Source organism: Schistocerca nitens, chromosome 5, assembly GCF_023898315.1.
Source record: "Schistocerca nitens isolate TAMUIC-IGC-003100 chromosome 5, iqSchNite1.1, whole genome shotgun sequence".
In the NCBI taxonomy this organism is placed as follows: domain Eukaryota; kingdom Metazoa; phylum Arthropoda; class Insecta; order Orthoptera; family Acrididae; genus Schistocerca; species Schistocerca nitens.
The window spans coordinates 693040831-693112919 of NC_064618.1; the positions used below are offsets into that span (position 1 = coordinate 693040831).

General features: G+C 42.2%; 1 protein-coding gene across 1 annotated transcript; it reads right to left on the minus strand.

Moving 5' to 3' along the window:
• Positions 1-27371: 27371 nt before the first annotated feature.
• LOC126260666 (glucose dehydrogenase [FAD, quinone]-like) lies at positions 27372-53383 on the minus strand. The gene is made up of 3 exons (XM_049958002.1): positions 53063-53383; positions 36682-38263; positions 27372-28097 (listed from the first exon to the last, which is right to left on the minus strand). Exons 1-3 carry the CDS (start codon positions 53381-53383, stop codon positions 28045-28047), a joined length of 1956 nt encoding a protein of 651 aa, XP_049813959.1. The 3' UTR covers positions 27372-28044.
• Positions 53384-72089: the final 18706 nt, after the last annotated feature.

Genomic DNA, 72089 nt, shown 5'->3' on the forward strand with positions numbered 1-72089 from the left:
CCATTACAGAGTCTTCTGTGCGTGGTCTCCACTAAATGTCTGTTGCACTTTCTCCAGACGCTCCCAGTAAACCACAGGGTCAATATTCTTCTCTATAACTAGCTTTATGTGCAACTTCCATTTTATGTCATTTTGCAATACTGCATCTAGATATTTAGGCAACCTGACTGAGTCAAGCATTAATACTGTATTTGAACATTACAGGAATGTTATCCTATACATCTTCATTAACTATTCTCATGCACAGCTGTATCATCATGAAACAGTCTGAGGCAACCTGTTCAATATCATACCAAGGATTTGTACAAATTGAGATAATTACAGAGCAATCTAAGGCCTTTCTGTCTACACAAGATTTCAGAGTCTTGGTCTTTCTTTTTTACCAAATCTTACAGGAAAGGAAACAGAAGCACTGTATGACTGACACATTAAATCAACTTACTGAGAAAAAATTATAGAGAAAAGTAGTAAAAGCACTGCTTGATAAAGACCACAGTGAGTTCAGGAAATGTTCAAGTGATGCAGATGTCAGATCTGTCTGGTGCTCACTACAATACTATTTATGAAATTAACTATCACTTTGTGATGATGTTAAAGAGAGATAGGCAGAAGAAATGAACACAAGAGGATAAATTGGATATGGAAATAAACTCAGTTGTAATACATTTATGATGACAAAGACATGATGATTACTTCTGTAACACACATAATGAAGTTAAGTTGGGAAATTATAGTAACATTAGTAACGTTCTTATCGTTATTTTCTATAAAATATACTCTATTAACAAACACTAATGTAGCTACACTTGTTAACTTTTGGCAAAGCTACACAAGAAAAGATATATCTCTGGCATTTTCTGTGTAACTGCATAACCCATTAAAACTTAGTATGATGGAGGCGGCAAGAGAAGATACATGACAGTTGCAGTGGAGTCGATGCAGATACTTCATGTGCTTACCTCAATGTGATTTTTGTATACATCTTGATGGCATCATCCCAGTGCCCCACAGTACTATGTAGGTGATTATTGTTTTCAGTGTTATAGTGTGCATATTGTTCAATAGATTTGCATGTGTGGATTATGTATATGAGTTTCCTCATGTTTATTGAGACAATGGCTTCTTGTAGCTCAAGAAAGACAAAGACAAAGTCTGGAAAAAACACTACAATGAAAGGTCACACATGAAAACTAATATTCAGGTAACATGTTCATTTTGAAAGGGAAATCAACAATGGCAGTCCTTTGATTAGATTAGATTAGTACTTGTTCCATAGATCATGAATACGATACTTCGTAATGATGTCAAACGTGTAAGGTTAATAAAAGGTGTCTATACTAGATATTACATTACACTTAATTTTTTTTTTTTTTTTTTTTTTTTTTTTTGGGTTTGGGGAAATTACCCAATTATTATATCCAAACATTCATCTAATGAATAGAAGGAGTTGCCATTAAGAAATTCTTTTAATATCCTTTTAAATGCTATATGGCTATCTGTCAGACTTTTGATGCTATTAGGTAAGTGACCAAAGACTTTCGTGGCAGCATAGTTTACCCCTTTCTGAGCCAAAATTAGATTTAACCTTGAGTAGTGAAGATCATCCTTTCTCCTAGTGTTGTAGCCATGTACACTGCTATTACTTTTGAATTTGTTCAGATTGTTAATAACAAATTTCATAAGTGAATATATATATTGTGAGGCTACAGTGAAGATCTCTAGCTCTTTAAATAAGTGTCTGCAGGATGATCTTGGATGAGCTCCAGCAATTATTCTGATTACACGCTTTTGTGCAATGAACATTCTTTTATTCAATCATGAGTTACCCCAGAATATGATGCCATACGAAAGCAGAGAATGAAAATAGGCATGGTAAGCTAATTTTTCAGACGTATATCTCCAAAATTTGCAATGACCCTAATAGCATAAGTAGCTGAACTCAAACGTTTCAGCAGATCCTCAGTGTGTTTTTTCCAGTTCAGCCCCTCATCAATGCATACACCAAGAAATTTTGAATATTCTACCTTAGCTACCGATTTCTGATCGAAGTCTATATTTATCAATGGTGTCATTCCATTTACTGAGTGGAACTGTATATACTGTGTTTTGTCAAAGTTTAATGAGAGCCCATTTGCAGAGAACCACTTAATGATTCTCTGAAAAACATCGTTTACAATTTCACCAGTTAATTCTTGTCTGTCGGGTGTGATAGCTATGCTTGTATCATCGGCAGAAAGTACCAGCTTTGCATCTTCATGAATATAGAACGGCAAGTCATTAATATATATTAAGAACAGCAGAGAACCCAAGACCGAACCTTGTGGCACACCATTCTTGATTATTCCCGAGTTTGAGAAATCACCAGCTTTTTGCATATTATGTGAACTGCTTCTTTCAACTTTCTGCACTCTTCCAGTTAGGTATGATTTAAACCATTGGAGCACTGTCCCATTCATACCACAGTACTTGATCTTATCTAGAAGTATTCCATGATTTACACAATCAAAAGCCTTTGATAGATCACAAAAAATTCCAACGGGTGACTTCCGGTTACTCAGAGCATTTAATATTTCATTAGTGAAAGTATAGATAGCATTTTCCGTTGAAAAACCCTTTTGGAAACCGAACTGACATTTTGTTAAAACTTTATTTTTACAAATGTGTGAAGCTACTCTACAATACATTACTTTTTCAAAAATTTTGGATAAGGCAGTCAGAAGAGAGACTGGGCAGTAGTTGTTGACATCAGACGTATCCCCTTTTTTATGCAGTGGTTTAACAATGGCATACTTCAGTCTATCTGGGAACATACCCTGCTTCAGAGAGCTATTACATATGTGGCTAAGAATCCCACTTATTTCTTGGGAACAAGCTTTTATTATCCTGCTGGAAATGCCATCAATTCCATGTGAGCTTTTATTCTTGAGAGAGTTTATTATCTTCCTAATTCCAGCAGGAGAGGTGGGTGGAATTTCAGTAGGTTCAAATGGTGTGGGTAAGGCCTCTTCCATTAACTGCCTTGCTTCTTCTAATGAACATTTAGATCCTATTTTCTCTACAACATTTAAAAAATTATTATTCAAAATGTTTTCAACTTCTGGCTTGTTGTTTATCAAGTTTCTATTCGCTTTATCATCCTGTACTCTTGGTTGCCCTGTCTCCCTTGTAATAATATTCCAAACTGTTTTGATTTTGTTATCAGAGGTATTAATCTCAGACATGATGCACATGCTTCTGGACTTTTTAATAACCTTTCGTAATGTAGCACAGTAGTTTTTATAATATTTGGCTGTTTCTGGGTCATTACTCTTTCTTGTTGTTAGATATAGTTCCCTTTTGTGGTTACAAAATATTTTTATTCCTTTAGTAAGCCAAGGTTTTCTGCATGGTTTCTTATAATTTGATTTAACTACTTTCTTGGGGAAACAGTTTTCAAATTCTCTTACAAGTGTATCATGAAATAAGTTATATTTTAAAGTAACATCGGGTTCCTTGTACACCTCATCCCAGTCTAACTGCTGAAGATTGTCTCTGAAATTTCTAATTGTTGAGTCATTAATTGAATGCACAACTTTCGAGGGTAGTTTTGAATTATGGACTGGAGCTATATCATGTACTGTAACTAGATGAGCATAATGATCAGAAAGCCCATTCTCAACAGGACAAGAATTTATGTTTTTAAACCTGTCTTGGTCTATAAAAGTGTTATCTATCAATGTGCTGCTGTCCTTTACTACCTGAGTAGGAAAATTAATGACAGATGTCAAATTGAAAGAACTGAGAAAGACTTCCAGGTCATTCTTCCTATTACACTCTTTCAGTGAATCAACATTGAAGTCCCCAAAAATAATAATTTGCTTTCCCCTGTCTGACAGATAGCACAACAAGGCATTCAAGTTTTCCAGGAATAAATGAAAGTTCCCTGAAGGGGACCTATATACTGTTACAATTATAAAAGAGCCCTCCTGCAGTTTAAGTTGACAGGCACATGCTTCTATATGTTGTTCTAGACAAAACTTTTTTGTATCTAAGCTTTCTACACAGTGATAACTTTTGACATATATAGGATATCCTCCTTTCACCTTATTCTCTCTACTCATAAGTGCAGCTAGTTTATAACCACTGATATTTACCTTTTCCATATCAGACACAATGTGATGCTCAGACAGGCATAGTATATCTATTACATTATCAGATTCAATGTCATCTAAACAAACCAGGAGCTCATCTACTTTATTCTTCAATCCCGGAATATTTTAGTCAGTAAGTATCTCTACTGTGACACTGAAGAGAGTGACAAAGGAGAAGGAGAGTGGAGTTTCAGCTGGAAGTTCTGTTCTTATGACAGCTGGAAAGACAAGGTAATGACTGAACCATGACAATAACTTCACAAAAATGTAGTGAGGCAATAGTGAATCCATCAAAAATAATATGGACTGATGAAACATACACAGAGTGTACATACACAGAGTGTACATACACAGATTTCCAGAAGATCAAATTTGTGACCTTTTCATGTCTTTTTCATTACCTCTTTAGTTACATTCATGACCTCTCAAAAATATGTGTGGTTTTTATGAACCTGAAAGCTGGTTGAATGAAAGCTGAATGTAATAATCCTTGCATCACGTAAACTGTAGGTCAGCATGAATAATGTAACTATGTATGACTTGTAATATACCATTCATCAAATGCTAAAAAACATTAAACTCTCATGTAGGATGGGGTGTGACTATTATATACATGACATCAATTAAAATACAAACTCTTTCAGCATAGTAATGTAGTGAAAACATACAATTTTATTTAAGATTGTATAGCAATTTTGAATGTTCATTCTTTGTGTAAAATGTTCAATTTCACAATTACAGATTCAATGTTTAACTTTCTTATCTAAAACTTGATATTTCAACATCTAGAACTTCAGTTTCTTCTTTTGCCTTTTCAGTAATCATTCTATTTTATTTTTGAGCTCTTTTATTTCTTGAGCTATTCTTCTTTTAAGATTGGCCACTTCATTTTCATCAGATTTCTTCTTTTTTTAAGACTTCTACTCCTTCTGATGCAAAATTCTTCACAGCTAGTATCACTGATTTTGTGATGTCCACATTCAGTTATTTCTCACTGTCAAGTAAACCACCTAAGAATTGTTTTGCACTGTAGACAATTCTTTCAGCAACAATTGTATCTTCCTCTAAGTTTAAAAAAAAATTATATCACGAAAAGGAAAGTTGCTACTCACAATATAGCGGAGATGCTGAGTCATAGACAGGCACAACAAAAAGACTGTCACAAATAAAGCTTTTGGCCAGTAAGGCCTTTGTCAAAAATAGATGACACACACACACACACACACACACACACACACACACACACACACACACATACTCATGCAAAGGCAACTTGCACACATGACTGCAGTCTCAGGCAACTGAAGCCACATTGTGAGCAGCAGCAACAGTATATGATGGGAGTGGTGACTGGGTGGGGTAAGGAAGAGGCTTTGGTGGGGAGGGGGAGGGACAGTAGAGTAGGGATGGCAGACAGTGAAATGCTGCAGGTTAGAGGGAGGGCAGGCAAGAGCTGGGTAGGAGTTGGTGGTACCAGAAAAGGAGAGAAGTAAAATGACTGGGTGTGATGGTGGAATGAAGTCTGAGTAGTTCTGGAATGGGAACAGGAAAAGGGCTGGATGGGCGAGGACAATGACCAACGAAGGTTGAGGCCAGAAGGGTTATGGGAACATAGGATATATTGCAGGGAAAGTTCCCATGTGCACAATTCAGAAAACCTGGTTTTTCTGGGAAGGATCCATATGGCACAGGTTGTGAAGCAGTCATTGAAATGACGGATGTCATGTTTGGCAGTATGCTCAGCAACAAGGTGGTCCACTTGTTCCTTGGCCACAGTTTGTCAGTGGTCTTTCATGCGGACAGACGAGTTGTTGGTTGTGATGCTCACATAGAATGCAGCACAGTGGTTGCAGCTTAGCTCATAGATCACATGACGTCCCAAGAATCTGTCTGGCATCTGCTTTTCCTACAATTTGTTTTATGTAGTCATGTATCACGAAAGCTACAAATTTTCATCATACTCGAGTATAAATACGAAAACCACTGAATACAGCACGGCTGCTCCGTTACCTCCTGTTCTCTTCTGTTTGCTCCCGTGTAAATATTTACTATTTTCATTTAAAGCATCTCTCTGGTATAGACGTTGGCTTTTATTCTTTTTAAGGTAACATCTGTAATTTGTTGTATGTGGGTGACTAAATTTGTAACAGTGAGAAGTTCGCCATTAAGAAGAAGTAAGAAAATACAGATTCTTTTACACCAGTATCGGTTACTTTTAACTGTGTGAACGACCAGGAATCGAAAGCCGTTGTTGGTGAAGTACAGTCACAGTCCAAAAAGTTTCGAGAATGTATTAACAAAAAATAGAGAAACATTAATATAGTGGTTCTAATACTACAGGTATTCTAAATAGTCTCCTCTCCCCCTCCCCTCCCCATCACCTTGAGTACAACGCACTTATCGTTCTTTCTTGGTTTTGTTCCCTTCTTTCCCTACAGCTTACACCTACTTTTTTGGGATTTTTGAACATTTCACACTATTTTACATTGCCGGGCCCTTTTTCTAGGTCGTAAAACCTCATTAAGTAGTCTTGATTTTTTCTTAAATCTTGCTTCATTTATCAACCGTAACGTCACAGCTGCCTCTATGGTGCCTTTAACTTTCCTAAAGCCATAGTGATCGTCACCTAAGATGACTTTAGTTTTGTTTTCCACTCTTATGTATGTTACGTTCTCAGCAACGTGGCTGGATTAGCTGTTAAGCTGATTATGCAATACTTCTCGCACTCACCTGCACTTGTTATCTTCGGAATTGTGTGAATGACACTTTTTTAAAAGTTCGATGGTATGTCTTCAGTGTCATAGATTGTACACACCAACTTGAGACGACATTAGATTGCGATTTCCCCAGTAATTTTAGAAATTCGGAAACAATGTTATCCATGCCTTCTGTTTCATTTAATATAAGTCTTTCAAAGCTCTGTCAAACTCTGAGTGAAATGTTGGATTCCCTATGTCTTCCAATTCGATTTCCATTTTTTCTCTTATCCTGTCAGGGGACAGTTTCTCTCCCTCATAGAAACTTTCGGTGCATTCTTTCCACGTACCTGCTCTCTCCTCTCTGTTAAACAGCGGAATTCCTCCTGCAATATAATATTGACACCTTAGCTTTTAATTTCATCGAAGGTTGATTTAACTTTTCTGCATGCTGAATCAGTTCTTCCGAAAATTATTTCTTTCCTGATTTCTTCACATGGTTCCTGCAGTCATTTCGTCTTAGCTTCCCTGTACGTCCTACGGCAGTAGAAACTCTCGCTGCGTGCAACATTGTGCAATATCGGCTCGGTTTCAAATAGTGCAGTACATGACCTCAGTTCATGGCTTATAGAAAATAAATTAACGCTAAATCACAGTAAGACTCAGTTTTTACAGTTTCTAACACACAATTCAATAAAACCTGACGTTTTAATTTCACAGAACGGGCATATGATTAGTGAAACCGAAGAATTAAAATTTCTAGGTGTTCAGATAGATGGATAGTAAGCTGTCGTGGAAAGCCCACGTTCAGGATCTTGTTCAAAGACTGAATACTGCCATTTTTGCTATTTGAACGGTATCAGAAGTGAGTGATCGTTTGACACGAAAATAAGTCTACTTTGCTTATTTTCATTCGCTATTGTCCTATGGTATTATATTTTGGGGTAACTCTTCCCATTCTAAAAGGAAATTTTTGACTCAGAAACTGGAGGTTCGGGCAATAAGTGGTGTTAGTTCACGAACCTCTTGTCGACCTCTGTTCACAAGACTGGGTATTTTGACATTGGCCTCCCAATACGTAGCCGATATTCCTTATTGTCGTTTCTTGTTACCAGTATTAGTTTATTCCCAAGAATAAGCAACTTTCACTCGGTTAATACTCGGCAGAAATCAAACCTGCATTTGGATCTGAATTCCTTAACTCTTGTGCAAAAAGGTGTGCAGTATACTGCTGCATCCATTTTCAATAAGCTGCCACTCGAATTCAAAAATCTTAGCAGTAGGTGGACTGATAAGGTAAGGAATGAGGAGGTTCTACGCAGAATCGGAGAGGAAAGGGATATGTGGAAAACACTGATAAGGAGAAGGGACAGGATGATAGGACATCTGCTAAGACATGAGGGAATGACTTCCATGGTACTAGAGGGAGCTGTAGAGGGCAAAAACTGTAGAGGAAGACAGAGATTGGAATACATCAAGCAAATAATTGAGGACGTAGGTTGCACGTGCTACTTTGAGATGAAGAGGTTAGCACAGGAAAGGAATTCGTGGCGGGCCGCATCAAACCAGTCAGCAGACTGAAAAAAAAAAAAAAAAAAAAAAAAAAAAAAGGCAGTAATCCTCGCGCTTTCAAATCGAAACTGAAGAGTTTCCTCATGCGTCACTCCTTCTATTCTGTCGAGGAGTTCCTTGAAAAATTAAGCTGATTTTTATTGTATTGCTGATAGCGTTTAGTTAAACTTATGGACCGACTTTTTTAAGGTTCATGAACATTTATTTTTATCTGTTATTACGTTTATGTTGTATTGCATGTACTGACACGTTCCATGACCTTGGAGATTTGCTCCTCATTTTTGTCCTACGGAACTTGACGAGTAAATAAATAAATTATCTTGGTGAAACGTATGGCCAGGAGGGTTTGCCGTGAAGGGCAACAAAACAGACCGTACAATATCGTCGACATACCGCTGTGCTATTAGGGTGCCGTCGATGACAATAAAGGCATCCTGCTATGAAAATTTACGGCACCCCAAACCATCTCTCCTGGCTGTCGGGCCGTATGATGAGTGCTTCAAAAATGGTTCAAATGGCTCTGAGCACTATGGGACTCAACTGCTGAGGTCATAAATCCCCTAGAACTTAGAACTACTTAAACCTAACTAACCTAAGGACAACACACACATCCATGCCCGAGGCAGGATTCGAACCTGCGACCGTAGCGGTCGCGCGGTTTCAGACTGTAGCGCCAGAACCGATCGGCCACCAGCGGCCGGCGATGAGTGCTTCAATCAGGTTGCTGTTCCACCGCTGTCTGGGGCGTCTCCAGACATGTCGTCGCTGGTCGTCGGGGCTCAGTTCGTACCGTGACTCATCACTTAAGACAATTCTACTCCAGTCAATGAGATTCCAGGGCAAAGACGTGTCTGGAGATGCCCCGGAGAACGGTGGGATACCAATCCGACAGTCAGGAGTGACGGTCTAGGGTGCAACTTCATTTCGTAGCAGGACTCTTGGGTTATCATCTGCGACACCCTTAAATCACTGCGGCACGTCGACGATATTCTGTGCCCTGTTTTGTTGCCCTTCTTGCCAACCGATTCTGGGCTTACATTTCTGCAAGATAATGTCCACCCGCACACGACTATAGTTTCTACTGCTTGGCTTCGTGCTCGCCAAATCCTTCCTCGACCAGTAAGGTCGCCAGATCGCTCTCCAATTGAGAACGTTTGGACCATTACGGGCAGGGACCTCCAACCAACTCATGATTTTGCCTATCTAATGAGCCAATTGGACAGAATTTGTCATGGTATGTCTCAGGAGATAGTTTAACAACTCTGCCAATCAGTACCAAGCCGAATGAATGCTTGCATAAGCATCAGAGATGGACCAACGCGTTATTGACTTCCTGGCTGTTTCTCTTGAATAAATCATCAAATTTTTCTGAAATTGTGATCATGTGTCTGTTTATATGTATATCACATCTACTGATATCCGTCACATTTGGATAATTCCTTCGTGCAGCGTCATTTTTCTTGTCCTAGAATGTGGAGGGTCCTTCGTAGTTACCTCCCTTTTACCTACATTTGCCTGTTCAAATTCTGCGTCTGCCCTTTTGAGAGATGTCCAGTCCTGCTCAGCTGAAATGCCTGTTGTAGTATTCATTATCTCAGCATCTGCAGCCTATGAGAAATTTCAAACGCTTATCATCATTCCTCAGTACTCCAATATCCCACTGCGTTCCAAGTTGTTTCTTTCAGATGATTCTCTTAAACTTCACCCTGTTTTTCAGCATTAGTAAACTGTGGTCTGAGTCTAGATCCTCTCCCGTATCTGCCTTACAATCCCATACCTTATAACAGAATCTCTGACTTACCACGATGTAATCTAGCTTGCATCTTGCCGTGTCTCCAGGCGTTCTCCAAGTATATTTCCTCCTCTTCTGATTTTTGAACAATGTACTCGCTGTAGTAACTGAAATTTATTTCAAAACTCAGTGTTTCTCGTCTCCCATTCCTGCAACAGAGCCCGTGTTCTCCCATAACTCTTTCTTCTATTCCTTCCCCTACTATAACGTCCTCCATGATTACTAGATTATCATCTCCCTTTACATACTGAGTTGCCCTTTCAGTGCTCTCATATACTCCCTCTATGCCTTTACCTTCTGCTTGTCACGTCGATATGTATACTAGAATTATTATTGTTGACGTTAGTTTTCTGTCGATTCTGACAAGAGTAATCCTGTCAGTAAATCGTTGAAAGAAGCTCACTTTCTGACCTATCTTCTCACTCATAACGAATCCCACTCCTGTTATACGATTTTATGATGCTATTGATATCTATATACATTATCAAAAGAATGTACATATATACCGGGTGATCAAAAAGTCAGTATAAATTTGAAAACGTAATAAACCACGAAATAATGTAGACAGAGAGGTAAAAATTGACACACATGCTTGGAATGACATGGGCTTTTATTAGAACCGAAAAAACAAAGGTCACAAAAATGTCCGACAGATGGCGCTGGACAGCAAAACTGCTACCGTGACGGGTGAGAGGTACGCCGATATCTTACAGAATCGCATCATCCCCAGCCTGGCTCATTAACACCTGCTAGAACGTACGATGTTTATGCAGGATGGTGCTCCACCCCATATTGCTAGACGCTTGAAAGATCTCTTGCGCGCGTCGTTTGGTGATGATCGTGTGCTCAGCCGCCACTTTCGTCATGCTTGGCCTCCCAGGTCCCCAGACCTCAGTCTGTGCGATTGTTGGCTTTGGGGTTACCTGAAGTCGCAAGTGTATCGTGATCGACCGATATCTCTAGGGATGCTGAAATACAACAACCGACGCCAATGCCTCACCATAACTCCGGACATGCTTTACAGTGCTGTTCATAACATTATTCCTTGACTACAGCTATTGTTGAGGAATGATGGTGGACATATTGAGCATTTCCTGTAAAGAACATCATCTTTGCTTTGCCTTACTTTGTTACGCTAATTATTGCTATTCTGATCAGATGAAGCGCCATCCGTCGGACATTTTTTGAACTTTTGTATTTTTGTGGTTCTAATAAAACCACATGTCATTCCAAGCATATGTGTCAATTTGTACCTTTCTATCTACATTATTCCGTGATTTATTCAGTTTTCAAATTTATACTGACTTGTTGGTCACCCGGTATATATATATATATATATATATATATATATATATATATATATATATATATATACCGGGTGACGGAAAAGTCAGTATAAATTTGAAAACTGAATATACGTTCCGTATCTCCTCCTAAATCACGTTTTGGTCACCCGGTATATATGTCCCCATTTAGAGTGAAATCGATAACGTGATTTAGGAGGAGATACGGAACGTATATATATATATATATATATATATATATATATATATATATATATATATATATATATATATATAACGTGATTTAGGAGGAGATACCAACCTGTAATACTATACTTTGAGGAAACACTGCAGCACACGGAACAACGCAAGATGTTGGACTACGGGCGTGCGAATTGGACATTGTTCAAGCAAACGCTTGATAACCACATCCCACCTATACACGAAATTAACGAAACAGCACAAATTGATGAGGCAGTAGAAACCCTCACCAACGCCGTCCAGGACGCAATGGCAGGCACTATACCTGATCGCACATCACAACAACGCAGTGCGGCCCTGCCCCAGGAAATCCTGGGCCTAATGTCAATGAGGAATCGCCTCAGGAGACAATGGCAGCGCACCAGGCGTCCGTACTTCAAACGGCACATTAACAGACTACAGGGCATCACACACGATAAAATACAAACACACAGAACACAACAGTGGAACCAAAAACTCGAAGGGCTGGACACCACACGACCTGGCGCGTGGCAACTAGCCCGTCACTTCACCAGGGAGAAAATATACACCCCAACGCTTCAAGGGCCTGACGGACCTGCATTCTCAGCGGAATAGAAAGCAGAACTAATGGCCCGAACACTCGCAGCGTCATTCGCACCGAACCTGGTACCATCAGATCCAGTGTTCACACTTGCTACTGACCAAGAGATGACACGCATTCTAGCCCAACCATCGCGCGACGACATTCGACATGCTAGCACAGCCGAAGTCTCCTGGGCTATAATGCATTCCGCTGCTAGGAAAGCCCCTGGTCATGATGGCATTCAAAACCGTGTCCTCCAGGAGTTCACGGATAAAGCAACTGAGTACCTAACACACATAACGAATGCCATACTAAAACACAAAAACTTCCCCGCCTTTTGGAAGACGGCCAAGGTCCTGATGTTCAGGAAGCCGGGGAAAGACCACAGCCTCCCACAAAATTACCTTCTGAGCTCGCTCAGTAAGGTTGTTGAGAAGGTGATTCTCAAACGCATCACTAGGCACTGCATAACAAATGACATCCTGGGACCGGAGCAATTCGGCTTCAGGAATCACCACTCCACAACACAACAACTCCTACGGGTCGTTGAATATAACACATGGCTTCAACATAAACAAAGCTACAGGGGCAGTGTTCCTGGACATCGAAAAGGCTTTCGACCGTCTATGGCACAACGGCCTCATGCGCTAACTCAGCGACGCGGGATTCCCCGACGGGCTGCTGCGTCTAATACACTCATACCTCACAGACAGGAGTTTCAACACTGACGTGCAGGGAAAACAATCAACACGACACGGTATACACGCGGGAGTACCCCAGGGAAGCATCCTAGGGCCCCTACTGTTTAACCTCTACATAAACGATCTCCCAACCACACACAACACAATGATGGCAATCTACGCGGATGACACAGCCATCCTTGCGCAAGATTGGAAACCATCAAACATTACGTCACGCCTACAGACTGCACTCAGAGTGGCCGAGCCTTGGTTGGAGAAATGGCGTGTTAGAGTAAACGTCGACAAGTGCGAAGCCGTTCTGTTCACTAAAAGACCGAAGCAACTGCGCAAACACCGCTACTGCAGACCAATAACTCTACATGCACGTCAAATACGTTTCCGCGAGAAAGTCAGATACCTCGGTGTCTGGCTGGACCGGAAATTACTCTGGGGGGACCACATACAACACATGACCAACCGAGCTAGCGCGAGGCTCAAACAGCTCTATCCTAGGCTCAACAGGCGTAGCACACTGAACAGAAGGGTGTCGAGGTCCATGTACATGACACTTATCCGACCCCTGATGACGTAGCAGCTCCCGTCTGGGGATACGCTGCGCCTACACGCCTGCGCCGTCTGCAGCTCATACAAAACAAAGTATTCAAAATCATAAGCAATGCTCCACGATACACACGCATCGCGGACCTGCACCGGGAAAACCGACTTGAGACTCTCACGGAGGTAATCCACAAACTCACCACAAGACTATACAGAAACTCCAGACATTCGCAGAACCCGTTTATTCTGAATCTGGGGAACTACGACCACAACCATAGATGGAAACATAAAAGACCAAAAGACATACTTGCAAGGACATAACATCTATGGCCAAGCATACGCAAACGTAACGGCACAGGCGAGCCCCTGTTAATCAGACGCATTTACTGGATATCCAGCTGAAATACACTGCCGAATAACTGGCACCACACAGGGAAGCCGTACCGTACACTGCATGCAAACAAGCTCCACACAGCCCCCACACAGTGAGATGATCTATGGCCGATCTCCCACTACTGTATAACGATCTTGATTGTTCCAGGAATGTAGCAGCTGCAGCCACTGGGACACATCGCCATCGCTTGTCACGGTAATGATGCATGATACCTATACTAACAAATCCAACCTTGCATGAGCTATCGCAGCTAGTAAGCCACTACTGCTCTTATTACCCATCCCACTGTCGCAGAGGTTTTTTTCCCACGGCAAGAGGCATGGCACTTTTTTCCCTCTGCTCTTCAAATCGCTACCCTCACTCGCGTTTCGTCCACTATCTATCACCTGATGGACCGTGTTAATGCGTAGCCTTACCCAGACGCAAGGACAACATCACAGCCCAGCATCCTGTGATCCACTTACTAGATAACTAACATATTTACGGAGGTGACAGTAGAACTTTTGGTTTGGTCACCACGTTGGTGCGGGCGTGGAGGGGCCCCATCTCTTTAAGTCCACATGACCAGTTTCGGTCTTTATATTAGGCCACTGTCAAGTGTATCTGAAAGGCCGAATGTTAATACATAAAATAATGGGCTTACAGGTATAGATATATTTTTATCATAGGAAATGAGCGACAGTGCTTATATATGTACAGTAAAAGTGCATAAAGAATATTCGACTTACATTATGCTGTAGAGAAGCAGCCTCAGATGATAAGAACAGTGGACGTTCCTACTCTGCAGCGTAAAGTAAGTTGTGAGTTCTCTCTGCACTTGTACTCTACATATATAAGCATTGACTCTCGTCTCCTATGGCAAAAAATATCTGTATACCCATCATATTACGTTAGGCAGTTTCAGAAAACTTGATAACGGCATAGTATAAAGGGCGGATTTAAAGAGAATCTAATTAAGCATCTGGAGCGTCTTTTCATTGATCCTATCTGCATTGAACAGTGTGTCAACCATGTATAGAGAATGAGCACTATAGCGAGCCAATATTTTGTCAACATGTTTCGAAACGAAAGATCATGCCACAAGGCAGAATACCACAGATGAACGAATAAAAATTGCTGTGGGCGGAACTTGTGTAGCACGCATTTCTACCGCTACGCGTGTATAGCGCAATTCATTGCCAGTTCAGTGCCGCCTGTGTTGTCACCCTGGCTTGTTCTGTTCAGCTGTTGTAATACTTTTTGACAACGCTGTTTTTTTCTTGTTTCGTTTCTTATGATGACAAGTCTAAGTGAACAACTTGCAGCTGTGACATTTTGCTGCTGAAACTGTTTTAATGTTGAAAACAGCTTACCAAGATGAAGCTGTGGGAAAAACTCAAGTGTTCTGGTGGTTTGCTCGATTTAGAAGTAGCGACATGTCGATTGATGACAAACCTCGGTCTGGACGTCCATCAACTTCCCGAATCGAGGAAACCATTGAAAAATTCGAGTGTTTGTGCTCACAGACAGTCAACAGACAATTGATCAACTGTCAGAGATCAGTGGATTACCTTGGAGCTCGATCAGCGAATTTGAAGGGAAGCTTTGGGAGTGAAAAGGTCTGCTGCCAAGTTTGTTCACCGGCTTATGACTGACAATCAAAAGGAATGTCGAGTTGAAACATGTTGTGCTTTGAAACAATAGCTTGAAACTGATACGGATTTTCTATCAAAGGTCATGATCCTATGGTTTCGACCTGGAAACAAAGCAACAGTCAAACCAATGGAATATATCATTGTCACCAGTGCCAAAAAAAAATGTCGTCAAATCAAACATCAAAACAATGCTAATTTACCTTTTTGATGCCAAAGGAGTGGTTCGTTCAGAGTTTGTTTCGCCAGGTCAGATCGTCAATCAAACCTTTTATTTGGAGGTTTTAAGAGGATTAAAAAAGATCTGAGGCAGACAGGAGACTGGTTCTTCCACCATGACAACGGACCTGCATACACACCGTCTCTGTTAGACAGTTTTTAGCTAAAAATGGCACGGTTCCGGTTGCCCTCGAATGTTACTCGCCTGACCTCGGTCCGTGCGACTTTTTTTTTTCGACGAGTGAAACAGGGTATGACACCACACCGATTTAGCAACACTGAAGGAGTCAAAAAAAAAAGAAGCAGGGGAGGAGCTTTCAGCCATTTCTAAAGATGACTACAAAAATGTTTCGAACAGTGGAAGCACCAGTGGAACAAACGTATTATGGAGAGTATTTTGAAGGGGCTTGTAAACAATTTGAAAATATATAGTTTTTAAAAAGTAGTTCCTGTTATTTTTGGGTACCCCTCATATATGTACAATATGCACTGAAGCGCCAAAGATACTGGTATAGGCATGCATATTCAAATACAGGTACATGTAAACAGGCAGAATACGGCGCTGCGGTCGGCAACGCCTATGTCAGACAACAAGTGTCTGGCGCAGTTGTTAGATCGGTTATTGCTGCTAGAATGGCTGGTTCTCAAGATTTAAGTGAATTTGAACGTGGTATTATAGTCGGCGCTCGAGCGATGGGTCACAGCATCTCCGAGGTGTTGATGAAGTGGGGATGTTCCCGCACGACCATTTCACGAGTGTACTATGAATATCAGGAATCCGATAAAACATCAAATCTCCGATATCACTGCGGCCGGAAAAAGGTCCTGCAAGAACGGGACCAACGACGGCTGAATAGAATCGTTCAATGTGACAGACGTGCAACCCTTCGACACATTTCAATGCTGGGCCATCAACAAGTGCCAGCGTGTGAACCATTGAATGAAACGTCATCGATATAGGCTTATAGAGCCGAAGCCCACTCGTGTACCCTTGATGACTGCACGACACACAGCTTTAACGCCTCTCTCGGGCCTGTCAACACAGACATTGGAATGTTGATGACTGGAAACATGTTGTCTGGTCGGACGAGTCTCGTTTCAAATTGTATCGAGCGCATGAATGCGTATAGGTATGGAGACAACCCCAAGAATCCATGGACCCTGCATGTCAGCAGGGGATTGTTCAAGCTCGTGAAGGCTCTGTAAAGGTGTGTGATGAGTGCAGTTGGAGTGATATACGTCAACATACGACTCTGACAGGTGATACGTACGTAAGCATTCTGTCTGATCACCTGCATTCACTCACGTTCATTGTGCATTCCGACGGACTTGGGCAATTCCAGCAGGACAATGCGACACGCCACACGTCCAGAATTGCTACAGAATGGCTCCAGGAACACTCTTCTGAGTTTAAACACGTCCGCTGCCCACCAAACTCCCCAGACATACATTATTGAGCATATCTGGTGTGGCTTACAACATGCTGTTCAGAAGAGATCTCCACCTCTTCGTATTCTTACGGATTTATGGACAGCCCTGCAAGATTCATCGTGTCAGTTCCCTCCAGCGCTACTTCACACATTAGTCGAGTCCATACTACGTCGTGTTGCGGCACTTCTGCGTGCTCACGTGGGCCCTACGCAATATTAGACAGGTGTGCCAGTTTCTTTGACACTTTAGTGTATATGACTTATGTGGAAGCGAATCTGCGGGAAAAAGCTAGTTATTCTATATTCATCTGATCGGAAATCCGTGTCTTATTTTCATTTCGCTTCATTGACCCGCTGCATGTAGACTATAACTTTGCATTTCAATTTTCAGATTTTCTAATTTCTCTGCCACATTCAGATTTCCTACATTCCACTCATAGTGTATTACCCTTTCATTCATTATTCAGTCTTTCATTTGTGCTTACCTCCCCACTGGCATCCACCTCCCGGATATCTGAATGGAGGCTAATACGGATTCTGTTCCCGGAGAGGAGATCATCATGACACTTTTTCAGTTACAGGCAACATGCCGTGTGTATATTTCTAGTGTTTTTAATAAAGTGGTTTCCATTCTATTCCGCATCCTCATGCCGTTGATCAATGCTGATCCTTCCACCGGTAGGGAACCTGTGTCAGTTCTCCACCCTCTTTGGCGGAAGTCTTCGCTAATGATTGTAATTAAAAGTTTGAGCAATGGCTGGAATCGAACAGTGATGCAGAAAGTTTTGATTGCTAATCCAAGAGCTTACTCCCAGACCACGGCGACATGTTTAATATGCACCACGAAATTCGAGAAAGAGAATAATTTCACTATGTAATCTGTGAATCTTCATGTCAAAGTTTAATAACAACAGTCGTTTTTAAGTCACCAGTCTTCTGACACGTCTGATGCAGTTCTTCCTCTTATCCTACCTCGTGGTAATTTTTTCATCTCGACTTAGTTCTTGAGCTAAACATTCTCCTCAACTTTTTTGCATGTTTTAGTCTGTACTATTTTTCCCTTCTGCTATTCCTCCCTGTGTTGGGATAACTACTTCCGGATGCCGAAACGGATGTCTCAGTGTCGTGTCCCCTGTTATGCATAGTGTATTCTACATAACTCTATCGTCGCCTATTCTTTTTAGCATTTCATTTAAGTCTCTGGCTGCTTAATTCCAACATTTTGAAATAACTATCCGTTTCAGATGCTTCCAGTTCCTTTTTCTTCAGATTTACGATGGTCCACGTATCACTTACATGGGATGCTGTGCTCCAGATATACAGGTTGAGGAATTTATTCCCCAGTTCCACATCAATATCTGATATCAATGTAGCTCTTTCACGGAAGAAAACTTTCTCCGCCTGTGCAACTCTACATCTGGTATCTTCCTTAGTTCGATCACATTTCTAATTTTATTTCCTAGACAGGAGAAATTCTTTCACTTTTCTATTTGGAAGTTCTCTGTTAAATCATCGCTTTCAGAGTCTAATTTTGCGACTTCTTTATTTTCATTACTTCGCGAAATAGTTGTCATAGTGTTGCTGCCAAGATGATCCTTCAGTCAGCATCGGCTAGCAACACTGATATCTTTGGAGGTTTAGTCTGCGAGGGATGAGGGAAGCATTCTTTGAGGCATCTCTGGTAGTGCGGACCAATCAGATGAGTGAGCGTTCGTGGTCCACGCAGTTTCTTCGTCTCAGTTTTTTTGTTTTTTGGTAATGTGCTGTTGGCTGGTCTGGTGTGGACAGAAGCAAGGTAGGAGGTTTTGGTGTCGATTGTGGTTTGTTACAGGGTTGTTGTTTGGTGAAATGTTTTATGTCACACGGTTATCCGTAGGGATTGCCTATCTGAAAAGTTATTTCGTTAATCATTATGATAATTTATGAGTTGCTAGAATTCCATGGTTAATTTTTCACTGATTCACATTGGGAAATTACTGTATGTTACTGGGGTTATCCGTAGTGGTTGCATAACTGAAAAGTAATTTCGTTATTAATTTCTGATTATTTGTGAGTTGCTCGCATTCCATGGTTAGTTTTTCACTGATTCGCGTTGGGAAATTGCTGTGAATCCTGGGAGTGGACTTACGTTCCATGTTACGCTGTTAATCCATTGTGTCTTGTGAAGTCAGAAACCACGAGACTTCGTACAGAATCTGACTTTAGTCTCTGTACCTTTCAGTTTAGCTTATTAAATGCTTTGCATCTTATATGGAAACTTTGTTCAGATGATGAGAATGCACTTGCATTTACGTAACACGTGTTGTTTTTTGTAATGTCACCGGTTTTTCTAGTTTTTTGTAACGTCACCGGTTTTTCTAGTTGGTAGTTGATAGATTAGTATTGATCGGCTCGGTAGAGTGATGATACTGTTATTAGGTAAAGACGATGTTACAAAAAAAAAAAAAAAGTGCTAAATTGAACTCTCGACGTGTGCGTGATTTGCGACCAATATTACGCTACTCGTCGTAATTAACTCGTTGATATTCGATGGTTTAACAGTTGCTATTAAAATATTAATGATAAAATTCAATTCAGTTCCACCGACACCAACTTCCCCACAGTTTGGCTGTAATTTCAAATCTCTAATAAGTCGTAACATTGCGATTGCTTCCTAACGTCAAAGAGTTTCTATAAATGCGCCGAGCGCTTCAGTCAAATATTATTGCAGCACGCAAAAGATCACAACTATGTCTCTAAACAATTTTGTAATTTGAAATCACAAATGCGTAAATTAGCACGAAAGGGTGGTTTATTTCACAATAACAATCACTTCCTAACAAGGCCGTGAGGAAGAAGCTTCTCGCAGGTGGTGTGTGTGTGTGTGGGGGGGGGGGGTAATTTATAAATTATCTGCTTTAAAACTATTGCGAAGTTCCAGAGTCCATTGGCAATTACGAATGAAGTTAATTGTCTATCACTGTTCAATGCCTAACTAGAATTGAGTTCGAGTTATCTAATTAAAAAGTTCACTTCAGTCTAATATAAGGGAGTCCTCTATCTGAATTCTTTTGTCATAGTTGAAGTCAATATTTCGTTTCACTGCGTCATAGTAGATCGCAATCAATCCTCGAAAAACTATCTAACCGCGCCTGTATATACGAGTATTCAAAAAAGTCTGACCAGCTTCGGGTAACTCTCGTAACGTAGTGACAATGGATCAAATTTTCCTTAGCCATTACTTACAATTCTCAAATAATACTCACACGAAGTATTATTTGAGATCGTTGGTTCTACTTTGCTAATTTTAATTATAATGATTTTGGGGTTTACTATGATTTTGTGTTTGAGTTTACTGATATTCTATCTTTCTTTTGTAAATTGATAAATTACTATGTTATTAACCAAATAATAGTGTTAAATGGAACTTTGTTTACTTGTTCACTTTTCATGGAATTTGGAACTTGTTTTGGGAAATTTTTGGGGTATTGGTTGCTACTTTTTCTTTTTCATTTTTCGTCCGAGGAAGTGGCATTACATTGTGGACTTGGAGGACCGTTATTTTTCTGCTCATTTCATTTAACAATTAACTTTTATGCAGTCATACATACAATTTATCTCTTTATTTTGCCTTACCTGGTCATTTATTTATTGCTTAACTGAGTTAACGAGACTGATTCTTTGCGGCCATTACACCATGTATACTTTCACATCAAAGATAGCATTCTCTGTTCTGAACATTACGTATCTATTTACATTAAATAAGGTGAATGTGACGCTGGAAAAAAAATTACACACACGCTGTGCGTGCTTTTTCAAGTGCGAGTATTCAATATTTCACATTTGACTGCTATAATCACAAATCAGAATTACATCACCACTGCACAGTGACCGAGTACAAGTCGATTGCTAGAGGACTTTCATTACTGCTGGAATCTTAAATTTTTCATTTTCATTTGTGTTCAGTTATCTATTGCTTTGTGTACTAACTACTTTTGTGCAATTAAAATAAGCGTGAGTTGCTCACATAACTTTCATTTCTCATGCTGTAGTCAGATTACGTTCATTATTCCATATCTGATACCGCGTGACCGCTACGGTCGCAGGTTCGAATCCTGCCTCGGGCATGGATGTGTGTGATGTCCTTAGGTTAGTTAGCTTTAAGTAGTTCTAAGTTCTAGGGGACTGATGACCACATATGTCAAGTCCCGTAGTGCTCAGAGCCATTTGAACCATATCAGAGAGTGTTAGGCGTTACTTAAATAGTAGTGATGGGCTAAACTGCGATTTTCCGATATCAGTGATTTCTGTGAATGCTACTTTTCAGTATCTGTTATTCTTAACTGCGATTTGTCGCAGTTAAGAGTCGCAGTTAAGGAACATACGTCGTGTATCCCTCCGCCACTGCTATTTCTGCGATTTCTGCTACTTCCGCGATTTCTGCGACTTCTGCTACTTCTGTGACTTCTGCTACTTCTGTGACTTCTGCGATTTCTGCTACTTCTGCGATTTCTGCTACTTCTGCGATTTCTGTGACTTCTGCTACTTCTGCGATTTCTGTGACTCCTGTGATTTCTGCGACTTACCACTGTATGAAAAAGTTACATCTGTCAACACAGAAAATTGCATCGCAACAAACCTGTCATTGGCAAGTATGTTTTACGTTTTTCTTCCGTTGGCTTTAATTTTGTATTAAAGAAACAACTGTGAAAATATTAATAGTGTAATTAATATGTAAGTAGCCGTACAGTACCGTAATAGTTCGTATTTAGAAAATGAATTCTAACATATTGTTATGTTCACAGGTACCTGAACTACATTTCAGTCACTCAGTAAAGTGATAACTCAAAATATCATTGTCAACAGATCTGAAGAAATTGCCACTGCGTCTTTAGACCGTTTTCGTCAGACGAGAGGTTAGTTTCTAAGCGTTTCGATGGACTTAATTACTTCAGTGAGATCGTTCTGGCAAATGTGATATTCATTATAGCAAATATCAGCAATCTACTCGTCAATTATATTGCTAGTAATTAATGACAGCAAAAATTGTTTAATAATCCTTGTGTTTTTGCAGACACAGTTCTGACTCTGATTACTGGTTGCTGTACGTATCTATCCACATCAAGGCTGTTGGAAGAGACTCGTGAAGATTCAAGACAGCTCTTAGAGGATTTGCAGTTTAAAAGTGAAATAAGTGTGTGAATGATTAAACTGTGTTTTATTGAAGTTGTTGTGCGATTTTAAAGGAATAATAAATGTCAAATACAGTGAGTGAATAATAAAAATCTCATTTTCCACATGTTTAAGCCGTCCTATACCCATAATTTTCCGCCACTTACTTATTGGTAAACACTTGTTGGAGAGCGACATGCCGCCCCCCCCCCCCCTTTCTCCACAATCTTGGTGTGACACTGACCTGTAACATATCCCGAAGTCTACAATATGCATTTTGAGGCTGTTGATATGAAAGTGGGAAGTACAGATCTTCCAGTTAAATCAGGAATAGCTTAAGTGCATTACTTGAAAGTAACACGGGAAAAGCTTACTTATGTAGGTGGTAGTAGTGTCGGCAAAAAGTTCTTGTGTGTGAAGTTGCCATGTAGAACACCAGGTGTAAAACTTTTCTCCTGAGTCTTGAACTGTGTCGGAACAAAAGTGAGGCATTGATATGACTGTTTTCATTTCTCTACACTTATACAGATGTCTGAGTTCTGCTGTGTTAACATTGCAAAGTCCTGTAGGCATGTGGAGTATTAACCAAAACTGTCATATTGGAAGCAGAATCAAACACATTTGTTACGTTACTTGATATTTTCAGGAGAAAAGGGCAATGTTGCTTCTTATTAATATAATACATTCAGAGTCACAGCAGTATTTGACCAACCATAACTGATGCTGAATGTGCATGTCGTCATATAATATGAAAGGCTTATTTCAATAGTGGTACAAGTCCATTACCTCCACTTTTCTGTCTATAATGCTTCTGAAATTAGTGATCCAAACAAACATAAATAAAGGTTCATCTCTAGCAAGGAGCCATATGCTTGAATATTTGTGGTATCTCAACTGCAGATTTTTCAGCGCTCATGTAACTTTACGACTCTGTATCTCAAAATGAACAAAAATGAACTTGTACCACTATTGAAATAAGCCGTTCATATGCACACACAGCACATCGATCTCGTGAGGCACAAGGCTCTCATAACGAAGTACGTACGTCGGTCAACAGATGACACTAGGAAAAGTATGTTAACTGCGCTTTTTAGTTGCTACTTGCGACTCTTAGTTGCGATTTGTCACAGAAATCGCAGTTTGACTCTGTAGCGAATAGCGTAGTATGAACTTTGCTCAACAGATGGGAGTGCTAACTGCGCTTTTTAGTTGCTACTTGCGACTCTTAGTTGCGATTTGTCACGGAAATCGCAGTTGGACTCGATACCGTATCGCAGAGATGGACGTAGTACGAACTTTGGCCAACAGATGCCACTGTTAACCGCGCTTTTTAGATGCTACTTGCGACTCTTAGTTGCGACTTGTCACTGAAATCGCAGAAAGCAGTGCTAAATTCGACCAATAGATGGCTCACGTCTTTGAATGTGAAATAATTATTGCGACTGCTAACTCTGACTGAAATCGCAGTTAGATTCTGTAAAGTTGCTACTGTGATATCTGTGACTTCTCAGTCACTGTGATTTCTAACATACGCGATTTCCTGCCCACCACTATTAAATAGTAATCCAGCTATAAACAGAGCAGTCAGTAGACACACTATTTTATCATTCCTAAATTTTCTGTTCAGCAAGTTGCTATTCTCCTTTCTACTACTCTTTATTTTAGCTTTGTTTGTTCTTAACCATATTCTGTGCTACTTACACTATCTTTCAAGAAGTCTTCTGAGTCTTTAGATCCTGCCAGAAGGGCTATGTTGTCAGCGAATCTTGGCACTGATATCTGTTTCCCTTGAACTTTTATTCCACTTCTGAAATTTCACTTCCGTTACTACATAGTCGTCTACAGGTTGAACAATAGCGGCAATATTTGGCATTTCTGCCTTACAGCCTTCACAACACGGTTTTTCTTTGTTGACCTACCTCTTTTCATTATTCCTTTTTGTGGCTTTGAAGATGATGTAGATTATTCGTCTGTCTCTCTACATTGTCTTCCACGGATTGTGAACGCCTGAACCCGCCTCAAGTTATCGAAACCTAACTTATGTCCACTAATTCCAGGAAGATATCCTGATGTATCGTGGTATTTCTTCAATTTACTTTCCTGTCGGAATTGCTTCTCTGGTAGCCTTCTCTGTTTAAAAATAAATAATGTACTAGGAACCGAATAGAAGTTGGGACAGCAATTGTGAGCGAAGCTGCACGTACCTTTTCGTACACAGCAAAGCTTGTTTTTGTGTAGTCAGTCTAATCTGAATAGGAAATGTGGCTGGTCACCATACGGAACAGAGACATTCTATGGTAGTGCAAATTTATCTCAAGTTTTTGTTGTATAAAACAGAAACAATATGTTGGTGAAGATATATGTTTAATTCCGGAGTTATGCATAAAACATCATCCGAAATTGTACTAAACGCATTCCCTGAAAATTATTTCGATCAGTTAGTTCATGAGCCCACGCGAATAGTAAACGGTTGTGCAAATACACTTGACCTCTTAGCAACAAATGATCCTGAGTTAATAACGAACATCAAAACCGATACAGGGATTAGTGAATATAGGGTTGTCATAGCGAGACTGAATATTATAACCCCCAAATCCTCCAAAAATAAACGAAAAATATACCCATTCAAAAAAGCAGATAAAAATTCACTTCACGCCTTCCTGATAGACAATCTCCGCTCCTTCCAAATGTGACTTGAATTCAAAGAAATAGTATCGGCAGCAGTTGAGAGATTTATACCAAATAAATTAACAAACGACGGCGCTGATCCTCCTTGGTACACAAAACGGGTCAAAACACTGTTGCCGAAACATCGAAACAAACATGCCAAATTTAAACACACGCAAAATCCCCAAGATTGGCGATATTTTGCAAAAGCTCGAAATTTAGCGCTGACTTCAATGCGAGATGCTTATAACAGTTTCCACAACGAAACTTTGTCTCGAAACGTGGCAGAAAATCCAAAGAGATTCTGGTCGTATATGAAGTATGTTAGCGGAAAGGAAAAATCAATGGCTTCTCTGCGCGACAGCAATGGAGATACTATCGAAGGCAGTGTGCCAAAGCAGAGTTACTAAACACAGCCTTCCGAAACGCGTCCACAGAAGAAGATAAAGTAAATATTCCAGAATTCGAATCGAGAACAGCTGCCAACATGAGTACCGTAGATGTAAATATGCTGGGAGTAGTGAAGCGACTTAAATCACTTAATAAAAGCAAGTCTTCTGGTCCAGACTGTATACCAATTAGGTTCCTTTCAGAGTATGCTGATGCATTAGCTCCATGCTTAATAACCACATACAACTGTTCGCTCGACGAAGATGCGTACCCAAAGACTGGAAAGTTGCACAGGTTTCACCACTATTCAAGAAAGGTAGTAGGAGTAATTCACTTCATTACAGGCCCATATCGTTTAAGTCGACATGCAGCAGGATTTTAGAACATATATTGTGTTGGGACATTATGAATTACCTCGAAGAAAGCGATCTATTGACGCACAGTCAACATGGGTTTAGAAAACATCGTTCTTGGGAAGCACAACTAGCTCTTAATTCACATGAAGTGTTGAGTGCTATTGACAAGGGATTTCAGATCGATTCCGTATTTCTGGATTTCGGGAAGGCTTTTAACACTGTACTACACAAGCGGCTTGTAGTGAAATTGCGTGCTTATGGAATATCGTCACAGTTATGTGACTGGATTTGTGATTTCCTGTCAGGGAGGTCACAATTCGTAGTAATTGAAGGAAAGTCATCGAGTAAAACAGAAGTGATTTCTGGCGTTCCCCAAGGCAGTGTTATAGTGCCTTTGCTGTTCCTTATCTATATAAACGATTTGGGAGACAATCTGAACAGCAGTCTTAGGTTGTTCGCAGATGACGCTGTCGTTTATCAATAAAGTCATCAGAAGATCAAAAAAATTGCAAAACGATTTAGAAAAGTTATCTGAATGTTGCGAAAATTGGCAGTTGACCAGAAATAACGAAAAGTGTGAGGTCATCCACATGAGTGGTAAATGGAATTCGTTAAACTTCGGTTACACGATAAATCAGTTTAATCTAAAAGCCGTAAATTCAACTAAATATCAAGGAATTACAATTACGAACAACCTGAAAAGGAAGGAACACACAGAAAATGTTGTGGGGAAGGCTAACCAAAGACTGCGTTTTATCGGCAGAAAATGTAACAGATCTACTAAGGAGACTGCCTACACTACTCTTGTCCGTCCTCTTTTAGAATACTGCTACGCGGTGTGGGATCCCTACCAGATAGGACTGACGGAGTGCATCGAAAAAGTTCAAAAGAGGGCAGCACATTTTGTATTATCGTGAAATATGGGAGAGAGTGTCACAGAAATGATACAGGATTTGGGGTGGACATAATTAAAAGAAAGGCGTTTTTCGTTGCAGCGGAATCTTCTCAAGAAATTCCAATCGCCAACTTTCTCCTCCGAATCTGATAATATTTTGTTGACACAAACCTACATTGGGAGAAACGATCACCACGATAAAATAAGGAGAATCAGAGCTCATACGGAAAGATATAGGTGTTCGTTCTTTCCGCGCGCTGTGTGACATTGGAGTAATAGAGAATTGTAAAGGTGGTTCGATGAACCCTCTGTCAGGCACTTAAATGTGATATCCAGAATATCGATGTAGATGTAGACAGTTAATTACAATTCTGTCATTTAACAGGACCAACTATTTCTATAGTAGTCAACGTATTGTTATGGCGTCTCATTGATGCGTTATCGCATAAAATGAGTGTGTCGGATTATGCCATTCGATATGCGAAGGTTGACCACAAGCGTTTCTTCGCCTACACCGATGGAATAAAAAAAGATGCTGCAGCAGCATGCAGTACCTGTATATGACTGCCATTCTTACAAAAAATTTCAGGAAATCGCAGGAACATTGAGTGATTACTGACAAAAGATGCGTAGATTGTTTGTTTATGACAATATACATAGCAATACAAATGTTATTTCAATTTCTCAACATTAATTTTTATAGAACAAATGTAGATCCTTGTAGATTATTCACTTTTTGCTTTGTTTTACTGAAAATCGCTGTTGAATTTTTATAAAGTAATAAAAGCATGATTAAATTTACTTAACGTATTCAGAGGTATCACTTTCTACAACAGTCACATACAAAGCGGTGTTTTCCTGCAGGTAAAGTTAATGCACTAGCCTCTTACGTGAAAAGAAAAAATGAGATTACGCTGGTCCTTCGAACCGAGTCGTTGAAGATTCAGATCGCGTTTGAGATATGTCTGCATGAGAACAGGATGCATAAAAAGTATGTCTTTGACAAACATTCGTACTCTGCGCTGCCTCGTGCTCGACTTCTAAACTAAACTTTTATACATGTCGAGGTACTTATTGATACAGGAAAGAATACATGGAAAATACACTGGCTGCAAATACAGGAGATGGGTCTGCAAATGATTTTCCGGATGCCTTTCTTAGCTTTCTGAAGTTTGAGGTGAATTTGAGCACGTTGGCTGCCACCAATATGTTGACGAAGCGGGCCACCTTATCTGATAACTTACTCGTATCACTATGCTCCCATTGTAACATGTTGTGGAACACGTATCTATAAGTTCATTTATAGCACCTGAAGTCGTCATGTCGTTTTGATGACCATGGAGTATATAAACCATTTCTTGACACTGAACTTTTTAGTTGAGGCAGTCCTTGTCTCTAAACTCGTACAGCCACCAGAATGAAGACAAGGGCAGCGAACAAGAGTGAGCCTGCAAAACAAGAAAAGCGTTTCAGTTTCAAAAATATTAATGGTCTCAGTGTGTCAAGATGAGCTACAAACAAGATGAGAACCATTGCGGCTGATTGGAGAGCACATCATGACAAATGTGAGTCGTTTAGACATTCCCCCTGGTGTTATCTTTGTCCTAATGCTCAGGTTATTTGCTTTATTTTATCTATTGACCTTTAGCTTACGCCATACCACTACCTTATTCGTACAACTAATACAGAAATTTGACTACTTGTAAAGTACTACTGTTACTGTGTGTTTTTTACACATAGCCAATCCCAATATTATAGTGAAACGACTTAACATCGCCTTCCAATACTATATTGTGAAAGTGGAAGAAGGTCATATGTGCTGTCATTCAGTTTTAGTTGGTTTTCGTTTCAAGTTATACATCGTCTTATTCTATTTGCAGCTACCAGTTCCGACAAAAGTGAGAGCACCAAACTACTTATGACTTAACAAAAAAAGGAAAAAATAACAGGCTATGTTAAACAGAGAAGTCTAACTTTCCATGTTTATTTGCACTTTTTAAATATACGCATTGTAAATTACAGGTTTCGATGAGTGTCTTAAACTATCTTCAGCTACTGTAAGCGACGGTAAAAAAGCAAAGAAGTTCTATTTGTTACTAATGAAGGAATTAAAGCAACAACAATGTAATATTTCCTAAATGAAGAAGCGGAACGACCAGATAAGCCCTTAGTAATAAATGTAGTTTATTAAACAGTTATCATGCCAAAGAATCACAGAAGAAACTTGGTAAATATTATGAGCTATATACGAGTGTACGAGTATCGTGAATCTTGAGAAGTTACAATGAGAGAATAATAATAACGTTTGACTCACGGTAGTTATTCTAAACAGTAGTCAACCAAGTCATACAAATAGTTGGAATTAAGTATGGGTTGAAATATGAAATGGAACGACCACGTTGACTCAGTGAAGTCTTGGAATTCTTATGAGGTTGGAGTAGGCCTACATGATAACGGACTGCGTTTTGCCTGCAGCATTACACGGCAGCCCGGGGAGTTACCTTGCAGCGTACGTTCTGCATCTAACCTGTTTACCTCCCATCGTACTTTTACACTATAGTGAGCGCAATTACCTAAATTGTTCAGTGTGTGCTGCGTTAGTGATTGCCTTCTCCTAGCTTATTTCTTGCTTTCTTATTTTCGGTTTTTAAGCGCAGAATGCTCAATTTCAGTAGTCTTCATTCTCTTTATGGGCTTACCTAATCATATATTGCTGGGTATTGATGTTGTGTGGGACTGTAGGGGGCATTTTATCGTTGTTGACAAAACAGCTGCAAGGTGCTTTAGCTGTTTATCATAGGCTGCAAGCTATATCCCTGGGTCGCAGCCTTGGCGAGGCATCACGGCATGTGCGACGACGTCACATGGGATCATTTCTGCTGTGCCATCTGCATCTTATGGCTCTCTTGCCCTGCTCCATGGATAGTCAACGGGCTGTTCATGTTATGTGTCCCTGGGCGGAAGGGATTGGCCATATTACACTCCCCGTATGTCCCAATTTAAATACGACCCATAGCCTGTTGCCGAAAAGACAGTTGGAGCTGTCTTATCTGTTGACACTGATTATGTTCTTAGAAGATTGGGCGCTCCACCACTAGACCAGTTATAAAGCCACTCAGAATGCTGTCGCCTCCAGACCGATGTGAATCTGACTTGATTTATTGATATCCAATATGTAGTCTCGATAGGAGAAGAAGACACCTAGGGAAATTATTAACTTCAAGTTATATAGATTGCTAGAAATTTATTATGAGTGAAAGATCTCTGGGACTGTGACCTAAAGTCTCATATGAAGAAAGGCCAAGTCTAGAGTCAGAGTCAGTAGCAGTCTACAACTGTTCCATTCACTCAGATTACAATGCTTTCCGGCCAAAAGAAATAGTACCAAAAACGGCCAAGTCTCAGAGACACTGGCTCCTCGTCTGGAAAACGACAAGAACTATCTTGAGTCTGTTTTCTCCTCCAGTTTCAATGTCATACCCCACTCCTCCCCTCCCCTCCTCCTTCGGGGAGAAGGATTACTTCGACTGGCGTTTGATGACCTCTTGACACATCCCTATCTCAGCATTTTGTTTTCTATTACATCTTGTGATCTCGATTCCTTGAGTAGTGCTGGTTCAGTGAGTTTAACTATCTTGAGTGTCTGGTTTATACTCTGGCATCCAGGTAGTGTAAGCAGTTACTCATCATTTACTTGAATAGTTCCCAAAACACTGTGAGAATTTCTTTATTTTAAGGTTCCAGCAGCTGATCTGCAGCTATCAACTGTCAATACAGAGCACGTATGCTAATTATTGAAGGGGCGTATTTTTCTTATGTTCGACTATTACTCCTCAACTATTAGAACGCAGCGTACACGTACACGCGTGAATATTTCAGAGCTTGTGCCTTATGCCTCAACGCTTAGTTAAGGCACGCTGGAGCCTCTTCAAGTGTCCACGCGTCTGTATATTATCCAAAGAATTGGTTTCCCTTTCGTTAGTATGTCGTTACTACCTGTGACTGGTGTTGGCTTTCGTCTGAGGAACTAGGAGGCTACTCCGGCGGCTGCTGAAGCTGCTGGATGCATATGGCTACAAGTCATGATTTAACTTCAACACCAATGTAAACATGTGCTGTGTTTTCTGAAATATCTATATAACAACAAATAGACGGTACGCTCTTTCGATTCAGATATCAGACAAGTCGAATTTGAAGGCTTCAATGCAGCCATACCCAATGAAAGTAGAACACGTGGTTAAATAGATTGTTTTAAACATTAGATGGTTCATACGACGACCTTTTCGTATAGTGACTTTCCGCCTTAAAAACCATACATCGTTAATTGACTACAAACGAAGCTACTTGATAAAAGACAGACCATAGTACTTGATGGATAAATTTTAGATGCTATATCGGTTGCACAAAAGCGCATATCCCTTTTTCTCTGGTCATAGATCTCTTCTGCGTGACTGGACAACCGCCTAGCTATTCCAGGCTTTGAGGATGGATGTGGGATAAATTCACGTTCGTACTGATTACATCACTGAAAGTCAATGAATTATAAGTTTACGAAATACGTTTGGGGTTCGCAGATGATTGGTTTTTTAACTATTTTTGGCGTTACCGAAGGAATTACATTAATAAATTAGACACTAAAATTAGTTGATGAGTTTTGGTATTTGAGCAGAAGAATAAGTGACCGTAGTCAAAGTAGAGAGGTCACAAAATGTAGACCGGCAATAGCATTTCTCAAATCATCCTGACTATCGCCCGCAATACGGCCACGGTCTGCTGTGCTATTTCTTTTTACAGCAGGACATCTTCGGTTGTCATCCGTGGCACCCTGACAGCACAGCGGTACGTTGACGATATTCTACGCCCCGTTTTGTTGCCCTTTATGGCAAGCCATCCTGGGCTTACATTTCCGCAAGATAGCCGATCGCGTTGGCCGACCGGTTCTAGGCGCTTCAGTTCGGAACCACGCGGCTGCTAAGGTCGCAGGTTCGAATCCTGCCTCGGGCATGGATGTGTGTGATGTCCTTAGCTTAGTTAGGTTTAAGTAGTTCTAAGTCTAGGGGACTGATGACCTCAGATGTTAAGTCCCATAGTGCTTGGATCCATTTAAACCATTTCCGCAAGATAACGCCCTCTCATACACTACAAGAGTTTCTATTGCTTGTCTTCGTGCTTGCCAAACCATACCTTGGCCAGCAGAATCAACAGATCACTACCCACTTGAGATCGTTTGAAGCGTTAAGGACAGGGACCTCGCACCAGCTCATGATTTTGATGATCTAATGCACCAGCTGGACAGAATAATTTGGCATGCTATCCCTCAGAAGTTCGTCCAGCAACTCTATCACTCAATGCCAAGCCGAATAACTGCTTGCAAGCGCCAGAGGTGGAGCAACGAATTATTGATTTGCTCAATTTGTGAAACTCTTTTTCCTGAATAAATCATCCAATTTTTTTCGAATTGTAATTATTTGTTTGTCTGTACATGTACATCCCATCTACCGACTTCCGTCCCATTCGGCTAATTCCTTTATGGGGCGTTGTTTTTCTTGTCTTAGATGGTTCAAATGGCTCTGAGCACTATGGGACTTAACATCTATGGTCATCAGCCCCCTAGAACTTAGAACTACTTAAACCTAACTAACCTAAGGACATCACACAACACCCAGTCATCACGAGGCAGAGAAAATCCCTGACCCCGCCGGGAATCGAACCCGGGAGTGGGAAGCGAGAACGCTACCGCACGACCACGAGCTGTGGACTCTTGTCTTAGAGTGTATGTTAATGCGTCCCTCCATGAAACTCCGTAAACGCATAAGGAATAAAATAAATATATACATGTCCCCTCCGTTAGCTGAGTTCCCAGTGCGTCAGACTGCCATATAGCAAGCCCAAGTTCAGTTCCCGGCCGGATCGGAGGTTTTCTCCGGTTGGGGACTCAGTCCTCTATTGCCTCCCTCATTATTTCTTCATCATTGACACGCAGGTCGCCCAACGTGCCGTCAACTGAAAAGACTTACAACTCGCCGGCCGAACTTCCCTAGGTGGGGACTCCCGGGCATCAATACCAGAGGGTCATTTCATTTATTCCGGGAGTATACAAGGAATAACAAATTATTACTGTAATAACATATTAATTTCTGTTTTTTATTCTTTGTGAATTAATCCATGTAATTAAAATCAACGTAATGATGTCTGGCAACAGACTTCTTCAAAAGAGGCCAAACAGTAAGAAACTCTGTGTATCTTTCTCTGTAAAACAAACGAATTGTTGTACATCATTTATTCTCGCCGTATTTAGGTGTCTTTTATCGTCTGTTTGTTGTAACGTAAGCATCCATGTTTCTGAATACTGTAATTTTGTCTTAAAAAGAGCGTTCTGTTATGATTGTGTATGTGGCATTCATTTAAAATATTAGACCTGGTTATGTTGCATGTGATTAACTATAATTTTGCACGGATTTTTGGATTTTCTAAGAGATCCTAGAGAAGGAATTGGTGACGAATTGTTCTAGGGTATAACGACCGAACCCATTACTTGTTTCTTCGTTATTTACAAGGTGGGGCACTTAAATCCGGCCGGCCGCTGTGGTCCAGCGGTTCTAGACGCTTCAGTCGGGAACCACGCGGCTGCTACGGTCGCAGGTTCGAATCCTGCCTCGGGCGTGGATGTGTGTGTGATGTCCTTAGGTTCTAAGTCTAGGGGACTGATGACCTCAGATGTTAAGTACCACAGTGCTTAGAGCCATTAGAACCATTTTTGAGAAATCAGGACAAATTTGAATTTTTCGCCATATTGTAGTTCCGCTGGAGATCGCGTTTGGCATTATTGAAAGCCATTAGTATCTAGTAACCAGTCAGAACCCCAAAATGGCCGAGATGTTACGGACAAGTACAGAGTACAACCGAAGAGCAGCGATTATGGAAGGTCTTCGCGCTGGGCGTTCGCCCACTGAAATAGTTCGATTCTTCGGGTACCAGGCATTAACTGTTTACAATGTTGTGTCCAAGTATAATGCTTCGGAGAAGTCTGGGAAAGGTTCCGGTAACCCGGCGAGGAAACCTCTTTCAAGGAAACGCGTGTCACCAATTGCAGCGGCCGGCCGCGGTGGTCTAGCGTTTCTAGGCGCTCAGTCCGGAATCGCGCGACTGCTACGGTCGCAGGTTCGAATCCTGCCTCGGGCATGGATGTGTGTGATGTCCTTAGGTTAGTTAGGTTTAAGTAGTTCTAAGTTCTAGGGGACTGATGACCACAGATGTTAAGTCCCATAGTGCTCAGAGCTATTTGAACCATTTTTGAACCAATTGCAGCAGTCATAGTAAACGCTCAGGCGCTCATTTCGGAGGACGCGGGGCAATCGCTGAGGAAACTAGCGTCAGTATTGAATGTCAGGCAGCGCACAATGCGTCAGATGGCAGAGGAGGACCTCATACGAGCCATTTAGTTCAAAACTGGCTCTCGAGTAAAGCTTACATGTTCTGGTCAAAGGAATTCTGACTCCCGAATAGCCCGAACCTGAAACCCCTTGACGATCGTAGTCGAAAGAATTATCAACAAAACGAGGCATCCTAAAGTCGCATCTCTACGCGCCGCTATCTAAGCAACATTCGCGAATATGGACAGCGATGTTGAGTGCGTGCGATAGCTTCAGGACAAGATTGGAGGAGGTCATTGCGGCTGAAGGGGGTTACAATGAGTAATGTTACTCTTGAAGGCTACCACTACTTATATGTAAAACGATTTTCTTTTCATTTGTATTTTGTTTTAATAAATTTGCTTTTTAAAAAAGTTTCATTTGTCCGGATTTAAGCGCCGCACCCTGTACAGTGTATCACTAAAGAGAACTTCCCCGAGATTAATTACCTGATCATTTCTTTTAGTTCTTTGCGCATATTTTACAGGTAAGAATCTTTTTTAGGTTATCGGTCAGTTGCAGTCGCTTCACTGGCTTGATGTGTCGTGCCAAAACAAAATCAACAGTTGACAACCTGAAATATTATGTGAACGTGTAAGTATCATTTTTAACAGCAATCAGGGATTCTATTTAACTGGAATTTGTATCAGTTTTGAAATACTTGGACGTTTCTTTCGCTAGTCACGGTGTTACATTATAAGCAATATTTTAATAATCGTATTGTATAATTTCCGTGACATATTTGGAAAATTTTCGTTTAAAATATCGCAGGCAGTTTTGTAGTAAATCCAAGAGTGAAACGCTTCATGTGCTACAGGAGAATGTTGAAGAGTTGATGGGTAGATTAGGTAACTAACGAGGAGGTACCGAATCAAAGAGAGGAAAAAAGAAACTTATGGCACAACTAGACGAAAAGAAGGGACCGACTGACAGGACACATCCTGAGCCATCAAGTAGTCACCGATTTGGTAATGAATAGAATTTTGGGGGTAAAAACTATGGAGGGAAATTAAGGGATCATTACGTTAAGCCGGTTCAGTTGGATGTAGGCTGCAGTAGTTATACGGAGATGAAGAGGCTTGCACAGGATAGAGTAACGTGGAGAGCTGTATCAACCCATCCTTCAGATTGAAGACCGAACAACAATAACAACTTATGACAATCACAGACTGGGTTTCAAATGATAAATGTTGTCGGAAGCTTTCGTCTGCAGTGTTTTATGCCACACCAATTGGAACAGACTCCAGAACTCCGCCAGCCACTTTGATCTTCTGCATCATGACTTATTACACTGTGTGATCCATATGAATACCCGAACCCCTTGAGGCGTATGATAACAGTCGCTTCGTCTCACCAACGTAAACAAGATTGCAGTCGTGGCTAACCTCAACCTCGTGTCCTATGCAGCTTGTCGATCACAAGAGCAGTAGTGTGAAAGTTACGACTTCCTTCCATTTCTCGGAAATGGAGGTGACTGCTCTACTAATTCAGCTACTGCTTCAAAAAGTGCCATCCATAAGCGTTGTAAAAGGAGTCGGGTCAGATATCTGCTGTGCTAGTACCATTTACCCGCGTTTTTATTACATTCATATTATCCCTAAAGAACGTTTGCCTTTATACTTACATATTTTATCTAATTTTGCCAACACGTTTCTTATGAAATATATATGTAAGGAATACTAACACGGTCTTTGCCTCATTCCAGTGGCACATGGGTAGGATACCCAAAGCACTAGTTTAATAGATGATATCTGTCTTTGGCAGAAAAAGTTATTGTTTGGCAACTTCAAAGTTAAGACTGCAAACCTATTCTGAAGTCTCCATCGTATATTCGCGGGTTGGCCTTAAGGTGAACATAAGAAAGATTAGTCAAAAAATGGAGGCGTAGTGTTTCCGCGTTCCATTCGCGAACAGAAGAGGAAAACAGTTGCTCGTTCCTCTCTTTTAAAAGACAACCCTCTATCACTTCGTCAAATACGCCAGAGATGTCAGACCGGCTGTTTCGCGTATCTTGTTGTTGTTATAGTTTTTAGTTCGGAGACTGATCTGATGCTGCTCTCTTCCCTCCACTACGAAACCGACGATTCCTTGATGTCTCAAGATATGTGTTATGGACAATATGTTCTTTAAGACAAGCTGTGCCATAAATTTCTTTTCTAACCATTTCGGTTCATTACTTCCACATTCGATCAACCTGTCCGATTCTCAGTGTTATTCTGCACCACCACATTTTAAAAGCGTCTATTTTCTTCTTATCTGGACTGCTAATCGTTCAGGTTTCACTATATATAGACGGCCATAAGAGTCAGAGTAAGCAGTTAAACAAGCTTTTGTGTGGGAAAGGAAATCTGGGAAAGTCAGTCGAAGGGTATACCTCACTTTCTGGGATTGTTGACGGGCGGTGTGCCGGTCGGAGTGGCCGAGCGGTTCTAGGCGCTACAATGTGGCACCGCGCGACCGCTACGGTCGCAGGTTCGAATCCTGCCTCGGGCATAGATGTGTGTGATGTCCTTAGGTTTAAGTAGTTCTAAGTTCTAGGGGACTGATGACCACAGAAGTTAAGTCCCATAGTGCTCAGAGCCATTTGAACCATTTTGAACGGGCGGTGTATGACCCTTACCTTTAAATTGACCATTGTTAATGACACCAAGCGCCGACGAATTGTCGACGACTTCCGTTTCTTCGGGCCAGTCTTCCTTGATGAAATCGGCCGCCCTCTCGGCCAACATGACGATGGACGAGATGGGGTTGGAGTTGGGTATGTACGGGAAGACAGAAGCGTCGACGACGCGCAGCCCAGCCACGCCGTGCACCCGGAAGCGCGGGTCTACGACGGCGGAGTCGTCGGTGGCGGGCCCCATCTTGCAGGTGCCCCCCTGGTGGTTCTCGGCGCCGGTGCTGTAGCGCACCACGCACGCCCAGTACTCGTCTGACGCGAACTCGTAGTCCTCGCAGCCGGCCGTCACCGTCGTGTCGAGCTCGAAGCCCCAGCGTTGCATCGCCTCCGTCCGTGTCATGTTGATCACCAACTTGATGCCCTCGACCAGTATGTCCACGTCGATCTGCTCAGAGAGATAGTTGGGTCGGAAAATCGGGTAGTCGAGAGGGTCGGTGCTGCGTAGTTTCATATAACCTTTACTGCGTGGCATGATGTTAGTAGGTCGCGCATCGATGTAACGGCGACCGCAGTCGACGCCCACGTCACCGCTGGAGCATTCTTCTGGCAGACCCGATCGGGAACAAGCTGCATTGAAGCCGTCAAAGAAGATCTGCAGGTCGGGCACGCCGTCGGTGGCGTACTTTGAAAGCATGAAGCCTGTCGTCTGTGTCAGACCTGTGCCTGTCATCGGACCAGTGCGGTTGCTAATGAAGTCTTGCAGCACCTCTGTGGTCAGTGTTTGGTAGGAGGTGTCATTTATGAAAAAGGCCACGAAACCAGACACGTGATTGTGCAGATTCTGGCCGACAGACAAGTTCTTCAGCACTGTGATGCCCAAGTCCTCGAGGTCCGCCTGTGGCCCGACACCAGAAAGCATGAGTATCTGTGGAGATCCGATGGCTCCTGCGCTTAGGATGACTTCCTTATTGGCCATTACTGTATGTAGGTTGTTCTCACTATCCAGAAATTCTACGCCAGTCGCTGTCAAAGTTTCAGGGTCGATAAGAACTCTGGTCACATGCGCGTTTATACCAGTGTAGAGTTTGGGATTATTGGCAGCCGCGGGCCTGAGATACAGTCTGGGTGTACTTCCTCGAAGACTGTCTTTCACCATCATCTGCGCTATGGCGACACCCGTTTGGTTGCTGCCGCAGAGGTCTCCCGTGCGGTAGCCGAGCTCTATTCCCGCCTCCACGATGGTCTCAGAGAGCAGCGGGTGGCTGGCGAAGCGCTGCACCACGAGCGGTCCTTCTGTGCCGTGGTACCCTTCCTCCAATTGGTCGGCCTCCAGGTTGTTTTCCGCTTTAATAAAGTAGGGCAGCACGTCATCGTAGCCCCAGCCTTCGTTGCCAGCTGCTTCCCACCCGTCGTAGATGCTGCGGTGCGCCCGGGTGTACATCATGCCTTGTATGCTGCCAGTTCCAGAGACCATCTTGCCCCGCGGCCAGCTGCAGACGCCGCCTGTACCGAGGCAGGCCTGCTCCTGCACGTCGGTCGTGTAGTTCCAGTCAAGCACCGTGTTCTCCGCTGCGACTGCGAATGCCTGCAGAAAATAAAAGGTGATGCAGTTTGTTGATTACGCTCCACTCTAACGCAAAACTCCACAAAAAGTAGTTATTTTAAAAATCTGTATGTACTTATTAAGCTGAACACGTAGAAAATGTCTCTTCATACTACACTCTGAAGATTCGGCAGAAAGTCGCCAGGTAGATTTCGGTTTCCCGGTAACTGAGTGGTCAGCTTCCTAACGGGCCCGGGTTCGATTCCCGGCTGGGTCGGAGATTTTCTCCGCTCAGGGACTGGGTTTTGTGTTGTCCTAATCATCATCATTTCATCCCCATCGACGCGCAAGTCGCCGAAGTGCCGTCCAATCGAAAGACTTGCACCAGGCGAGCGGTCTACCCGACTGGAGGCCCTCGTCACACGCCATTTATTTATTTATTCCTAAAAGACTTTCGAACTTGTCCTAATGTCAACTGATAACAAAGACACGATCGTAAATGAGTAATATTAAATACTGTACTGCTTCGCAGGATTCTTGACCGATATAGGACAAACGGTACTTTTGATGGACTGGTGCTTATCAAGAAGGAAACTAACTTCAGGTAACGAGATAAGCATGAGTGTTAGAGCCGCTCGTGTATTTAGTACATCAGGTTATTAACTTAAAGGTGGCACCCTTAACGTTTCATGAACAAGATCAAGAAACAAGGTTTTCCAGAAGTGTTAGTATTTCATTATGAAGTTGACATAATTTTCTGTCTACCGATACCTTGAAGCAACTGTAAACAAACCAGGTGCTTCTTTTAAAATATTTTGTGAACTTTGAAAATCAACAGTATAATGATGTGATACTTGCTAAAGTCTGTTGTGGAACTTTATACGAAAACAAAATGAAGACCCCCCCCCCTCCCCAACCACAATTTGCAAGTGCGGGTTTATTTGCTTCTATTACTATATAAACATTGGTTAATACGGCAGAATATGCGCTGTGCCGTTTGACTTCGGATTTTGCACATTTCTCGTCTTTTTTGTGAAAATTTCTACAGGAAACCTGCAAGTTACGAGTTTTAATAATATATTCGCCTCTCCGGTTATTTGCACTTGAGGAAGGACTTGCATCTGTGCCTTCACCTGTTTATGAAACATAAACGGTGTCATATTTTTTGTTCACGTTGTAAATTGGACTAATGTCCAAAAGTTGAGCATGATCTAGAAGTGGAGGAAAACTAGAGAGAGAGAAAAGGCAATCAAAATGATGTCAACATTTCTCCACAAAGATGAGGTGCGTGTTCATAAGGAAGGACTACTCTGTCTTCGAATTGTCACGCTATTCAAAGGCAGAAGTGCATTAGAAACGTAATATATCAGCTCTGCAGAATAACTTCTTCATGAATGTCGCAAAGTAATGCGACACATATGCCAGTGTTTCCCTCTTTTACAAGGTACAAATCGCTGACACCTTGAAGCAAGTCAGTCTCAGCTGTGATGAATGAATCACTAAATTTCATGTCATGTGTTTGTAGACGGCTTCGAGATGGAGGGAACGTTCGCTCTATATAAACCGGGAATAACCACTCCACAATGGGACCGATTTTCGGCCTCAGCAGCACGGCGAATTCCATTGGTATCTGCAGGAATGGTCTACAGAAAACACAGCTGGCTCAGATATTGCATTGTGCGATAAACTGTGAAAGTGACTCAGAGAAGCAAGCTCATATGCCTCTCAACCGGTAATATAAGTCCAGATTACAAAGGCGGGCCTGCGTATCATGGAACCAAAAACATCAAGATACTACCAGGAATTTTCTTTCCACAAATGAATCCACCTAAAGTTTGCGGAATGAATCTAGTCACAATTTTCTATGGAGGGAAAGTGGTGAAGTGACAAAGGAGGAAGAATAGGACTGAAGATTAGTATGGGATTTCGAGAAGGATGACGAATAAGTTCGGCCTTACTTTCTTTAGATGACCCTTCCAAGTATTTATTGGAGACAGTTTAGGAAAAGCATCAAAGACAAAATTTGATGTCCGGACGGTGTTTGACCTCCAGTCCTTCGGAATGCGAAATCAATGTGTTAAACACTACACCATCTGAGTAGCGGGTACAATTACAGGAAAATAGTAGAAAGAGATCAACTACTGTGTGAAAGAGATCTGATGTAGCTAGGCTTCATGGGGCGAGGACGTAGACAGATCCACCTTACAAAAGATGGAGAGGCGAGCAGCTGCAACCAACCGCGTGGCTTTTCAAACTTGTAGTTGGTCCTGACTTCCGGTTTATGAAAGTTATTGTCCGTCTGAATCCAACTGTTCTGGTGGTTGAATGTTGTACAGAAGAAGAACATTGTTCTCGGAGGTCTCCGACTCTAAATCTTGCAGAGTACGTCTGGAACACGATGGTAAGAAGAACTGCACGTACCAGCCTCCAGCCGTTCTTCAGTCCTCTGTGATGGTTTTCTTAAGGATGCCAAAGCTTTTTAATCACTTCATAACCAACCATCCATGTGGCGATTACGCATGTCTGGCAATTAGTGGTAACCAATGCAAATATTGTTTCGCTGTTGTACAAAAGATTTTCTACTTCTGTTACTTTAAAAATAAATTGTGTCTTCGGTTTCAAAACTGTGCACTCAGCGCTGAGACTGAAATGCTTCAAGATGTGACGTTGTTGCTTGGAAATCGGGATCCAGCAGCATATCTGTGGCATTACATTGCAGTATTTATGAAGAAGCTACTCTTTACTCAGTCGAAGCGCCACTGCATTACCACCTTTCTAACGCGCTGCATTCTTTATCTTTGGATCACGTGCTAATGCGAAGATATCGTATTCTTCCCTATGCATATGCACGATGTCAAGTTTTGAATAAATGTCTCAATTATCCATATCATAGTTAACTTTTGTACACTACTGTATTGTGCAGCGCGAACACAAATATGCTACCAATAATGTTTCATAAACGAGTTAAGATATCGAAGCAACGTTTCCTTCGAGTAGAAACGCACGGAGGGGCAAATAATTTCCTGTGTGGTTAATTCTGGTAACTGGCAGGTTTTCAGAGAAAATTTTCGCAGAAAACGAGATATGTGTAAAATATAAAGGCTATGGTAGGCAGCGTAGAGCAGTTTCTGCACCAGTGTACAACGTTTATGTGACGATGGAAGTAAAGATGCACTGAGGCAGTAGATATTGTCTTTTTCTAATTGTTCCGTTTAAAGACATTTTAGTTGCTTAAAACTTATGTGAATCAATCACATAGCGAAATATCATCATTTGTCGAAAACTTTGTTCCCTGATGTTTATACATTATTAGGGATGTACTCGTGTAACGACTAGCATTATACCTAGTGGTTATAATTAAACTTTCCCTAATAAATGAAAAGCACTAGTTTGCTTTTGTTTTACAGTATTACTTTTATTGTGTTAACCGGTTTTCGGCTTACAAGGCCATCTTCAGACATTTACTGAGTATTGTCACCAAAAAACGTTACAATGTTTGTAAACAACATTAGAAGAGAAGTTACACGTCTACACTGAAGCAGAAACATACAGTAAGTAACATCTTTGACAGTGCGGTGGTAATGCCATGTAAAAAGTAAAAAAAACTGAACAGTAAATAAATAAAAAATAAAAACGGAGTAGACAGGAAAGAACTTTAACACAAAATAGGAACAGCATGCCTACATAAAAGTTTTTATTTATAAGCAAAACTAATAAAATAAAATAAAAATTAGTTCTTGACAAGGCTACTCCAGAAGGTATAAAACATGGAGAGTGATTTATCATAATGTTGTTCTACCAAGAGCCGACGGAAGATTCAGTTAACATGATGAACTTTCCACGTTATAACACGGCAACTAGTTACCGTACGAGTATCAAATCTGGAAGCATTAACGTCAAGGACACGGGGAAGAGAAATAATGCAGAATCAGTTCAATTGAAACACTTTTAATGTGCTGCTACGGTACACCATACCACTACATACCAGTACCATTACTACTACAAAAGGAGTTCAGTATGGTGCTCGTCAGTGTCCAGAAGAGTCTGAAAGCGCAGGATTGCATTCGAAGGATGTCCGTGTGTATACTGGCTACCTCTCTGGCTAATTCGATCGTTTCGAAATGTGTTTCGGAGAAGCACGTGAACTTTACGAGCGATGTGCGATGATGTCCCGTCTTGCAGCGCCAGCTGGTGTGGCCGAGCGGTTCTAGCCGCTTTAGTCTGGAACCGCGCGACCGTTACGGTCGCAGGTTCGAATCCTGCCTCGGGCATGGATGGGTGTGATGTCCTTAGGTTAGTTAGGTTTAAGTAGTTTTAAGTTCTAGAGGACTGACGACCTGCTATGTTAAGTCCCATAGTGCTCAGAGCCATTTGAACCCATCTTGCATGAAAAGTGTTGAATTCAATGCGCCTGTCTCCTGTGGGGTGGATATGACATGCTGGCGAAGCATATCGCAATAGCGCTGGCCTGTCACACTGCACGTCTTTGGTCCTTGGGCGCCAGCCTGTTCAAAAAAGAATGGGACGATGATGAACGTAGCCGGTGAAGCCACACAAAACGGTGACACGTTCACCATACAGAGGAACTTCATCACAGTAACTGGAGGTGAAGATCCCCACACGAGGCAATTCTGTGTGTTCGCCTTACCCGTCAGAGAAAAATGAGCTTCGTCCGTCCGTATGATGGTCCACGGCCAGCCTTCGTCAGTTTCAATCCTTGCGAGAAAGCGGAGAAAGAAGTGAACACATCGTTGTGCGTCCTGTGGTGCAAGCTACTGTGCGATATGGATCTTGTACGGATACCATTTGAGAATGGTTCGAAGCACCGTCCGTACATGGGACCACGGTACGTTCAACTGTCGTGACAGGGCACAAGCACTGCCTGACGGTCGGGAATTGCGCGGAGCGTTGTCTGCCATAGCAAGAGCGATTTCATCAACCACCTGTGGCCTCTTCCCGGAGGGACGACCAGTTCTCCAGGTGATTCGGAAAGTGGACCCTTCCGTAATCCTTTCAGCAAGCGATATTCCACAAGTGCAGCTGCAGTATTACTGTTGTTTTGGTAACAGAGTTTCATCAATAACGCCCTGCTCCTTTTGTCGAAGTGCTCTGGACTGGTCAGGTATGTGAGAATATGAATCACGATGACTGATCACGGCACCTGATGGTCATAGTTGGAACTGGACTGTGGCGCTGTGACACATGGAAATCATGCACCTCATACTCTGGACATTAATGGGTTCAAATGGCTCTCAGCACTATGGGACTTAACATCTGAGGTCATCAGTCCCCTAGAACTTAGAACTACTTAATCCTAACTAACCTAAGGACATCACACACATCCATGCCCGAGGCAGGATTCGAACCTGCGACCGTAGCGGTCGCGCGGCTCCATATTGAAGCGCCTAGAACCGCTCGGCCACTCCGGCCGGCTCTGGACATTAATGCTACCAAGTTTGGTACTCGTACGGTAATTAGGTTCCGTGTTATAACGTATTAAATTCATAAAATTTAATTATAACTACACGGTACACAGAACTCATTATTGGCTATGTCAAATAAGCTTGTGGCATAAGTAACAGTTGATCGAAGTGCGTGTTGGCTTTTGTTCCTCAACACTTTTGCGAAACAGTCGCATGCTTAAAACTACACCGTGTCTCTGTTCCGAACTGAAGAAAAGTCGCCTTTTAAGAATCTAGGACAACAAAATTTGCGTGAAAGTCTTCTTTCAGTTGCATCTTTAGGATGTTTTCATACCAAATATCTTGTAATTACACTTTTTCTCGCTTTTAGTTCTACCGACAACTTGTTTAAGATATAAGCTTGTAGTGCCTGATTATTCTTAAAATTGCGACACTAGTGCACAAAAGACTTAACAGGAGGTGTGAGCAAGAATCTTAGATTGTTCAACGGCGACGCTGGGCCCGACAGCAAAGTCATCAACAGATGTAGAAGTAACTTCGGGCGTACTCCAGGGAAGCGTGTAGGGTTCCTTGCTATTCATGTTGTAAATTAACGATCTTGCGGACATTATTAATAGTAACGACAAACTTTTCGCAGATGCACTTGTCTACATGAAATACAGTCTGAACGGAACTGTAGAAATGGTCAGTCAGACCTTGATAAGATTTCAAAATGGTATATGACTGGCAGCTTGCTTTAAATGTTCAAAAATTTAAAATTGTGCAATTCACAGAAACCCATAGTACCCAATAAAATAATATTAGTGAGCCACAGCTGGATTTGTAAACTAATACTAATACTTGGACGTACCACTTAGTAGGAACATGAAGTGGAAGGATCACATAGGCTCAGTCGCGGTTTCTTGGTAGAATACTGGGGAAATACAATCAGTCTACAAACGACATTGCTCATCCTACCCATCCTGGAATACTCGTCAAGTGTACAAACGACATTGCTCATCCTACCCATCCTGGAATACTCGTCAAGTGTGTGGGACCCATACCAGATAGGACTAGCAGGTGATTTTGAACGTACACAGAGAAGGGCAGCACGAGTGGTCACAGGTTTGTTTGACCCGCGGGAGGGTGTCACTAATATGTTGAAAGAACTGAACTGGCAAACTCTTGAAGCCTGACGTAAACTCCCCGTGGAAGATCTACTAATAAAGTTTCAAGAACCAGCTTTAAATGATGACTCTAGGAATACACTACATATCGCTCCCATAGGACTTTAAGGATCAGAGTATATTAATTACAGCACACACAGAGGCATTTAAACAATCATTCTTCCCACGCTTCATACTTAAATGGAACGGCAAGGAGCTGTAACAACCGGTACCGTGGGATGTACTCCGAGCGGTAGACTTCACCTAAGTTCGCAGATTATTGATGTAGGTGTAGATGTAGATTATCGCTGGATAAATGGGCACCAAGCAAAATAAGTTTCCGGTTGATGTAGCGAATGGCCTTAAATGTGGAGGAAGAAGAGTCAAAATACAACTACATTTTTTAGAGTATTAATGGTAAACTTCTGCTTTCATTCAATTTATACAATTACATACATTCTCCGCGAACCACCGTAGGTTGCATGGTGGAGGGTGCAGCGTACCACTATTGTTCCACTCGCTAATAGAGCGAGGGAAAATCGACTGTCTAAAAGCCTCCTTACGAGACCTAATTCTTCACGTCTCATCTTCGTGACCCTTCCGCAAATGTCCGTTGGCGGGGGTAGGATCATCCTACAGTCAGTCTCAAATGCCGGTTCTCTAAATTTCCCCAGTACTGTCTCGCGATAAGAGCTTCATCTTCCGTCCACGGATTTCCATTTGAGTTCACGAAGCATCTCAGTAATACTTGAGTATTGACGGAACCTACCGGTAACAAATCTGAAAGCACGCCACAGAATTATTTCGATGTCAAAGGCTCAGTTTATGTACAGTGGGGGTCAGTGAAGTGAAACGGAAAGAAGAGAAGGATTTCTGGTCAGATGAGTATAGAGTAATATCAAAAACAGCAGAAAATGATGTAACGGTAATAGGACTCGTTACGAATAGGAAGGTAGGGCAGAGAGAGTGTTACTGTCAACAATTTGGTGATAGGGTTGTTCTCATCAGAATCGACAGCCAGATATGGGAAGATTTTACCTAGATTACATCTCGGTCAGACAGAGGTTCCGAAATCAGATACTGGATTGTAAGGCGTCCCAGGAGCAGATATGGACTCAGATCACAATGTAGTAATGATGAAGAGATGGCTGAAATTTAAGAGATTAATCACGAAGAATCAGTACGCCTCCGTGCTAAGGAATGACGAGATACTCTTATAGTTCTTTAAGGCCATAGATACAGCAGTAAGGAATATCTCATTAGGCAGCACAGTTGAAGAGGAATGGACGTCTCTGAAAAGGGTAACTACAGAAATTGGAAATAAAAACATATACACAAAGAAGTTAACTGCGACGAAACGATGGGTAACAGAAGAAATACTTCAGTAAATCGATGGAAGAAGGAAGTACAAAAATTTTGAGGGAAATTCAGGAGTACAGAAATACATATCGCTGAGGAATGAAACAAATAGGAAGTGCAGGGAAGCTAAGACGAAATGGCTGCATGAAAACTGTAAAGAAATGGAAAAAGAAGTGATTGTCGGAAGGACTGACTCAACATATAGGAAAGCCAAAATAACCTTCGGTGAAATTAAAAGCAAAGGTGGTAACATTAAGAATGCAACGGGAATTTCTCTGTTAAATGCAGAGGAGAGAGCGGATAGGTGTAAAGAGTACATTGAAGGCCTCTGTGAGAGGGAAGATTTGTCTGATGTGATAGAAAAAGCAACAGGAGTCGATTTAGAAGAGACAGGGTATCCAGTATTAGAACCACAATTTAAGAGAGCTTTGGAGGGCTTAAGATCAAATAAGTCAGAAGGCACAGACAACACTCCATCAGAATTTCTAAAATCATAAGGGGAAGTGGGAGCAAAAGACTATTCACGTTGGTGTGTAGAATATATGAGTCTGGTGACATACCGTAATATTTTGAAGACTGCAAAAGCTGAAAAGTGCGAGAATTACCGCACAATCAGCTTAACATCCAAGTTGCTGACAGAATAATATACAGAAGAATTGGAAAGAAAATTGAGGATGTGTTAGATGGCGATCAGTTTGGTTTTAGGAAAGGTAAAGACAATAGAGAGCAATTTTGAAGTTGTGGTTGATAATGGAAACAGGGATAAAGAAAAATCAAGACACGTTCATAGGATTTGTCGACCTGGAAAAAGCTTTCGACAATGTGTAATGGTGGAAGATTTTCGAAATTTTGAGAAAAATACGGGTAAGCTATAAGGAGACATGGACAGTGTACAATATGTACAAGAGCCAAGAGGCAATGATAAGAATGGACGACCAAGAACGAAATACTCGGATTATAAGGGCTGTATGACGGGAATGTAGTCTCTCGTCCCTAATGTTCAATCTGTACGTCGAAGAAGCAGTGATGGAAGTAAAAGAAAGGTTCAGGAGTGGAATTAAAATTCAAGGGAAAGGATATCAATGATATGATTCGCAAGATGACATTATTATCCTCAGTGAAGTGAAGGAGAATTACATGATCTTATGGATGGAATGAACGGTCTAATGATACAGAATACGTATTGAGAATAAAATGAAGGAAGATAGAAGTAATGAGAAGTAGCAGAAATGAGAACAGCGAGGAACTTAAAATAAGGACATGAGGGAATGACTTCGATGGTACTAGGGGGAGCTGTAGAGGGCGAAACTGTCGAAGAAGACAGCGAATCGAATACATCCAGCAAATAACTGAGAGTACAGGTTGCAAGTGCTACTCTGAGATGAAGAGGTTGGCGCAGGAGAGGAATTTGTGGCGGGCCGCATCAAACCAGTCAGAAGACTGATGACTCAAAAAAAAGTAAATAAATAAAGAAAAAATGGTGAACCCAAACACCTAACACTCGAACAGTACTGCCTGCAGCTCGTGGTCGAGTGGTGCTGCCCTCCGTAATAAAAAAAAAACTGAGTTAACCGATCAACAACGAACTTAAACGGGTGTCTTACCACGTCCGCCTTTTCTATGCCCGGGGACTGGGTGTTTGTGTTGTCCTCATTATTTCATCATCATCATCATCATTCGTGATAGTGGCTAGACTGGACTGCGTAAAAAATTTGAGTGTGAAAAAATGGGGACTTTGTACAGGCGCTGATGATCGGCAGTTGAGCGCCCCACAAACCAATCATCATCATCGTCATCGAACAGTACACAAAAATGGCCCGCACTAATGTTCTATACTCCCATATCCTCTGTATATGAGCTACACTTTCTCAAAATGTTCCCACTAAAAGGATGCCGAGAATTCGCCTTCCCTACCACCAACCTGGCATGTTTATTCCATTTCATATCGTTTTGCAAACACTACGCCTAAATATTTAATAGAAGTGACTGTGCAAAACAGCACCCTACTAATTCTGTACTGGTACTTTACAGGTATTTTTTTCCTGCTCATCCGCATTAACTTATGTTTTTCTACATTTTATACATTTTTTTCTACATTTTCTACATTTTTCTACATTTTTAATTACAGAAACTAGAAGTTCTAAGTCATCTCGTGCATTCCCACAGTCAATCAACGACGACACCTTCCCGTTTTCCACAGCCTCATCAGCAAACAGCTCCCAAAACCAGACAATCTGATGTCCAGAACTAACATCTGACCACAACTTCTGTTTTCTTCATAAGGTTTTTGAATCACGTAGTTGATATTGAGTGTTAGAATGGATGAAGCGCTGTACTGAGGATGAGCGTTTTGTTTTCAGTTTTTGATAATCCAGAAGTAAACTATACGCCCTACAGAAAGGTGATTCCCTAGGAGACAGTCACAGACACCTACAGAACCTGTTGCTACAAATATCTAACGAAAATTATGACGAGTCCTGGCGGACGTGGTGAAAGACAGTTGTTGTATGTGGCGTAACAGATTCCGTATAAATTTTCACGTTTCTGATAAGTCTTCGTTGGAGGCAAACCCTACAACGTCATCGTATTCGCAGTTACCGATTTGAAGTACTACGACAGTTATAAGAGCCTTTCTGATGACACTGATTACCATTGTTCTTGTTTTAACATTTTGATTTTGTTGTTATTCCTATGTCTTTCAGCCAGAAAGCTGATTCAATGGAGCTCTCCATGTCATACAGTAGAGCGGCATGTCCACGAGTAGTATAATCACTGTTGTTTCCCTTTGCTTTCATCAGTCTGCAGTTACAACTTAGCAAGGCTGTCGTGAATGTTGCTACAAGGATACATCAGTCAATTCTCTAGACTGTTGCCGCTGTACGTACTGAAAAGATTCCTGTCCCTCTTCATGAAACATGTCAACCTTGTCTCTCCGCAGAAACCCCCAAGATGTGATTGCACCTACTGCATAGCTATCTGTATCACTGAAGCACGCCAATTACCCCACCATGGCACGGTCCATGAACATACTAAACCAAACGTTGACTGATCTCAACATCAAATTTTTTCCGAGAAGAGAAGTTTTCTCCTGCGGGACGATTTTGTAACATTTAGCAGTAACTTGGCGTCAGACGGATAGAAAGGAAGATTTGGGGGAGGGGGGGTTAACGTCTTGTTGATAATGAGATCAATTGAGATGGAAGATATACTCGGATGCAAAAAAGCTGTGGATGGAAATCGACCTTTTTCTTTTCAGAGGAATTATCTCAGCTTTCGTCTTTATCTATGTAGGGAAATCATGGAAAAATAGACATAGTTGGTCAGACAGACACTTGAATCTTACTCCTTCCAACTGCGAGTTCAATGCGTTACCCCCTACGCCCCCTTGCTCCGTTGACACTGGAAGGAACAAAATAAGAAAATTCCGAAAACGAGTGTAGGTTAGAATTTGTAAAAGTGATTAAAGCAGATTTTGGAATTAGCGGTGAAATGATTAATGCAAGAAAGAAAGATACTGAGGATAGTGTCAGACAGATTGATGACCAAAAAATAAAAAAGAACGGGAGGCACATCGTGATTTTCCACACCTTGTATGATTCTTTAATTTCTCTGGTGAATCACACACTACTTTGAAGCTTCATATTAAAACTGTGCCGGATCAGTGTTGGGACCTGGTAGTTTATCTTCTGCAGACAATGCTGTTATCAAAAGAGATATCCAGATACGTCATATGCGGACTCTGTTGCTGCCATTCCGTTTTGCTGCGATACCTATTTTTTGAGAAGTACTAGTGCAATAAGGTACGCAAATTAAGAAAGCAAATAAAAATAAAAAAGCCAGGAAGATTAATGTTAAATGGCCTGTCGAGAACGAGGTCGTCAGAGATGGAGCATAAGTTCGGATCAGGGAAGGATGGTCAAAAACATCGGCTGTGCCCTTTCAGAGGAACCGTCCCTCTGTCTTAGAGACATCACGGAAAATCTAAATCTGGATGGCAGACTGGGATTTGAAACATCGTCCTCCGGAATGTGAGTCCAGTGTCCTAACCACTGCGCTACACCGCTCGGTAATGAGATATGCAGAAGACCTTATGCGAAATTTGGATAAAGGGAGGATACGGGTACTGAAAAAACTAATGCTATAAGGGCTGGTGTGGCTGAATAGCACAGACAATTAGAACGGTGAAAGGGGAGGTTGTGGGTCTCAGTCTTTATCTGGCAGCTAGCTGTGATCAGATTAGAAATTTGGAATTTTAACAACTTAACTGTATGGGAGAATGTTGCACATGGAGGACAGTGTACCTAGGAACACGATTCTATAATCACGTGAAATAATGCGCGCTATAAACCCCCAAAACCAGTTTCTAGCATTTTCTTCTCGCGAGACATGTGGTTGTGTTTTATGCAGCGTTTGTAAACATTACGAATTCCACATATTAAACTCTAGTGTAATATATTAAAGCTATTTGTAGGATACTGTTAACTCTTCAGTTACAGAGTATTTTGGGGAGAAAATTCGGTATATGTGATCTGAGGTTTTCCCGGCGTACAGAAATCTTGAAAATTTCTCGTGTATTCAGCCGACGACGCTACCCGGCTGAATACCCGAGAAATTTTCAAAAAATTCTCTATATTTTGATAAGTAATTAAATGACGTGTGGGTGTCCAAGGCGTACTTTGTTTGTTGTGGACCTTCTTGTACCGTGAAACGGAAGAATGACCTCTGCCATGGTCTACGGCATCTTATCACGGTACGCGCGGCTCCCCCCGTCGGGAGTTCGATTCCTCCCTCGGGCCTGGGAGTGTGTGTTGTCCTTCGCGTAAGTTAAAGTTAGATTAAATAGTGCGTAAGCTTAGAGACCGATGACCTCAGCAGTTTGGTCCCATAAGACCTTACCTCAAATTTCCAAATGTTTTCCACGATATATGCAAATGAACTAATAATTTTACCTGTCTTGAAACCTGAAATATTTGTTGGTTTCCAGTAGCTTTTATTTCAGAATTTTTTAACTTGTAACTGGATTTTGATAGTACCTCTATTTAATTTGATTTCACTTACCGATTTTTTGAGTCTAGTAGAGTAATAATGTAACACAAAGACAATGAAGTACAATGTTGACAAGATTTTTCTTGACTGTAACACTTTTAAATTTGAATGGAATATTTTTTCCTAGGTAAATGACCACGTTAGAGCTTGGAACAGCTTTCCACATTTGGAAAAACCGTTCTTTCAGAGAAAGACTTCAGCACGCTTAAAATTAATACTACCATTTGAAAATGAAATAAGAAAATTGATTAATCTTCCCAGGTGCAAGGCCCTCTCCCGCACATTGGAAAGTACGGTTTGTTTGACAAGGAAAACCCTCTCTGTACACTTCGTCGTTGTTCTGAAGTTTTAGTACAAATTCTGAATCCTCTTGCACTACAAAGACTGACATATAATTCCGTTAACACATTCTGTCAGTTAGTAATAATTCTATGTCGATATGCACATTTACACTACTGGCCATTAAAATTGCTACACCACGAAGATGACGTGCTACAGACGCGAAATTTAACCGACAGGAAGAAGATGCTGTGATACGGAAATGATTAGCTTTTCAGAGCATTCACACAACGTTGGCGCCGGTGACACCTACAAGGTGCTGACATGAGGAAAGTTTCCAGCCGATTTCTCATACACAAACAGTAGCCTATCGCTATTGCGGTTTATCGTATCGCGACATTGCTGCTCGCGTTGGTCGGGATCCAATGACTGTTAGCAGAATATGGAATCGGTGGGTTCAGGAGGGTAATACGGAACGCCGTGCTGGATCCCGACGGCCTCGTGTCACTAGCAGTCGAGATGACAGGCATCTTATCCGCAAGGCTGTAACGGATCGTGCAGCCTCGTCTCGATCCCTGAGTCAACAGATGGGGACGTTTGCAAGACAACAACCATCTGCACGAACAGTTCGACGACGGTTGCAGCAGCACGGACTATCAGCTCGGAGAGCATGGCTGTGGTTACCCTTGACGCTGCATCACAGACAGGAGCGCCTGCGATGGTGCACTCAACGTCGAACCTGGGTGCACGAATGGCAAAACGTTATTTTATCGGAAGAATCCAGGTTCTGTTTACAGCATCATGATGGCCGCATCCGTGTTTGGCGACTTCGCGGTTAACGCACATTGGAAGCGTGTATTCGTCATCGCCGTACTGGCATATCACGCGGCGTGGTGGTATGAGGTGCCATTGGTTACACGTCTCGGTCACCTCTTGTTCGCATTGACGGCACATTGAACAGTGGACGTTACATTTCAGATGTGTTACGACCCGTGGCTCTACCCTTCATTCGATCCCTGCGAAACCCTACATTTCGGACTGATGACCATAGATGTTAAGTCGCATAGTGCTCAGAGCCATTTGAACCATTTGAACCCTACATTTCAGCAAGATAATGCACGACCGCATGTTGCAGGTCCTGTACGGAACTTTCTGGATATAGAAAATATTCGACTGCTTCCCTGGCCAGGACATTCTCCAGATCTCTCACCAATTGAGAACGTCTGGTCAATGGTGTGCGAGCAACTGGCTCGTCACAGTACGCCAGGCACTACTCGTGATGAACTGTGGTATCGTGTTGAACCTGCATGGGCAGCTGTACCTGTACACGCCAACCAAGGTCTGTTTGACTCAATGCCCAGGAGTATCAAGGCCGTTATTACGGCCAGAGGTGGTTGTTCTGGGTACTGATTTCTCAGGATCTATGCACCCAAATTGCGTGAAAATGTAATCACATGTCAGTTCTAGTATACTATATTTGTCCAATGAATACCCGTTTAGCATCTGCATTTCTTCTTGGTGCAGCTATTTTAATGGCCAGTAGTGTAGATGGAGATGAGTGGTTTAAGCGCGAGAGCTGGAGCACTGACCGGTATGAGGGTGGCGGTGGGCTCCTCGGGCCCCGCCTCCAGCAGCAGGACGGTCCAGTTCTGCCTCTCCGAGAGGCGGGCGGCGATTGCGGGGCCCGCGACGCCGGCGCCGACGACGATGAAGTCGACGGTGGGCGGGTCTCCCAGCTGCGGCAGCAGCAGCGGCGCGTCGCGGCCCGCGCGCCCGCACGGGTCGGCCACGTCGCAGCGCGTCCGCAGCACGTACTCCACCATCGACATGAAGAGCGCGAAGCCCGCGCCGCACGTCCCCGCCAGGAAGGCCGTGTCCTCGAACGCGCACTGGCAGCAGCTCACGTCCATCGTCCCAGTGCTCTTTACAGCTCTCCTTTAAAGAATCGAGAAATACAGCTACTGAGCCCTTGTTTTGTTTTAGAACGTAGTTTCGTTTCACGCTTACAAAAGATTCAATCCTTTTCAATCGCAGTGTCTTTTGCACTACTAAATACTCTTCTCAATACGTCTTTCCTCAGCTTTTATTTTATTGTTTGATGAATCACACGTAATACATGTAACAGACCCTAGATATCCAGTATGTGTCTTAAAAGTTTATACACTGTCCAGTGCGCTTGTAACGAAGAATGATGTAGCACATGTGTAGAATTTCGCGCGCGGGGTTAGCCGAGCGGTCTCGGGCGCTGCAGTCATGGACTGTGCGGCTGGTCCCGGCGGAGGTTCGAGTCCTCCCTCGGGCATGGGTGTGTGTGTTTGTCCTTAGGATAATTTAGGTTAAGTAGTGTGTAAGCTTAGGGACTGATGATCTTAGCAGTTAAGTCCCATAAGATTTCACACACATTTGAACATTTTTTTGTAGAATTTCAAGATGCGTATCGATTATTGTCAAATCGTCAGGCAGCTGTTTTCGATTTGGACTATTCCGCATAGACTACTGTGATTGCCTTGCTTTAAAGGGCTTTATATGACAGTCACCTGAACAATCGGCTCTGGTATCTTTTTTGGTCTCTTTTTGTGAACCTCTTTCGGAGACTGTCCACACATTACAATACTTTCCTGGATTCTGTACACTATGGTTGTTTATTCCATGAAAGAAAAGGAATGCCGCTTTACAAATTAGAATATCCCTACCTACAATTCTCAACTTGTAGGAAAACGCACCTGCGTGATTACGATGTCATTCTTCTTCTTCTTCTTCTTCTTCTGCAATCCTGGGACGCTTCCTCTGAGTGTGGTGCATGGTAACAGCCTAACAATAAGACACTGGGAAACCTACGAATCCTGTCCAAGTTGTCTAGAAATAACAAGGGACTTGTCTGCTTTTTGTAGATTTCCAAATGGATGTTTCTTTCGATCTGCATTGATTTTGCCAAAACAAATTCGCCATGATATATCCGATGACGGGGAAGAGCAAGGCAGCATTAACTCAAAAAGTCGGATTTACAATTGTTCAGTTTTTGTAGTAAGCTTCTCATATATGAGACGAATCACCGCAGATATTACGGAAATGGAAAATGCTATTGATGTGCAGTCTTCACTGAATGGATTAGAAGTCAGGGGCTCGTATTATTAGTCAATCAACAGATTGTAATAATACTTAAAAAGTTTTTTTTCTGCAAGCATACACTTTTTAACTGAAACAATACTTATTGACATTAACAGGCGAAAAGTAGAGTAAATTAGAACGGTAGTAGTGTTTGTTGCAAGATTCTAGTACGAGTCGTTTACGTGACATCATATTTTCAAAAATTCCCATAGCGATACTTAATACCTGTGGTAGTACACGCTAAAGAACAACATAAGTGAATACACGAGTTATGTGGAATTGGACCAATAACAAGGTAATTGACCATCACAGGTTGTGTTCAAAATGACCGTCGACAGAGGCAACATACGCTTCCAATCCGGTATGGAACGACTACTGCACACGTGCTAGCATTTCAGCGGAGATGTCTGAATACGCTGCAGTAATACGTCGTTGGTATCGTCAGATGTAGTTGATATGTCCTTGTAGACAGCATCTTTCAGCTTTCCCCACAGAAAAAACGTCTATGGGCGTTAAACTCGGGGAACAAGCCAGCTGAGGTACTTCCTCTGCGTCCAATCCAACGTTTCGGAAACAGTTCGAAAGAAATGTTGTAGTATTTCGTGCGCTATGAGCTGAACATTCATCATGTTGGTACCACAGGTTCCTCCTGCTCTACAGAGAAATGCCCTCTAGCGTACGCGCAAGATGGACTGTTAAGAGGCTGTGATACTTCTGCATGTTCAGTGTTCTTTTTAAGAAAAACAGGGATATGAGCTAATAGCTCACTATCCACACCACACTGTTACACTCCACGGGCACTGACGTTCCACCTGGCGCAGCCAACAGGGATTTTCAACAGATTGATAGTGCATAATTCAACGGTTTAGCTGGCCATGATTGGTAAATGTGCTTTCATCACCAAACAACATGGATGATACATTTGGAGTACCCTGTCTTAATGCTCAGGTACAGAAGTTAACACGATTCTCACCATCGTTTTCATGCAGCTCTTGATGGAGAGATGTAATAGAGATGGAACCTATGTCGATGGAGAATGTATAAGAGACTTGCGTGACTCATGCCACTTCCTCGTGTGATTGTGCGGGTTCTAACTTGCGGATAAACTGCAAAAGCAGCAAGAAAATTGATTTCCCGTTATTCTCTCGTCACTTGTTTCCTTCTGTTACGTTGTCAGGCTGTTACACAACCACTTTCACATAACTGTAGAGGTTAATAAATAACTATCGAGCTGGTGGATGGCTGTTGAGATATCTTGCCGCTTACGTCGTACAAGAACGAGCTGCATTCGTTCTACACTTTCCACACACCATGAGCATGTCGGCTTTTTCAACATTGGTAAATCTCATCGTCCACTCACAACCTACTGCTTGAACTGTCACACACTAACTGATGACCAGCAAATCGCAATGTACTCAGGGAACACACAAGAACACTGTAAGCAAGCACAGCAATATCGTACCTAACAACCACGCAGGCTGAGTGGCACAAACGTGTATGGAAACTTTTCGAAATACGATACCTTGTAAATGATTCGCACTAGAATCCTGCAACAAGTACCGCTAAAATTCTAATTTACCTTACTTAAGTGTGTTAATATCAATAGGCTTTCTCCATTCAAAAAAGTTTATATTTGCATAAAAATTACACTTTATAAGTATTATTAAATTCTATTGATTGGCTAACAGTACAAGCCCCGGACTATCAATCCATTCTGTGAAAACCGTACACCAATACCACTTTCCATCCCGCAATATTTGCGGAGCAAGTTTTAGGTGATTCACCCTGAATTTTCTAAATGGTACATAGAGACAAACTGCATGAAACAATATATGAGAACCCACCAGGCAAGGTGAAATGTTCTGCCTGTACTAGTGTTTTAGCTTCACACTCAAGAGGGCTGTGAGCTGGAGCACCATCATGTGGTACCCATATTACCCTTTGTATCACCAAATGAAATCTTCCAGCAGAGGAGACTTGGTCAACCACAGGAGGTAGAAATATGTCTTGCATGTGAAGCTTTGTGGGAAGATGCGTACCATGAAGTGGTCACCAATTTCCGCTCACACATTGCCGCTGGAGCAGTGCTCATGGTTCAGTGCCCCCATATTGTATTACAGGGATTCTCCGTAGCCCACAGCTGGGTGTTATAAAGGTTGGTGATAACATATTTCATGAAGATAGCCTCATCAGTGAATACGATGGATCACAGAAGTCCCAGTACTATTGTGGCCTGTGTGACGAACCAGCGATAAAAACGTCACCGAGGAGGCAAGCCCATAGGCAACAAGGCTTGTCTGCATTGTGATATGGATAGTTTGTGTTGTCATGGAGAATGTTCCACATGGCTGCCTTGTGATGATATTGGGATCACTCTCAGAGATCTCTTATCTCCACTTTCAAGTAGGTGCACCTTCTTTGGTATGCATTTACGACCTGTCTTGCTCCTTATCCGTTCACGGATCGTTCCCTGCAGTTTTTCCCTACTTGGCAAATCTCCCTACATACATATGTAACAGCTGTATATGGCTTAACATGGGACTTTACATCTGAGGTCATCAGTCCCATACAACTGAGAAAGCCGGCCGTGGTGGCCGAGCGGTTCTAGGTGCTACAGTCTGGAACCGCGCGACCGCTACGGTCGCAGGTTCGAGTCCTGCCTTGGGCGTGGGTGTGTGTGATGTCCTTAGGTTAGTTAGGTTTAAGTAGTTGTAAGTTCTAGGGGACCGATGACCTCAGATGTTAAGTCCCATAGTGCTCAGAGCCATTTGAACCATTTGAACCTAGACCTTAGAACTACTTAAACCTAACTAACCTAAGGACATCACACACATCCATGCCCGAGTCGGGATTCGAACCTGCGACCGTAGCAGTCGCGCGGTTCCAGACTGAAGCGCCTAGAACCGCACGGCCACCGCGGCCGGCTAACAGCTGTATATGCCTGACATTTTGTTAGATTCATTATTGTTGATTTATACAAATCGTCACCTAAATTTTTTTGTATCGAAAATATTTGCATAGTGAACTGGGCCTAACAGCAAAGAATTAAGAATTCCAGTAACGATTATTACCAAAATAGAAATATAAAATTCAAAATATAGGTCACGAACATAATTTATATACTACCAGTAACTGCAAGACAATACTGCTCAGAAAGAAAAGACTATGTTGTAATTAAGTACAAACTGAATGCGGGAGCAAATTGCTTTAGATATGCACACAGACCAAATCACATTCATAATGATTTCAGTTTTTTCAACAATGCGTTCTATATTAATCTCTCACAAAATAAATTATTATAGAAAGTTCTTCTAGCAACAGTATTATTAATTTTGAGCACACAGAATTTGCAAAATGCTTAGTGCATAACAATACATTATATACTTTCAGGATGCACTGTTTACAAAGGCACTACATTTCGATCCACGTCAAAGAATACGGAAACGGAAAATTTGAAGGACCTGAGCCTGTACAAGAGATTCTAAAACTTAAAGGAGGCTCTTGAAGAAGAAGAAAAGGGCGAAAAAAATTGCGTGCAGCGAGATGAGCTACAAAACTGCACTGCTTTTGTGCTCTTTCATCGGATAGTAAGTTAACAAAACAACACTTGATAGTTGCAGCTGAACATCTGTGTCCACTTCAGGTAGAACAGTTTCGCATGGTGCCGTTAAATGCTTTCCAAACACTTGCAAAATTTTTGTAACCACTGTTATAAGTTCTTTAGCGCTGTATGAAAGTGTAGATATCACAGGCAGACAGCGTGACAGTGTTGTCGAAAGTGTAGAAAATACAGATTAGCCAGGCAATTTATGAGTTTATTTCTCTACAGACGGCCGGCCGCGGTGGTCTAGCGGTTCTAGGCGCTCAGTCCGGAACCGCGCGGCTGCTACGGTCGCTGGTTCGAATCCTGCCTCGGGCATGGATGTGTGTGATGTCCTTAGGTTAGTTAGGTTTAAGTAGTTCTAAGTTCTAGGGGACTGATGACCACGGATGTTAAGTCCCATAGTGCTCAGAGCCATTTGAACCATTTTCTCTACAGACTGAGCGCCCGTGAGGTTTGGAAATATATCAAGATTCGTAGCACAAGTGAACGCAATGAACGCAACTTGAAGTAAATGATCTGCAGGACGACAGAGAAAATGAAGATATAAGGATTTCTCCAAGCATTTCCGTCAGGATCGATCTTCTCATCTACAAAAATCTCCACACAGAACCCCATTCCATTCCAAGTACAATACTCGCTGTCCGCAAGCCTGCGGTCATCGGCTGCTCAAGGAAGAAGTTTACTGTGACTTCCTGATAGCTTCCATAACTCAGATTCGGCTGCCACACCCTTCTACATCATTGATACATCAATGAGGGCATACCCAGCGAGGAGTAACTGACTATTAGCAAATGCACCAAGTGTCCTTTCTCGTGGAGGTCAATCCTGTTTCGCGACTGGCCTCTATCCTCGTTGCAACTGAAAATGTCAAATGGCTCTGCGTTCTAGAAGCCTTCGGCAATGTTGTATCTCCAATTCGTGACTTTTTTTCTCGTTTTACTAGTGCCAAGCCGGAATATATAGATATGTAGAAAGTGTTCACAAGTATCTGAATGATATCTTCCTGAGAGCAAAATAACACAGCGTGTATCAAAAAGATTCATTCAATTAAAAAAAAAGTCATAACTGTTATGTTGTTGGAGATATGTGTGTGAACAACATACTGTTGGAAAGAGCAAACTCTGGACTTTTACATAGTTCCCGGTAGGTAGCAGTAGAGTGCACCCATTTCAGTTCTAGCAGGTTGTTTGTGTAAAGGCAAATCGCCGGGCCGTCCCCGAGTGACTGTCACAGAACGAATCCGCCACTTTTACAGGAAGCATATATCTCGATATGCTTGAGAGCTTTCTTTTCCCACAATTAGAGACTGATTCGAACGACTCCGTTTACCAACATGATGGGGCACCACCAAGCCTAACATTACTGGCCTCCAAGGCCACCGGACCTAACTCTATGTGATTATTTCCTGTGGGTGTTTATTAAAGACTGTTTATGGGTCTCCGTTACTAACAACAGTGAATGAACTGAGACATCGCACAGCAACAGATGTGGAAGCTGTAACTCAAGACATGCTCCCTGCAGTGTGGGAACAATGTGAATACCACATTGACATATGACATGGATCTGAAGGGGGCATATCGAACATCTATGAAAAGGTGTGAAAATTTTTTTTGAGTTTCCCGTTCATCAAAAAATAAAATTCATTGTACATGGTTATTAGTTTCAAAAATATAGACGTGCCAAATCGGATGATTCTTTTTGATACGCCCTGTATACACACATCCATGCAAACGTTACTCAGATAAAAGTACGTCGTAGGTGGTAGTCCTAATGTTAAAATTATACATCCAGAAAGCCTTAGACTTGTGAGGTAGGAAGTGTTTAGGAAATAGTATTCAGGTAACAAAGGGTCATCATTATTTGTACACCTTGTTCTTCGCAGATGATCATGTAGTGGTGCCAGTGAAGAGGGTGATACACTGTCCAGTCATATGAATGTGATCTCCTATAAAAAGCCAGAAAAACCACTTTTTGCAGCGCAATACGTGCAGGAAGAGGTTCAGGAAGTTTCCGACAGGAATGTGACCCGCTGCTCTAGGTTCCTCGGTTGGGGACCTACGGTGCTGACAGTGTGATCGAGGTGACCTCACAGATACTCAATTGGGTTTAAATATGGGGAATTTGGGGGGCCAGGGGAGTGTGGTACACGCATCTTGGTGCTCTTCGAATCACGAACGTACACTGTAAGCTTGTGGTACGTCGTATTGTTCTGCTGGTAGATAACGTCATGCTAAGAAAAACCAAATTGCATGTAAGGGTGGGCATGGTCCCCAAGGATAGATACACACTTGTGTTGATCCATTGCGCCTTTCAGAATGAAGAGATCGCCCAGGGAATGCCACAAAACCATTCCCCAGACCATAAAGCTCCGTCGTATTTGCAGGGGTTTGCGTTTAGACTTTTCACTCTGTACACGCCAACGATCATCTGTCCGATGGAACATAAAACGTGATTCATCTGAAAAGACACCTGTCGCCACTCAGTGGACGTGAGTTGTGGTACTGGGATGCATATTCCAGCCTTCGTCGCCGGCGAACAGTATTCAAAATGGGTGCATGAACCAGGCGGCTGCTGCAGATGCGCATGCGCAGCAACGTTCGCTGAACGGTCGTCGAGGAGACGCTGTTGGTAGCCCCTTAGCTCATCTGGGCTGTCAGCTGCTGAATAGTTGCACGTCTATTCTCTCGTACATCTCTCCGCAGCTGTCGCTCACCCGAGTCATCTATGGCTCGTGGTGCACCACAATAGCCTCGGCGCTGGTTTTGGATGGGGCCATTTTGATGTGCACGGGATACTTTAACCACGGCGGGTGTCAAACGTTTTAAGAACTTAGCCGTGTCGGATACGCTTCATCCTTCTCCCGAAAGCCTGTGGTTATGCTCTTTTGGATATCAGATAAATCACTCTGTTTCTCCATTACGATACCGATTGCACTGTTTACCGCCCCGCCCCCCTCCCCCATACACTTTATATACCCTCCGCTGCTAGTGCTGCCGGCTGCCGACTGTGAGTGGTTATTGCACGTTGAAGTCTAACATAGGCGGGGATCACATTAATGTGACTGGCCTGTGTATATGCTTTATGCTAAAACAATTATTTGAAGAATGTGATAAATGGGGGCTGAAACCAGTTTTCAAAAGACTGAAAACCTATGCAGTTAAGAAAATGGAAGAAACATAATAGTAGAGGACCAGCACATCAAGGAATGTACGAAATTTAAATATCTGGGTGGCATTCACTGGAAAGACGCAACAAGTAATTGGGAAATACAGTAACGAGTAGCCCATGGGAAAATAGCAATCCAGACGCTAAACCCTTTGTTATGATGTTCTAAGATAAGGTAGAAAGTAAAGAAGATGCTCTATACATGCACTGTAGAGCCTGTAGATGCGAGTGCTGGGGCCTTACTGGAAAAAAATAAAAACAAATTGAGAGTTGTAGGCACGCATTATCCCAGAAGATCATGTAGAATATGTCAGCGGGACCACGGAAGAAATACAACGATCAGGGAAATGACCCACATTCAAGAAAACATCACAAGTAGAACAGAAGAACAGCAGGTCGCCTGGTATGGACAAACAATGCGAATGACAGATGGCCAAAAAAGATCTTGATGTGCCTTCCCCAGGGAAGAAGAAGAAGAGGGGCCGAAAAATGCTTGTTATTCGGGGTAAAGGATGCCACGAAAAAAAGAGAAGTAGAAGAAGATAAGGAAGCATGGGAAGATAGAAAATGATGGTGACAGATGTGAGGGATGCAGCGACAGCTGTAGGAAATGCACAGGAGAGACAGAGAGAGAGAGAGAGAGAGAGAGAGAGAGAGAGAGAGAGAGAGGGGGGGGGGGAGACAGTGATGGCAGGTAGTATCGGCAGGCTTGGTGGTTAATAGATAGTTTTTCAATAGTGTTGTATACTATTTTGTAAAAAAAAATTGTGGCCAGTTTCCTCCACTCCTTCCTTTTCCACGAATATAGCATCAGTTGCTTCCATCATCCTTACTGCTGTCCTGGATACACACTCTCGTCCATCCATATTGACCAACTACCCCACTGACAATTCTTCCTACCAAATGCTGTATGTAAAGTGCTCCCTGCACTGAGTTACACAATTTGCAGTCTGTGTGTTCATTACTAACAAGGTTTAGTGTTGTCCATTTGCACATTATACGCAAATTATAAGTTTACATTATCAGTTAACAGCATAAAATCTGTTAAACAATTGTAGAAATATTGACAGTGAAGAGAAACATTTTTAATTGCAATTTCAAGTAAGACATTTTACATCGAAGCCTAACTACTATGCTTATTTTTCCCAAAGATAGAATTTGTATCGCCACGATCAGTGGCATACTACGACTTGACTGTCAGTGGTACGAATGCAGTACACTGCGCTGTAAGGCTCATAGCAAGGAAGCAATGTATGTTTACTTGCTATGAGCGAGTAGATACCTTAAACTCTTGAGTAACAAAAGCCACAGGCGACTTTTCCCATGATCGGAACGGCACAGGAGTAAGTTCAGGGGGAAGAGACATGTACTTATTAATTTGCAAAGTATGGAGAGAGTGGAGTGCTTAGACATGTGAGCAACAAGCATATAAGTCAGGCTCACACGAAGTTTCCCATTGTGAGTTCATTGGATTTTATATGAAAAATTCGCAAAGGCGGAGACATGCGTGCATGTTGTCGCATTGGTATATAAAGCTAAATCTTCTGCTAAAGCTCCGTCAGTGTCGAGCGACCGCCGTGTCATCCGCTGCTGATGGCGTCATTCGGATGTGGTATGGAGGACGTAGGGGTCACCACAGTGCCCTCCCAGCTTTAGTGTCTACCTAGAGCTCGGATTTGCTACTTCTCACTTAAGTAACTCCTTGACTAGCATCACGAGGCTGAGATCATCCCGTTCCAGTCGACCCACCAAGGAAAAACTCCCTGGCAGTATCTACATCTACATCTACATCTACATTTATACTCCGCAAGCCACCCAACGGTGTGTGGTAGAGGGCACTTTACGTGCCACTGTCATTACCTCCCTTTCCTGTTCCAGTCGCATATGGTTCGCGGGAAGAACTACTGCCGGAAAGCCTCCGTGCGCGCACGACTCTCTCTAATCTTACATTCGTGGTCTCCTCTGGAGGTATAAGTAGGGGGAAGCAATATATTCGATACCTCATCCAGAAACGCACCCTCTCGAAACCTGGACAGCAAGCTACAGTGCTATGCAGAGCGCCTCTCTTGCAGAATCTGCCACTTGAGTTTGCTAAACATCTCCGTAACGCTATCAAGCTTACCAAATAACCCTGTGACGAAACGCGCCGCTCTTCTTTGAATCTTCTCTGTCTCCTCTGTCAACCCGACCTGGTACGGATCCCACACTGATGAGAAATACTCAAGTATAGGTCGAACGAGTGTTTTGTAAGCCACCTCCTTTGTTGATGGACTACATTTTCTAAGGATTCTCCCAATTAATCTCAACCTGGCACCCGCCTTACCAACAATTAATTTTATGTGATCATTCCACTTCAAATCGTTCCGTACGCATACTCCCAGATATTTTACAGAAGTACCTGCTACCAGTGTTTGTTCCGCTATCATATAATCATACAATAAAGAATCCTTCTTTCTATGTATTCGCAATACATTACATTTGTCTATGTTAAGGGTCAGTTGCCACTCCCTGCACCAAGTGCCTATCAGCTGCAGATCTTCTTGCATTTCTCTGCAATTTTCTAATGCTGCAACTTCTCTGTATACTACAGCATCATCCGCGAAAAGCCGCAACGAACTTCCGACACTATCTACTAGGTCATTTATATGTATTGTGAAAAGCAATGGTCCCATAACACTCCCCTGTGGCCCGCCAGAGGTTACTTTAACGTCTGTAGACGACTCTCCATAGAGAACAACATGCTGTGTTCTGTTTGCTAAAAGCTCTTCAATCCAGCCAAACATCTGGTCTGATATTCCGTAGGCGCTTACTTTGTTTATCAAGCAACAGTGCGGGACTGTATCAAACGCCTTCCGGAAGTCAAGGAAAATGGCATCTACCTGAGATCCAACTTGTTTTCCGCTATGGAATACAGTGATGCGTTACTTTCCATGGACAGTTTACGCTTCCTTTGACATAGTGTGCCTCTGCCTCACAGGAAATCAGTTTGAGAAAACCATAGACCATGAAAATACGTCTTCTGTATGCTACAGACATCATGATTCCCTCTACGTAGTTCAACAAGGCATTTCACTTGTCCTTACCTTCTTTTATTTTATTTTATGTTTACGAGATTTTGTATACTATAATCGCTAGACTGAAGTCGCAATTAAAGGCACTGAGGTTTCGCAAATTGTACACACTACTTGCTTTATCTTTTTAAAAACACTGATCTGGATCATTCACTACACTTTTCTTAATTAGATTAACACTGTAAGTGAGTAGCCTTTACTTGTGTGTGTGTGTGTGTTATCGTAAATACAAACCTGGGAATGTGAAGTGACAACCTAAATACGTTACTGAGCTCAAAGCCACATCACTTACATGAAATTGAAAAAAAAAAAAATCCTGTATGTGTGTGTGTGTGTGTGTGTGAGAGAGAGAGAGAGAGAGAGAGAAAACTGATTTCATTCATGCGCACATAAATGAGCAAGCCAGTAATTTCACGCTCAGTAGATTTGGACAGTGCGAACTGTTTGCAAAAAGCGTAACTGTATAAAAAAACAAACAAAACTGTAATTTCGACCTTTATAAGAATGCAACCTGAAACACACGAAAATTTATGCACTGACATATGGCCCTGGTAAAATAAAGAAACTGACAGAACCTACATTGCGCAAAGGAAGCGAAACAGTCACTTATTACGAATCTCATCTGCAAAATGAAGTACAGGCAGAAACAGCAACACAGCATGACTCGGCAACAGCGGAAGAAATAATGCTAAAAACTAACAACAGTTTGTCCAGGGAAACTGCGTTCATGTTCTTGACACAGAATGTCAATGAAACACATGACTCAACTTCAAGTTCCGTAATTTCAGTTAGGAAGGAACTTCTACAAAAAAGTTATAGACTCTGTTATGAAAATTCATTTAATGTAACAACTTCCATGGTACAGTAAATTAAGTCAGAAGATCAATCAAACAATAGAATAATGATCAAAAACTCGGTTGTGACGAGGGTGAAGTAATCCAACAATACATGTCTACAAAAATAAAAATAAATCTTTTACCGCGATCCCACCCGCTCGGGCATGGGCCTGTGTGTTGTTATTAGCATAAGTTAGTTTAAGTAGTGTGTAAGTCTAGGGACCAATGACCTCAGCAGTTTGGTCCCTTAGGAATTCACACACATATGAACGTTTGAACACACACTTTACCTCATCATATAATACCTTGTTCTTCATTTCAAAACTTTTTTTATGTCTGAATTCTATCCAGCCATTGTCCTGAGTCATCAATTCTCCTCGTAATAAATCTACAACTCACATAGGTCCAAAAGTGCGTCAATACATTGCACTGTACGTTCAACGAAACCCAGCCTGCTGCACACCGCGGCTTTCCACTACTGACTGTCTAAGATGCTACGACTCCACGGTGCTGCTATCGCAGACACAAGTAGTGCTGTCTAGCAACTGTTTCACTGACCACAGTTCTTCGAATATATCATTTTTCTTCATAAATATTAACACATTCAATAAAATCAGCAAAAAGTAGTTACCTTACACCACTTTCTTCAGCTCTACAGCTAGTGGTGCAAAGCCCTTTCTACAGAAGAATAAGGATGGCTCTTAACGCTTTTGGATGTACTACGCGTTGCTGCACTACTTTTGGATCTTCAGGTCATCTGTAGGCCATACCAAAAACGGCAATCTGATAAAAAAATGTAGTGATTCACTATCGCATCTCTTTCTCTGCTTATTCACAGTTCGTGTAAAAGGACTCAACAAAATGTGTGACCAACTTTAAATTTTCATGGCTACGTTGGTGTCCAGGGGACGGCCACACATCCATCGCAGTGCCCGATTACTGTTCTGTTAAATTCCTGCTAACTGACTAAATTATAAGCCGAATATGTTTGGTGAAATAAAAACGTCCTTCATACAGCGTGGTCACTGTTTAATAAATAAAAATTTTTATTTCACTCATGCTTAATGCTGTGAATGCGACGACAGATCGATCCACGGGGTCAATCAAGAATTCCCTACATAAGCTCTGCTGAACACCGTGCGGCTGTTAAGAGTTGAAGTCCACCAAAACCAGTGAGAAACTTTCTTAAGTCCACAAAATCGTACAGAAATTTTAAAAGTCCGTAGAAATGTTGCATGAAATATGTCACGACTGGCACGCCACACGTTCGCACAGATCGGGCCTCCATTGACCTGACCGAGGCCAATATGTGTACCATCTTTAAGTAGCCTTCCAACTGTCGTTGCGAAACGAACAAACGGCATTTACTAAACATAATACTGTTAAAATCATACATGTAAACATTTTACATAACTTCGTTTACGCACTAATACCTTTGACGTGGTAGGGTATGACATCTGGAGTGCCTTTTGTAGATAAATCTTGCACAATGTCTCTCGTCAGTCATACGCGGATATTTGACCGAAGAAACTATATTAAACTTATAGCCACCAAAACTTTTATTCATCAACTAGACAAGAGTATTACCAGACTTTACGTGGTGGTATTGGCTTTTTGCTGTAGTTCTTAGTTTGTGAGTTATTTGCGTCTCATTATAATGAATCATTACTGCCTTAATAAATTTTCACAGTTCGCGCTTAAGCTGACAGTCTCGCAGAGCGACCCAATGGTTTGTTCATCCCATCGAGATCTGCACACGGTTACTCTGACTCTTGCGAGCAAACCGCGGGAGAAGTTCGTTAAGAGGACAAGGAACAAATAAAATGCAATAGGTACGTAGAACGTGGAGTAAACGACCGTACTCTGCTCGTGTAATTGTGTGATGACTAAAGAAAAAGATCTTTTCTGCATGATCACCCACTGCTACTCACTTGTGGTTGCGGTATAGATAGCCCTTGGCTCATACTGTTAGTAAAGGAATTTGGTTTCTGTGCGTCGCAGTGGGTGAATGTGGTGAGCAACAATCCGTGAAATATGGAGCAATAAATACTCTTAGGAAAAGTTATACGCTCTATGACTTACGAACTTTATCGTACATATGAAAATGCGTCTATTGTATCATTCGTCTAATATAGTACGATACTTGTGCGGTTTCGTCACTCAGACTTTAATAAAGATGTGTAACATCAAAGAGGTCAGTTTTTAATCTCTCAGTGGGTTTTTGTGAATGACTTTTCACCGACGATCGACAGAGACACAAAAAAGAATCTAGATACATTCAAAGATAAAAATACTCGTAACTAACAAATGAATAATCGAACAGTAAACTACAGTGATTTCGGATAAACATTTCGCTTATTCTTCGTGAGTATAATCCTTTTCATAATTTAGTGCGTTTTCGTGAATCACTTTGCTTATTCTTCTGTTGCATATTGAACACGTCCTAATATTACTAAAGTATCACTAGCCCCTTGATGTTACCACCGGTAAAATATGTCTGCGTAACGTAATGTTAATGTCAGTATGAATGGAACAGGGTGAGGATTGTATAGGCGAGTTTATTCACTAATACCGTAAAGTTTAAAAGTCATAGAGAATATAGCTTTTTCCAAAAGAACTAGGTGTTGCACATCTCGCATTATACTGATATATCTGCCAACTGCAATCACACTTGCACCCAGGCTAGGCGGCTATGCGGGTACCAGGGGTTGTGTGGCGTGAAATGGACGGTTTTTTAGTTTAGAGGATCTCGTCGAAACACAGAGAGGGTTTCAGTTTCAAAGGTGCAGCTCGAACATTGAAAGAACGTTGATCTAGGATCCATTGGTATCTGTAAATTGTCGTAGCTGTGTTGGGAAAGTATCAGAGCGCCAAACGCTATTAGAAATCACTGATGCTCATATCTTTATAGGCGCTAAAGCCGAAGATAAGTTCAGCCGAAATTTTTACGGAGGACCTAACGGTGTTCAGAAAGGATAGGCTAAACACAGTTGGTGGTGGCGTATCTGTTGCTATAAACAGTAGTTTATATTGTAGCGAAACTGAAGTAATAGTATGCCGAAAGGTCATTCTTGGCAACCGGCATAAAATAATAATTGGATACTTTAACTGACCTCCCAACTCAGGTGATACAATTGCTGAAAGATTCAAAGAAAACTTGAATCTAATTTCAAAAACGTAAATTTAAGTTATACACTCCTGGAAATTGAAATAAGAACACCGTGAATTCATTGTCCCAGGAAGGGGAAACTTTATTGACACATTCCTGGGGTCAGATACATCACATGATCACACTGACAGAACCACAGGCACATAGACACAGGCAACAGAGCATGCACAATGTCGGCACTAGTACAGTGTATATCCACCTTTCGCAGCAATGCATGCTGCTATTCTCCCATGGAGACGATCGTAGAGATGCTGGATGTAGTCCTGTGGAACGGCTTGCCATGCCATTTCCACCTGGCGCCTCAGTTGGACCAGCGTTCGTGCTGGACGTGCAGACCGCGTGAGACGACGCTTCATCCAGTCCCAAACATGCTCAATGGGGGACAGATCCGGAGATCTTGCTGGCCAGGGTAGTTGACTTACACCTTCTAGAGCACGTTGGGTGGCACGGGATACATGCGGACGTGCATTGTCCTGTTGGAACAGCAAGTTCCCTTGCCGGTCTAGGAATGGTAGAACGATGGGTTCGATGACGGTTTGGATGTACCGTGCACTATTCAGTGTCCCCTCGACGATCACCAGTGGTGTACGGCCAGTGTAGGAGATCGCTCCCCACACCATGATGCCGGGTGTTGGCCCTGTGTGCCTCGGTCGTATGCAGTCCTGATTGTGGCGCTCACCTGCACGGCGCCAAACACGCATACGACCATCATTGGCACCAAGGCAGAAGCGACTCTCATCGCTGAAGACGACACGTCTCCATTCGTCCCTCCATTCACGCCTGTCGCGACACCACTGGAGGCGGGCTGCACGATGTTGGGGCGTGAGCGGAAGACGGCCTAACGGTGTGCGGGACCGTAGCCCAGCTTCATGGAGACGGTTGCGAATGGTCCTCGCCGATACCGCAGGAGCAACAGTGTCCCTAATTTGCTGGGAAGTGGCGGTGCGGTCCCCTACGGCACTGCGTAGGATCCTACGGTCTTGGCGTGCATCCGTGCGTCGCTGCGGTCCGGTCCCAGGTCGACGGGCACGTGCACCTTCCGCCGACCACTGGCGACAACATCGATGTACTGTGGAGACCTCACGCCCCACGTGTTGAGCAATTCGGCGGTACGTCCACCCGGCCTCCCGCATGCCCACTATACGCCCTCGCTCAAAGTCCGTCAACTGCACATACGGTTCACGTCCACGCTGTCGCGGCATGCTACCAGTGTTAAAGACTGCGATGGAGCTCCGTATGCCACGGCAAACTGGCTGACACTGACGGCGGCGGTGCACAAATGCTGCGCAGCTAGCGCCATTCGACGGCCAACACCGCGGTTCCTGGTGTGTCCGCTGTGCCGTGCGTGTGATCATTGCTTGTACAGCCCTCTCGCAGTGTCCGGAGCAAGTATGGTGGGTCTGACACACCGGTGTCAATGTGTTCTTTTTTCCATTTCCAGGAGTGTAGTTGGTGGTGACTTCAATTTACCCACGATATGTAGGCGAAAATACATGTTTGAACCGGAGGCACGTATAAGACGTAATCCGAAATTGTGCTAAAAGCATTTTATGAAAATTATTTCGAGCAGTTGGCTCATGAGCCCACTCGAATAGTAAACGATTGTGCAAACACACTTGACCTCTTGGTAACAAATAATCATGAGCTAATAACGAGCATCAAAACAGATACAGGAATTAGTGAACACGGGGTTGTCGTAGTGAGACTGAATATCGTAAGTCTCAAATCCTGCAAAAATAAACGAAAAATAAACCTATTCAAAAAAGCGGATAAAAATTCGCTTTATGCCTTCCTGGGAGACAATCTCCACTCCTTCCAAATTAATTACATAAGTATAGACCAGATGTGGCTTGAAATCAAAGAAATAGTACCGAAAGCAATTGAGAGATTTGTAGCAAATAAATTAACAAACGACAGTACTGATCTCTCTTGGTACACAAAACAGGTCAGAACACTATTGCAGAAACAACGAAAAAAGCATGCCAAATTTAAACGAATGCAAAATCCCCAAGACTGGCGATCTTTCACAGAAGCACGAAACTTAGCATGAATTTTCATCCGAGATGCTTATAATAGGTTATACAACGAAAATTTGTCTCGAAACCTGGCAGAAACTCCTAAGATACTCTAATCGTATGTAAAGTATGCTAGCGGAAAGACAGAATCAATGCCTTCCCTGCGCGATATTAATGGAAATATACCGATGACAGTGCTCAAAAGCAGATTTACTAAACACAGCTTTCCGAAATTCCTTCATCAAAGAAGACGAGGTAGATATTCCTGAATTCGAATCAAGAACAGCTGCCAAATGAGTAACTTAGAAGTAGATAACCTCGGAGTAGTGAAACAACTTAATTATAGCAAGTCTTCCAATCTAGACGGTATACTAATTAGGTTCATTTCAGACATCGATGTGCAGCAGGATTCTGGAATATACGAGGGTCGTTCAGTAAGTACTGCCCCACATTTGTTTTCTCAGGACATATTTATTGTTAAGAGTCAGAATTTGGTGATAATATACATCACCCTGTCTTATTTTTGTACGTAGTCTCCATCACGTTCTATGGCCGTACGCCAACATTGTGGAAGGGCATGTCTTCCCTGCTGGTAAAAGTTCTTGTCCTGTGGGCGTAGCCACGTTTTCACCACTTTACTGACACTCTCGTCATCTTCAAAGTGTGCTCCCCGTAGAGAATCTTTAAGCAGCCCAAAGAGATGGAAGTCCGTGTGTGTCAGGTCTGGACTGTGGGTGGATGAGGCCTTTCTTTGAATCTGTGGTCCGCTGTGAACATTCGTGGAACCTGTCATGAGCACCTCTTTGAATATCCGGGAGTCTCGATCATTGCAGACCACTTCCAATGCTGATCGATAGCTGTAGAGCCAATTGTCGAGTTGTGACTCGCCGGTCGGTACGAATAATGGCATCCGCACGATTCAGCATGTCTGGAGCAGTGGCTGTGGCAGGGCGTCCCGAGCGTGGCTGATCGTAGAGCTCTGTTTCTGCATTTCCTGAGGCTGTAACTTTCTTTACCCATCGCCCAGCTGTGCTCCTATCAACTGCAGCACCGCCATACGCTGCACACAAACGTTTATGGATGTTCACTACGGTTTCTTTTTCTGCACACAAGAATTCAATAACAGCACACTTCTTGTAACGTGAGTCGTATGTAGACGCCATTTTGACGCTGTACTATGGCTCCGCCATCTGCCAGAACGGCTCGAAACTTCACCGGCGCACAGAAAAAACAAAAATGTGAAGCACTACCAAGGACGTATGTCTATGAATATTAATGGATTTAAAAAAATGTCGGACATATTACTTATTGAACGATCCTCATATACAATGTTCGAGCATTATGAATTATCCCGAAGAGAACGGTCTATTGACACGCAGTCCACATGGATTTAGAAAACATCGTTCTTGTGAAACACAATTAACTCTTTACTCATACGATGTGCTGAGTGCTATTGACAAGGGTTTTCAAATTGATTCCGTATTTATACGCTCCTGGAAATTGAAATAAGAACACCGTGAATTCATTGTCCCAGGAAGGGGAAACTTTATTGACACATTCCTGGGGTCAGATACATCACATGATCACACTGACAGAACCACAGGCACATAGACACAGGCAACAGAGCATGCACAATGTCGGCATTAGT

Bases quoted from the DNA above. Each gene is read 5' to 3' on its own strand.
- LOC126260666 (XM_049958002.1), bottom strand. From the start codon at position 53,383: ATGGACGTGAGCTGCTGCCAGTGCGCGTTCGAGGACACGGCCTTCCTG. The intron at 38,264-53,062 runs GTCAGTGCTCCA...TATTTTCTGCAG, and splicing joins CCACCGCCACCCTCATACCG to GCATTCGCAGTCGCAGCGGA. The intron at 28,098-36,681 runs GTAAGGGTCATA...CTTGTTTTGCAG, and splicing joins TAACAATGGTCAATTTAAAG to GCTCACTCTTGTTCGCTGCC.